The following is a 72,089-nucleotide window of genomic DNA, read 5'->3' on the forward strand; positions in this document are numbered from 1 at the left end:
TCCACCCCCCACCCAGCACAAACCCTCATCGGACGTCCACCCCCCAACCAGCTCAAACCCTCATCGGACGTCCACCCCCCACCCAGCACAAACCCTCATCGGACGTCCACCCCCCCACCCAGCACAAACCCTCATCGGACGTCCACCCCCCACCCAGCACAAACCCTCATCGGATGTCCACCCCCAACCCAGCACAAACCCATATCGGACATAAGCCCCATACACAGCACAAACCCCCATCGGACGTCCACCCCCTACCCAGCACAAACCCATATTGGACGTACACCCCCCACCCAGCACAAACCCCCATCGAACGTACACCCCCCCACCCAGCAGACCCCCATCAGACGTCCACCCCCCTCGCAGCCTAAACCTTCATCAGACGTCCACCCCCACCCAGCCTAAACCCTCATCGGATGTCCACTCCACCCAGCATAAACCCTCATCAGCTCCCCCCCAAACCCAACCCATAAGCAGGTTGCCCCCCAATAAAAGGGATCCCCCCCCCCCCCGTAAGCAGCAGGTCACCCTCAAATCCCACCACGGGGTCCCAACAGCCAGCAGGTCACTCCCAAATCCCAACACAGGGGTCCCCCCAATAGCCTGCAGCAGGTCTCCTGCCCACATCCCACAAGCAGGTCACCCTCAAATCCCACCACAAGCAGGTCGCCCTCAAATCCGACCACAGGGGTCCCCCCCAATAGCCAGCAGCGGGTCACCCCCCACAAGCAGGTTGCCTCCCACTAAAATGGGTCACCCCCAATAGCATGCAGCAAGTTGCCCCCCCACAAGCAGGTCGGGGGTCCCCAATAGCCTGCAGCAGGTCGCCTCCCACAAGCAGGTCGGGGGTCCCCCAATAGCCTGCAGCAGGTCGCCCACCACAGGGGTTCGCCACAAGGTCGCCCACCACAGAGGTCCACCCCAATAACCTGCAGCAGGTCACCCCCCACACACAAGCAGGTCACCAGCCAAAGGGGTCCCCCCCTATAGCCTGCAGCAGGTCAAACCTCACACACAAGCAGGTGACCCACCACAAGCAGGTGACCCACCACAGGGGTCCCCGTAATAGCCAGCAGCAGGTCACCCCAATACAAGCAGGTTGCCCCCCACTAAAATGGGTCACCCCCAATAGCATGCAGCAGGTCTCCCCCCAATAGACTGCAGCAGGTAGCCCCCCACACAAAAGCAGGTTGCCTACCACAGGGGTCGACCACAAGAAGGTTGCCCACCACAGGGGTCCCCCACAACAGTCAGCAGCAGCCCCCCCAAAATCCCACAATAGCCAGCAGCAGCATGTCCCCCCAAATCCCACCACAAGGGTCCTCCACAACAACCAGCAGCAGGTCCCCCCAAAATCCCACCACAGGGGTCCCCCACAATAGCCAGCAGCAGCAGGTCCCCCAAATCCCACCACAGGGGTCTCAGACAATAGCCAGCAGCAGTCCCCCCCAAAATCCTGCCAGAGGGGTCCCCCACAATAACCAGCAGCAGGTCCCCCCAAACCACAGCACAAGGGTCCCCCACAACAGCCAGCAGCAGGTCCCACCAAAATCCCACCACAGGGGTCCCCCACAACAGCCAGCAGCAGGTGTCCCCCAAAACCCCACCACAGGGATCCCACACAATAGCTAACATCAGGTGCCCCCCAATATCCCACTACAAAGGTACCCCACAATAGCCAGCAGCAGGTGACCCCAAAAATCCCACCACAGGGGTCCCCCACAATAGCCAGCAGCAGGTCCCACCAAAATCCCACCACAGGGGTCCCCCACAACAGCCAGCAGCAGGTGTCCCCCAAAACCCCACACAATAGCTAACATCAGGTGCCCCCCAAAATCCCACTACAAAGGTACCCCACAATAGCCAGCAGCAGGTCCCCCAAATCACACCACAAGGGTCCCCAATAACAGCCAGCAGCAGGTCCCCCGAAAATCCCACCCACCACAGGGGTCCCAGACAATAGCCAGCAGCAGGTGCCCCCCAAAATCTCACCAAAGGGGTCCCCACAACAGCAGTCCCCCCAAAAATACCACCACAGGGGTCCCCCCAAATAGCCAGCATCAGGTGCCCCCCAAAATCCCACCACAGGGGTCCCCCACAATAGCCAGCATCAGGTACCCCCCAAAATCCCACCACAGGGGTCCCCCACAATAGCCAGCATTAGGTGTCCCCCCAAATCCCACCACATGGGTCCTTCCTATAGCCAACAGCAGGTGCCCCCAAAATCCCACCACAGGGGTCCCCCCAAATCCCACCACTGGTCCCCCAATAGCCAGCAGCAGGTGTCCCCCAAAATCCCACACAATAGCTAGCATCAGGTGCCCCCAAAATCCCACTACAAAAGTCCCCCACAATAGCCAGCAGCAGGTCCCCCAAATCACACAAGGGTCCCCAACAACAACCAGCAGCAGGTCCCCCGAAAATCCCACCCACCACAGGGGTCCCAGACAATTGCCAGCAGCAGGTGCCCCCCCAAAATCCCACCACAGGGGTCCCCCACAACAGCAGTCTCTCCCAAAATCCCACCACAGTGGTCACCAACAGCCAGCATCAGGTGCCCCCCCTAAATCCCACCACAGGGGGTCCCCCCCAATAGCCAGCAGCATCAGGTCCCTCCAAAATCCCACCACAGGGGTCCCCCACAATAGCCAGCAGCAGCAGGTCCCCCCAAATCCCACCACAAGGGTCCCCCACAATAGCCAGCAGCAGCAGATCCCCCCCAAATCCCACCACAAGGGTCCCTCACAACAGCAGCAGGTCCCCCCAAATCCCACCACAAGGGTCCCCCACAATAGCCAGCAGCAGCAGGTCCCCCCAAATCCCACCACAACGGTCCCTCACAACAGCCAGCAGCAGTCCCCACCAAAATCCCACCACAGGGGTCCCCCACAATAGCCAGCAGCAGGTGCCCCCCAAAATCCCACCACAGGGGTCCCCCACAATAGCTAGCATCAGGTGCCCCCAAAATCCCACTACAAAAGTCCCCCACAATAGCCAGCAGCAGGTCCCCCAAATCACACAAGGGTCCCCAACAACAACCAGCAGCAGGTCCCCCGAAAATCCCACCCACCACAGGGGTCCCAGACAATTGCCAGCAGCAGGTGCCCCCCCAAAATCCCACCACAGGGGTCCCCCACAACAGCAGTCTCTCCCAAAATCCCACCACAGTGGTCACCAACAGCCAGCATCAGGTGCCCCCCCTAAATCCCACCACAGGGGGTCCCCCCCAATAGCCAGCAGCATCAGGTCCCTCCAAAATCCCACCACAGGGGTCCCCCACAATAGCCAGCAGCAGCAGGTCCCCCCAAATCCCACCACAAGGGTCCCCCACAATAGCCAGCAGCAGCAGATCCCCCCCAAATCCCACCACAAGGGTCCCTCACAACAGCAGCAGGTCCCCCCAAATCCCACCACAAGGGTCCCCCACAATAGCCAGCAGCAGCAGGTCCCCCCAAATCCCACCACAACGGTCCCTCACAACAGCCAGCAGCAGTCCCCACCAAAATCCCACCACAGGGGTCCCCCACAATAGCCAGCAGCAGGTGCCCCCCAAAATCCCACCACAGGGGTCCCCCACAATAGCTAGCATCAGGTGCCCCCCAAAATCCCACTACAAAAGTCCCCCACAATAGCCAGCAGCAGGTCCCCCAAATCACACAAGGGTCCCCCACAACAGCCAGCAGCAGTCCCCACCAAAATCCCACCACAGGGGTCCCCCACAATAGCCAGCAGCAGGTGCCCCCCAAAATCCCACCACAGGGGTCCCCCACAATAGCTAGCATCAGGTGCCCCCCAAAATCCCACTACAAAGGTCCCCCACAATAGCCAGCAGCAGGTCCCCCAAATCACACCACAAGGGTCCCCAATAACAGCCAGCAGCAGGTCCCCCGAAAATCCCACCAACCACAGGGGTCCCAGACAATAGCCAGCAGCAGGTGCCCCCCCAAATCCCACCAAAGGGGTCCCCAACAACAGCAGTCCCCCCAAAATCCCACCACAGGGGTCCCCCAAAATAGCCAGCATCAGGTGCCCCCCAAAATCCCACCACAGGGGTCCCCAAAATAGCCAGCATCAGGTACCCCCCAAAATCCCACCACAGGGGTCCCCCACAACAGCCAGCATCAGGTGTCCCCCCAAATCCCACCACATGGGTCCTTCCTATAGCCAACAGCAGGTGCCCCCAAAATCCCACCACAGGGGTCTCCCCAAATCCCACCACACTGGTCCCCCCCAATAGCCAGCAGCAGGTGTCCCCCAAAATTCCACTACAAAAGTCCCCCAAATCACACAAGGGTCCCCAACAACCAGCAGCAGGTCCCCCAAAAATCCCACCCACCACAGGGGTCCCAGACAATAGCCAGCAGCAGGTGCCCCCCCAAATTCCACCACAGGGGTCCCCCACAACAGCATTCTCTCCCAAAATCCCACCACAGGGGTCACCAACAGCCAGCATCAGGTGCCCCCACTAAATCCCACCACAGGGGGTCCCCCCAATAGCCAGCAGCATCAGGTCCCGCAAAAATCCCACCACAGGGGTCCCCCACAATAGCCAGCAGCAGCAGGTCCCCCCAAATCCCACCACAAGGGTCCCCCACAATAGCCAGCAGCAGCAGATCCCCCCCAAATCCCACCACAAGGGTCCCCCACAATAGCCAGCAGCAGCAGGTCCCCCAAAATCCCACCACAAGGGTCCCTCACAACAGCCAGCAGCAGTCCCCACCAAAATCCCACCACAGGGGTCCCCCACAATAGCCAGCAGCAGGTGCCCCCCAAAATCCCACCACAGGGGTCCCCCACAATAGCTAGCATCAGGTGCCCCCCAAAATCCCACTACAAAGTTCCCTCACAATAGCCAGCAGCAGGTCCCCCAAATCACACCACAAGGGTCCCCAATAACAGCCAGCAGCAGGTCCCCCAAAAATCCCACCCACCACAGGGGTCCCAGACAATAGCCAGCAGCAGGTGTCCCCCCAAATCCCACCAAAGGGGTCCCCCACAACAGCAGTGCCCCCAAAAATCCCACCACAGGGGTCCCCCAAAATAGCCAGCATCAGGTGCCCCCCAAAATCCCACCACAGGGGTCCCCAAAATAGCCAGCATCAGGTACCCCCCAAAATCCCACCACAGGGGTCCCCCACAACAGCCAGCATCAGGTGTCCCCCCAAATCCCACCACATGGGTCCTTCCTATAGCCAACAGCAGGTGCCCCCAAAATCCCACCACAGGGGTCTCCCCAAATCCCACCACACTGGTCCCCCCCAATAGCCAGCAGCAGGTGTCCCCCAAAATTCCACTACAAAAGTCCCCCAAATCACACAAGGGTCCCCAACAACCAGCAGCAGGTCCCCCAAAAATCCCACCCACCACAGGGGTCCCAGACAATAGCCAGCAGCAGGTGCCCCCCCAAATTCCACCACAGGGGTCCCCCACAACAGCATTCTCTCCCAAAATCCCACCACAGGGGTCACCAACAGCCAGCATCAGGTGCCCCCACTAAATCCCACCACAGGGGGTCCCCCCAATAGCCAGCAGCATCAGGTCCCGCAAAAATCCCACCACAGGGGTCCCCCACAATAGCCAGCAGCAGCAGGTCCCCCCAAATCCCACCACAAGGGTCCCCCACAATAGCCAGCAGCAGCAGATCCCCCCCAAATCCCACCACAAGGGTCCCCCACAATAGCCAGCAGCAGCAGGTCCCCCAAAATCCCACCACAAGGGTCCCTCACAACAGCCAGCAGCAGTCCCCACCAAAATCCCACCACAGGGGTCCCCCACAATAGCCAGCAGCAGGTGCCCCCCAAAATCCCACCACAGGGGTCCCCCACAATAGCTAGCATCAGGTGCCCCCCAAAATCCCACTACAAAGTTCCCTCACAATAGCCAGCAGCAGGTCCCCCAAATCACACCACAAGGGTCCCCAATAACAGCCAGCAGCAGGTCCCCCAAAAATCCCACCCACCACAGGGGTCCCAGACAATAGCCAGCAGCAGGTGTCCCCCCAAATCCCACCAAAGGGGTCCCCCACAACAGCAGTGCCCCCAAAAATCCCACCACAGGGGTCCCCCAAAATAGCCAGCATCAGGTGCCCCCCAAAATCCCACCACAGGGGTCCCCAAAATAGCCAGCATCAGGTACCCCCCAAAATCCCACCACAGGGGTCCCCCACAATAGCCAGCATCAGGTGTCCCCCCAAATCCCACCACATGGGTCCTTCCTATAGCCAACAGCAGGTCCCCCCAAATCCCACCACACTGGTCCCCCCCAATAGCCAGCAGCAGGTGTCCCCCAAAATCCCACACAATAGCTAGCATCAGGTGCCCCCCAAAATCCCACTACAAAAGTCCCCCACAATAGCCAGCAGCAAGTCCCCCAAATCACACAAGGGTCCCCAACAACAACCAGCAGCGGGTCCCCCGAAAATCCCACCCACCACAGGGGTCCCAGACAATAGCCAGCAGCAGGTGCCCCCCCAAATCCCACCACAGGGGTCCCCCACAACAGCAGTCTCTCCCAAAATTCCACCACAGGGGTCACCAACAGCCAGCATCAGGTGCCCCCACTAAATCCCACCACAGGGGGTCCCCCCAATAGCCAGCAGCATCAGGTCTCGCAAAAATCCCACCACAGGGGTCCCCCACAATAGCCAGCAGCAGATCCCCCCACAAGGGTCTCCCACAATAGCCAGCAGCAGCAGGTCCCCCCAAATCCCACCACAAGGGTCCCTCACAACAGCCAGCAGCAGTCCCCACCAAAATCCCACCACAGGGGTCCCCCACAATAGCCAGCAGCAGGTGCCCCCCAAAATCCCACTACAGGGGTCCCCCACAATAGCCAGCATCAGGTGCCCCCAAAATCCCACCACAGGGGTCCCCCACAATAGCCAACAGCAGGTGCCCCACAAAATCCCACCACAGGGGTCCCCCCCCCCCAATAGCCAGCAGCAGGTGTCCCCAAAATCCCACCACAGGGATCCCACACAATAGCTAGCATCAGGTGCCCCCCAAAATCCCACTACAAAGGTCCCCCACAATAGCCAGCAGCAGGTCCCCCAAATCACACTACAAGGGTCCCCAACAACAGCCAGCAGCAGGTCCACCGAAAATCCCACCCACCACAGGGATCCCCCACAATAGCCAGCATTAGGTGCCCCCCAAAATCCCACCACATGGGTCCCCCACAATAGCCTGCAGCAGGTGCAACCCAAAATCCCACCACAGGGGTCCCCCCAAATCCCACCACACTGGTTCCCCCAATAGCCAGCAGCAGGTATCCCCCAAAATTCCACCACAGGGATCCCACACAATAGCTAGCATCAGGTGCCCCCGAAAATCCCTTTACAAAGGTCCCCCACAATAGCCAGCAGCAGGTCCCCCAAATCACACCACAAGGGTCCCCAACAACAGCCAGCAGCAGGTCCCCCGAAAATCCCAACCACCACAAGGGTCCCAGACAATAGCCAGCAGCAGGTGCCCCCCAAATCCCACCAAGGGGTCACCCACAACAGCAGTCCCCCCCAAAATCCCACCACAGGGGTCCCCCCAAATAGCCATCAGGTGCCCCCCAAAATCCCACCACAGGGGTCCCCCACAATAGCCAGCATCAAGTGTCCCCCCAAATCCCACCACATGGGTCCCCCCTATAGCCAACAGCAGGTGCCCCCAAAATCCCACCACACTGGTCCCCCCAATAGCCAGCATCAGGTGCCCCCCAAAATCCCACTACAAAAGTCCCCAATAGCCAGCAGCAGGTCCCCCAAATCACACAAGCGTCCCCAACAACAACCAGCAGCAGGTCCCCCGAAAATCCCACCCACCACAGGGGTCCCCCACAATAGCCAACAGCAGGTGCCCCCCAAAATCCCACCACAGGGGTCCCCCCCAATAGCCAGCAGGTGTCCCCCAAAATCCCACCACAGGGGTCCCACACAATAGCCAACAGCAGGTGCCCCCCCAAATCCCACCACACTGGTCCCCCCCAATAGCCAGCAGGTGTCCCCCAAAATCCCACCACAGGGATCCCACACAATAGCCAGCAGCAGGTGCCCCCCAAAATCCCACTACAGGGGTCCCCCACAATAGCCAGCAGCAGGTGCCCCCCAAACCAGCAGCCCCCCCCCAAAAGAATCCCACGACATGGGTCCTCCAGAACAGCCAGCAGCAGGTCCCCCAAATCCAACCAAAAGGGTCCCTCACAACAGCCATTAGCAGTCCCCACCAAAATCCTACCACAGGGGTCCCCCACAATAGCCAACAGGTGCCCCCAAAAATACCACTACAGGGGTCCCCCACAATAGCCAGCATCAGGTGCCCCCAAAATCCCACCACAGGGGTCCCCCCAATAGCCAGCAGGTGTCCCCCAAAATCCCACCACAAGGATCCCACACAATAGCTAGCATCAGGTGCCCCCAAAATCCCACTACAGGGGTCCCCCACAATAGCCAGCAGCAGGTGCCCCCCAAAACAGCAGCCCCCCCCAAAAAATCCCACGACATGGGTCCTCCAGAACAGCCAGCAGCAGATCCCCCAAATCACACTACAGGGGTCCCCCACAACAGCAGTCCCCCCAAAATCCCACCACAGGGGTCCCCCCAAATAGCCAGCATCAGGTGCCCCCCCAAATCCCACCACAAGGGTCCCCCACAATAGCCAGTAGCAGGTCCCCCCAAAATCCCACCTCAGTGATCCCAGACAATAGCCAGCAGCAGGTTCCCCCCCAAAACAGCAGCCCCCCCCCCCCAAATCCCACCACATGGGTCCTCCACAACAGCCAGCAGCAGGTCCCCCCAAATCCCACCACAGGAGTCCCCCACAAGCCAGCAGCAGGTCCCCCCAAAATCTCACTACAGGAGTCCCCCACAATAGCCAGCAGCAGCAGGTCGCCCACCACAGAGCCTCCCCCCAATAGCGAGCAGCAAATAGCATTTTTTCACCATGAAACCACTATCCTCCATGCGCCATGGCGTCCAGCTAATTATATCATGCAGCTTTGCCGCCTTGGTAAATAGAGAATACGCCCATGATGTGACCTCAGAATCCGCCCCATGATAGGACACGCCCCCGGAAATGACATCACACCTGGAAGGAGCCCATACAGTCTAGCATTTACCATACACTGAGGGCCTGATCATGTGACTCCTGACTCCTCCCCTCCTGTGACGTCATCACAGGTCCTGTACGCACGGAGCAGCCATACATGTGTTGTGCGGCTCTGCGGGTGGAGGTAGGTGCTGGAGAATCTCCATTACCGAGCGTTGGGAACGTTGACCCCTTCAATACAGGGTCTGTTCCAGGTTTTCGTGGGCCCCGGACCAAAGAATCTCAGTGGCCCCTTTAACACATACCACAGTTCATGATGCACAAATACGGCAGAGGAATATCGGTATAGCACAATGCCGAAGATTTCACTTCTTACATTACATGATTGATATCGGTAGCTCAGTAGCCATACAGTATCGTCATCCATGCATTTTTTTAAAAAAAAGAAATGAAATCCTCCCTTCTCCTCACTGCTCTGCTCCGGACTCCTCAGCGTTGCCGTCTGTCGACTCTCTGTGCTGGGACTGTTCAGAGCAGAAGACGCCGCAGCGAACGATCGGGGAGAGGTAAATATTGCAAGTACTTTGGCCCTGAGCAAGCGGGATGGGGGGGCACTCACGAGCACAGGCATCGGGCCCCTCAGTGCATCAGTGTCCTCAGTGATGAGTGGACACCGGCACTGACTTCAGCACAGAGACTCTTTGGGGGTTTTTGTTGCCACTTTATAAGAATCATGGTTATGTTCCTTTTACACTGATCGATACGAGCCAAATATGAAAGACGGGAACCAAGGAAACGTGTATTACTCTCCTAGTACGGGGTCTCTGCACAGTATAATGTTCCCCAGTGCCACCAGCCCCAATTTTATTTTGTTTTTTCTGTTTTTCATGTAATATATAGAAGCTAAAGAGAAAATGCTAAACCCTCCAATCATATCTAGAGAAAAAGAAACCCAGTACATGGAGACATTGCTATCACATATCTCCTGTCTTCTTCTTACCAACAATCTCTTATAAAAGCCTCAAACTTCTGTGTGTGAATCAGAGCTGAGATCTAACGTGATAGAAGATTACAGTGCGGGGAAGACGGGAAACCTTCATATAGACGGCCAGTGGTGATGGAGTCAGTGACCGACTCTGGACAAATCTGTTTCTAGAGCCGTAGTAGAAGATGGAGATGTCGTCCTCATCATGAAGTAGTTATTTCTCCTGTCACGTCTAATGAATATCTCCTGCAGTATTGCTAACTAGATGGTGGCCCGATTCTAACGCATCGGGTATTCTAGAATATGTATGTCCACGTAGTATATTGCCCAGCCATGTAGTAGATTGCTCAGCCACATAGTATATTGCCCAGTTACATTGTATATTGCCCAGTCACGTAGTATACAGCACAGAGCCACGTAGTATATAGCCCAGCCACGTAGTATATTGCCCAGCCACGTAGTATATTGCCCAGCCACGCAGTATATTGCCCAGCCACGTAGTAGATTGCTCAGCCACGTAGTATATTGCCCAGTGACGTAGTATATTGCCCAGTTACATTGTATATTTCCCAGTGACGTAGTATACAGCAGAGCCACATAGTATATTGCCCAGTTACGTAGTATATTGCCCATTGACGTAGTATACAGCACAGAGCCACGTAGCATATTGCACAGCCCATGTAGTGTATTGCGACCGGAACGTGCCGGTTGCATCGCGAGGAGCGGGAAAGGCGTCGTAGGTGAGTATATAATCATTTTTTTTTTTTATTATTATTTTTAACATTCGATGTTTTTACTATTGGCGCTGCATAGGCTGCGTCAATAGTAAAAAACTTGGTCACACAGGGTTAATAGCAGCGGTAACGGACTACATTACACTGCGGCATAACGCTGTCCGTTACCGCTGCCATTAACCCTGTGTGAGGGCAGACTGGAGGGGTGTATGCAGGCGCCGGGCAGTGAGTGCAGGGAGTAAGGAGCGGCCATTTTCTTCCGGACTGTTCGCGTTGCTGATTGGTCGCGGCAGCCATGACAGGCAGCTGCCGAGACCAATCAGCGAACGAATAACTGTTACAGACAGACGGACGGACAGATGGACGTGACCCTTAGACAATTATATAGTAGATGCCGATTCCAGTGTCAGTAAATGAGACGAGAATTAGCGTTATGGAAGATGAGTCTATGAGGAACGTATTCAGCTGCCGACTCAGAGGAGGAAACTGCTTGTTGTCTGTGGCCTAAATATATAGGTTTTATTAGTAGATGTAAAGAAGAAAACGAAATACTGTAAAATAATAAATCTCCTCATATGTTTCCCTTATTATCTCCAGTAATTGTATTATTACACAGGATTTTTATGATGTTACATCGGCTCATCTTCTCATTCAGGTCTCTACAATATCGGATCCTCTCAGTGAAGATCTTCTATATAAGAAAATTTTCCTGATTTACCCATCAAAGATGAATATGGACAGAGACAAGATGGCGGAGAGGATATTACACCTCACCCTAGAGATCCTCTTCCGTCTTACTGGAGAGGTGAGAGATTCTGATGACGTCACATTGCATCATTCTTATCTGTGGGAATAACAGATGGACAGAACTGGAGAGGTGAGGACTCTGGAAATGTCTGTAGTGAGATTTATTAATGTGTCTCTCCATAACCAGGATTACACAGTAGTGAAGAAGACCTCTAGTGAGCGCTGTCAGGACCTTGTGTCTGAGGGATGGGGAAGACCCCTGAGCCCAATCACGGGGCCTCCACCTCACCCCCTGATACATGAGGACATCAATGACCAAAAGATCCTAGAACTCACCTACAAGATGATTGAGCTGCTGACTGGAGAGGTGACACTGCTGAGAATGCTGGGACATTATACAGTAATGCTATGAAGGGATCAGGGGATGATTGTATCATTGTATGTGTCAGGTTCCTATAAGGTGTCAGGATGTCGCTGTCTATTTCTCCATGGAGGAGTGGGAGTATTTAGAAGGACACAAAGATCTGTACAAAGACGTCATGATGGAGGTTCCCGAGCCCCTCACATCACCAGGTAATAGACAGGACTAAATACACACAGCCTATAATTATCTGTATGTAAAGAATGAATTCAGTCCCTGTATGTGCTTCCTCCAGATCTATCCAGAAAGATGACAACACCAGAGAGGTGTCCCCGTCTTCTTCTTCCACAGGACTGTAAACAAGAAGATCCCAATGTTCCTCAGGATCATCAGGTAGATGGAGAGAAGGTGTCATGAGATCTCCCCTAAGATGTGTAGACATCTGTGAAGGTCTTGTGCTCAGTCTTGTTTTATCCATCAGTATTATATGTTTTATCTTGTGTAATGAGAACGGTGGAGATGGCAGGATTAGAGCTGATCATAGATGTGACTTCTCCATCTGTCTGTGACATTTACAATATTTGTTTCAGGGTGAAGATCTGACCCATATTAATACTACAGAGACATATGTGAGAGGTGATGAGTGGTGTAAAGAGGAGATTCCTACATATGACTACCCAGGTGAGTAGTAACCACTAAATGTAGTGAAGTCACAGATTCTTTTTAGTCACCGGCTGTGGCTGCTTTATCGATTGTCTATTCCGGTCATATCACAATCGTGTGATCACCATTTTGCCTCTAGACCACAACATTCTCCTCCATTTGGAAAGGTTGAAATTACTTTGTGAAAATATTAAATCCTTTTCTAAAGAACTTACCACCTGGAGTATCCACCTACTAGGGCATTAGAAGAGGCTGACCGTTACATGCCCAGATCTGTAAACTGCAAAGTTAAATGACGTAAAATGTGCTAACAAGTTAGAAAATCACATGAAGAAAAATATTATAATGGGTCTGTAAGAGAAAGCGGAGGGAAATGATGCTGTTGGCTTCCTAGAACCCTGATTAACACTGCTCAAAACATAAAGGGAACACTTAAACAACAGAATATAACTCCAAGTAAATCAAACTTCTGTGAAATCAAACTGTCCACTTAGGAAGCAACATTGTTTGACAATCAATTTCACATGCTGTTGTGCAAATGGAATAGACAACAGATGGAAAATATTGGCAATTATCAAGACACACTCAATAAAGGAGTGGTTCTGCAGGTGGGGTGTTCTGAAAGGCAATTCCGTATCACAATGGACATGGAGGTCAGAGCACATACAGTGATCTGACAATAACCCAAAATCATAGAACGAGCTCTGAGACGTGGGAACTCTGCAGACCGCAATCCCTGATCCTCTCCAAACACAACTAGAGGCAGCCGTGGATTGCGCCTAACGCTACCTATGCAACTCGGCACAGCCTGAGAAACTAACTAGCCTGAAGATAGAAAAAATAAGCCTACCTTGCCTCAGAGAAATACCCCAAAGGAAAAGGCAGCCCCCCACATATAATGACTGTGAGTAAGATGAAAAGACAAACGTAGGGATGAAATAGATTCAGCAAAGTGAGGCCCGATATTCTAGACAGAACGAGGATAGGAAAGATAACTTTGCGGTCTACACAAAACCCTAAAGAAAACCACGCAAAGGGGCAAAAAGACCCTCCGTACCGAACTAACGGCACGGAGGTACACCCTTTGCGTCCCAGAGCTTCCAGCAAAACAAATAGACAAGCTGGACAGAAAAAATAGCAACAAATAGCAAAGAAGCACTTAGCTATGGAGAGCAGCAGGCCACAGGAATGATCCAGAGAAACACAAGTCCAACACTGGAACATTGACAGGAAGCATGAATCAAAGCATTAGGTTGGGTTAAGTAGAGAAGCACCTAACGACCTCACCAGATCACCTGAGGGAGGAAACTCAGAAGCAGCAGTACCAGTTTCCTCCACAAACGGAAGCTCCCAGAGAGAATCAGCCGAAGTACCACTTGTGACCACAGGAGGGAGCTCTGCCACAGAATTCACAACAGTACCCCCCCCTTGAGGAGGGGTCACCGAACCCTCACCAGAGCCCCCAGGCCGACCAGGATGAGCCACATGAAAGGCACGAACAAGATCGGGAGCATGGACATCAGAGGCAAAAACCCAGGAATTATCCTCCTGTGCATAACCCTTCCATTTAACCAGATACTGGAGTTTCCGTCTTGAAACACGAGAATCCAAAATCTTCTCCACAATATACTCCAATTCCCCCTCCACCAAAACCAGGGCAGGAGGGTCAACAGATGGAACCATAGGTGCCACGTATCTCCGCAACAATGACCTATGGAAGACGTTATGTATGAAAAAAGAATCTGGGAGGGTCAGACGAAAAGACACAGGATTAATAACCTCAGAAATCCTATAAGGACCAATGAAACGAGGTTTAAACTTCGGAGAGGAAACCTTCATAGGAATATGACGAGAAGATAACCAAACCAGATCCCCAACACGAAGTCTGGGACCCACACGGCGTCTGTGATTAGCGAAACGTTGAGCCTTCTCCTGGGACAAGGTCAAATTGTCCACTACATGAGTCCAAATCTGCTGCAACCTGTCCACCACAGTATCCACACCAGGACAGTCCGAAGACTCAACCTGTCCTGAAGAGAAACGAGGATGGAACCCAGAATTGCAGAAAAATGGCGAAACCAAGGTAGCCGAGCTGGCCCGATTATTAAGGGCGAACTCAGCCAAAGGCAAAAAGGACATCCAGTCATCCTGATCGGCAGAAACAAAGCATCTCAGATAGGTTTCCAAGGTCTGATTGGTTCGTTCGGTCTGGCCATTAGTCTGAGGATGAAAAGCCGAGGAAAAAGACAAGTCAATGCCCTTCCTACCACAAAAGGCTCGCCAAAACCTCGAAACAAACTGGGAACCTCTGTCAGAAACGATATTCTCTGGAATGCCATGCAAACGAACCACATGCTGGAAGAACAATGGCACCAAATCAGAGGAGGAAGGCAACTTGGACAAGGGTACCAGATGGACCATCTTAGAAAAGCGATCACAGACCACCCAAATGACTGACATCTTTTGAGAGACGGGAAGATCTGAAATAAAATCCATAGAGATATGTGTCCAAGGTCTCTTCGGGACCGGCAAGGTCAAAAGCAACCCACTGGCACGAGAACAGCAGGGCTTAGCCCGAGCACAAATCCCACAGGACTGCACAAAAGTACGCACATCCCGCGACAGAGACGGCCACCAAAAGGATCTAGCCACTAACTCTCTGGTACCAAAGATTCCAGGATGACCAGCCAACACCGAACAATGAACCTCAGAGATCACTTTATTTGTCCACCTATCCGGGACAAACAGTTTCTCCGCTGGACAACGATCAGGTTTATTAGCCTGAAATTTTTGCAGCACCCGCCGCAAATCAGGGGAGATGGCAGACACAATTACTCCTTCCTTGAGGATACCCGCCGGCTCAGATAAACCCGGAGAGTCGGGCACAAAACTCCTAGACAGAGCATCCGCCTTCACATTTTTAGAGCCCGGAAGGTACGAAATCACAAAGTCAAAACGGGCGAAAAACAGCGACCAACGAGCCTGTCTAGGATTCAAACGCTTAGCAGACTCGAGATAAGTCAGGTTCTTATGATCAGTCAATACCACCACGCGATGCTTAGCTCCTTCAAGCCAATGACGCCACTCCTCGAATGCCCACTTCATGGCCAGCAACTCTCGGTTGCCCACATCATAATTCCGCTCAGCAGGCGAAAACTTCCTGGAGAAAAAAGCGCATGGTTTCATCACTGAACAATCAGAACCTCTCTGCGACAAAACAGCCCCTGCTCCAATCTCAGAAGCATCAACCTCGACCTGGAACGGAAGAGAAACATCAGGTTGACACAACACAGGGGCAGAAGGAAAACGACGCTTCAACTCTTGAAAAGCTTCCACAGCAGCAGAAGACCAATTGACCAAATCAGCACCCTTCTTGGTCAAATCGGTGAATGGTTTGGCAATACTAGAAAAATTGCAGATGAAGCGACGATAAAAATTAGCAAAGCCCAGGAACTTTTGCAGACTTTTCAGAGATGTCGGCTGAGTCCAATCATGGATGGCTTGGACCTTAACAGGATCCATCTCGATAGTAGAAGGGGAAAAAATGAACCCCAAAAATGAAACCTTCTGCACACCAAAGAGACACTTTGATCCCTTCACAAACAAAGAGTTAGCACGCAGGACCTGAAAAACCGTTCTGACCTGTTTCACATGAGACTCCCAATCATCCGAGAAGATCAAAATGTCATCCAAGTACACAATCAGGAATTTATCCAGGTACTCTCAGAAGATGTCATGCATAAAGGACTGAAACACTGATGGAGCATTGGCAAGTCCGAATGGCATCACTAGATACTCAAAATGACCCTCGGGCGTATTAAATGCAGTTTTCCATTCATCGCCTCGCCTGATTCGCACCAGATGATACGCACCACGAAGATCAATCTTGGTGAACCAACTAGCCCCCTTAATCCGAGCAAACAAATCAGACAACAAAGGCAAGGGGTACTGAAATTTAACAGTGATCTTATTAAGAAGGCGATAATCTATACAAGGTCTCAGCGAACCATCCTTTTTGGCTACAAAAAAGAACCCTGCTCCTAATGGCGACGATGACGGGCGAATATGCCCTTTCTCCAGGGATTCCTTCACATAACTGCGCATAGCTGTGTGCTCAGGCACGGATAAATTAAACAGTCGACCTTTTGGGAATTTACCACCAGGAATCAAATTGATAGCACAATCACAATCCCTATGCGGAGGTAGGGCATCGGACTTGGGCTCATCAAATACATCCCGGTAATCAGACAAGAACTCTGGAACCTCAGAAGGGGTGGATGACGAAATTGACAAAAATGGAACATCACCATGTACCCCCTGACAACCCCAGCTGGACACCGACATGGATTTCCAATCCAATACTGGATTATGGGCTTGTAGCCATGGCAACCCCAACACGACCACATCATGCAGATTATGCAACACCAGAAAGCGAAAATCCTCCTGATGTGCAGGAGCCATGCACATGGTCAGCTGGGTCCAGTATTGAGGCTTATTCTTGGCCAAAGGCGTAGCATCAATACCTCTCAATGGAATAGGACACTGCAAGGGCTCCAAGAAAAGCCCACAACGCTTAGCATATTCCAAGTCCATCAAATTCAGAGCAGCGCCTGAATCCACAAACGCCATGACAGAATATGATGACAAAGAGCAGATCAAGGTAACGGACAGAAGAAATTTTGACTGTACCGTACCAATGGTGGCAGACCTAGCGAACCGCTTAGTGCGCTTAGGACAATCAGAGATAGCATGAGTGGAATCACCACAGTAGAAACACAGCCCATTCAGACGTCTGTGTTCTTGCCGTTCAACTCTGGTCAAAGTCCTATCGCACTGCATAGGCTCAGGTTTAAGCTCAGGTAATACCGCCAAATGGTGCACAGATTTACGCTCACGCAAGCGTCGACCGATCTGAATAGCCAAAGACATAGACTCATTCAAACCAGCAGGCATAGGAAATCCCACCATGACATCCTTAAGGGCTTCAGAGAGACCCTTTCTGAACATAGCTGCCAGCGCAGATTCATTCCATTGAGTGAGCACTGACCATTTTCTAAATTTCTGGCAATATACCTCTATCTCATCCTGACCCTGACAAAGAGCCAGCAAATTCTTTTCTGCCTGATCCACTGAATTAGGCTCATCGTACAGCAATCCGAGTGCCAGGAAAAATGCATTGATATTACTCAATGCAGGATCTCCTGGCGCAAGAGAAAATGCCCAGTCCTGAGGGTCGCCGCGCAAAAAAGAAATAATAATCAAAACCTGTTGAACTGGATCACCAGAGGAACGAGGTTTCAAGGCCAGAAATAACTTACAATTATTTTTGAAACTCAGAAACTTAGTTCTATCTCCAAAAAACAAATCAGGAATATGAATTCTTGGTTCTAACATAGATTTCTGATCAATAGTGTCTTGAATCTTTTGTACTCTTGCCGAGAGCTGATCCACAAATGAAGACAGACTTCTAATGTCCATCGCTACACCTGTGTACTGAACCACCCAAATGTCTAGGGGAAAAAAAAGACAAAACACAAAGCCAAGAAAAAAAAATGGTCTCAGAACTTCTTTTTTCCCTCTATTGAGAATCATTAGTACTTTTGGCTTCCTGTACTGTTATGATAGGTAATTCAGTATCACTATGGACATGGAGGTCAGAGCACATACAGTGATCTGACAATAACCCAAAATAATAGAACGAGCTCTGAGACGTGGGAACTCTGCAGACCGCAATCCCTAATCCTCTCCAAACACAACTAGAGGCAGCCGTGGATTGCGCCTAACGCTCCCTATGCAACTCGGCACAGCCTGAGAAACTAACTAGCCTGACGATAGAAAAAATAAGCCTACCTTGCCTCAGAGAAATACCCCAAAGGAAAAGGCAGCCCCCCACATATAATGACTGTGAGTAAGATGAAAAGACAAACGTAGGGATGAAATAGATTCAGCAAAGTGAGGCCCGATATTCTAGACAGAACGAGGATAGGAAAGATAACTTTGCGGTCTACACAAAACCCTAAAGAAAACCACGCAAAGGGGCAAAAAGACCCTCCGTTCCGAACTAACGGCACGGAGGTACACCCTTTGCGTCCCAGAGCTTCCAGCAAAACCAATAGACAAGCTGGACAGAAAAATTAGCAACAAATAGCAAAGAAGCACTTAGCTATGCAGAGCAGCAGGCCACAGGAATGATCCAGAGAAACACAAGTCCAACACTGGAACATTGACAGGAAGCATGAATCAAAGCATTAGGTTGGGTTAAGTAGAGAAGCACCTAACGACCTCACCAGATCACCTGAGGGAGGAAACTCAGAAGCAGCAGTACCAGTTTCCTCCACAAACGGAAGCTCCCAGAGAGAATCAGCCGAAGAACCACTTGTGACCACAGGAGGGAGCTCTGCCACAGAATTCACAACAGTGGGGACCACAGACCACATCTCAGTACCAATGCTTTCTGGCTGATGTTTTGGTCACTTTTGAATGTTGGTTGTGCTTTCACACTCGTGGTAGCATGAGACAGACTCTAGAGCCCACACAAGTGGCTCAGGTAGTGCAGCTCATCCAGTATGGCACATCTATGCGAGCTGTGGCAAGAAGGTTTGCTGTGTCTGTCAGCACAGTGTCTAGAGGCTGGAGGCACTACCAGGAGACAGGTAAGTACACCAGGAGACGTGGAGGGGGCTGTAGGAGGGCAACAACCCAGCAGCAGGACCGCTACCTTGGCCTTTGTGCAAGGAGTAACAGGAGGAGCACTGCCAGAGCCCTGCAAAATTACCTCCAGCAGGCCACAAATGTGCATGTCTCTGCACAAACTGTTACAAATCGACTCCATGAGGATGGTCTGAGTGCCTGACGTCCACAGATGGGGGTTGTGCTCACAGCCCAACATCGTGCAGGACGCTTGGCATTTGCCACAGAACGCAAGGATTGGCAAATTCGCCACTGGTGCCCCGTGCTCTTCACAGATGAAAGCAGGTTCACACTGGGCACACGTGACAGAGTCTGGAGACGCCGTGGAGAGCGATCTGCTGCCTGCAACATCGTTCAGCATGACCGGTTTGGCAGTGGGTCAGTAATGGTGTTTGGCATTTCTTTAAAGGGCTGCACAGCCCTCTATGTGCACGCCAAAGGTAGCCTGACTTCCATTAGGTACTGAGATGAGATCCTCAGACCCCTTGTGAGACCATATGCTGGTGCGGTTGGCCCTGGGTTCCTCCTAATGCAGGACAATGCCAGACCTCATGTGGCTGGAGTGTGTCAGCAGTTCCTGCAAGATGAAGGCATTGAAGCTATGGACTGGCCCGCCCATTCCCCAGACCTGAATCCGATTGAGCAGATCTGCGACGACATGTCTTGCACCATCCACCAACATCACGTTGCACCACAGACTGTCCAGGAGTTGGTGGATGCTTTAGTCACTGCGGAATATGTTGGTGCTATATAAATAAAATTATTATTATTGTTATAAAATAAAATTATTATTTAGTCCAGGTCTGGGAGGAGATCCCTCAGGAGACCATCCGCCGCCTCATCAGGAGCATGCTCGTACATTGTAGGGAGGTCATACAGGGACGTGGAGGCCACACACACGTTACTGAGCATCATTTCCTTGTCTTTAAGCATTTCCATTCAAGATGGATCAGCCTGTAATTGGATTTTCCACTTTTGATTTTGAGTGGGATTCCAAATCCAGACCTCCATTGGTTAATAAATTTGATTTCCATTGGTGATTTTGTTGTCAGCACATTTAACTTTGTACAGAACAAAGTATTCAATGAGAATATTTTATTAATTCAGATCTAGGATGTGTTATTTGAGTGTTCCCTTTATTTTTTTTAGCAGTGTATTATTGGATGAATCTTCCTTCTCTCCCTTCTGTGCTGCTGAATGTGCTCATATGGTCCCTACAAGACCAGGTCTAGTCTTTCTGGCCAAACTTTGCTTTTATGATCAACAACATTAAATGTGCAGTGAGGCCAAGTGTGAATTTCTGTACAATAACAACAGAGTTTTCCTTTATCCTGACTTTTCAATTTCTTTTAAAACCAACTAACTTCAAGGAGGATTGTGATAAACTAAATAAAAAAACATTACACCTGTGCCATGATATATCTCTAAGCTGTGCGTGGCTGATGGCTGTAATATACATTTATTCACGCCTGCAGGAGATGTGTTGGCTCGAGCCCTGGTGTCATGGATTCACTCCACGTTATAAATTACATTATCTTTTCCATCCTAAGGAATTCAAATTACTGCACAATCTCTTCTGAAATGGGGGCGCTAATACTCTCTACTTTTATCTTTTACTATCTAGTATTTCTTCTTGAAATTCATCTGACAGAAAATATTGGCCCTTACGATAATTTAGATTGCCAAGAACCACCGAGCCCCATACTGTAACTACTCCAGACAGGTTTCACCACTAGTTACTCATTTTTACTGATGAAGAATGTTGTTTGATGATTTCAGTAGATGTGTTATTGTCTATAGTCACAGTTTGTGACTATAGTAGTTGGTTCCTAAAATACTCTTGATAACCAGTTCCTGCATCCAGTTTTGTGTTCCTAATCTGGGCCCATTCTTCAAATCTAGTTTATATATAAACTTGGCACACACATGCTAGTCATGTGCACCAGAAAACGTCCCATGCTGGTATTTATATAGTGCAGTAACGTAGTAACAGAAGCTGCGTGGCCAGATGACGCCAACCGGAAGTGATTTACCGTGCGTTCCAGTGACGCTAGTTCGCATGTCAAAGCACAAATCAACTATTAATTTTAAAGATCTATTATTGCCCATTCTCTATCATTTCATTACCTCTGGTCACACCATTGCACAACTTAAGTTTAAAGAACAGGTCAAAGTACCACGCAGAAAGGGTAATTGTATTAGCCTCCTCAAAAGGAGAGAGGCTTTTTGGATCTATGAACTTCAAACATTGGCCCCAAAAGGCTTGAACAGGGACTATGATATCAAATCGTTCTTGCCACAGTCATAATTTACTTGTATTGCAGTGCATAAGATATGTGAATTGAGATTATGTATCTATATTAACATCTTTATAGCTCTTACTCCAGAACTATTAATTCTAATTGAACTAGAAAGAGCACCCCCTGTCTATTGATCCACTTTACACACAGCTTAAAGGGAACCTGTCACCCCCAAAATCAGAGGTGAGCTAAGCCCACGATCATCAGGGGCTTATCTACAGCATTCTGTAATGCTGTAGATGAGCCTCTGATTTACCTTGAAAGATGAGTAAAAAATTGAAGTTATATTATTTTCACCCAGGGGCGGTCCCGCTGCGGTCCGGTCCGATGGACGTCGCGGTCCGACGCCTCCCATCTTCTTACGATGATGTCCTCTTCTTGTCTTCACGCTGAGGCTCCGATGCAGGTGTACTTTGTCTGCCCTGTTGAGGGCAGAGCAAAGTACTGCAGTGCACAGGCGCCGGGAAAGGTCAGAAAGGCCCGGCGCCTGCGCACTGCAGTACTTTGCTCTGCCCTCAACAGGGCAGACAAAGTACGCCTGTGCCAGAGCCGCAGCGTGAAGACAAGAAGAGGACGTCATCCTATGAAGATAGGAGGCCCCGGACCGGACCTGCGGTGCCCATCTGACCTGGACCGCAGCGGGACCGTCCCTGGGTGAGTATAATCTAACCTCTTTCTCATCTTTCAGGATACATCGGGGGCATATCTACAGCATTACAAAATGCTGTAGATAAGCCCCTGATGACGATGGGCTTAGCTCCCCTTTGATTTTGGGGGTGACAGGTTCCCTATAACAGCGGTCTATCTGCTTTGGAATGCACTCATCATCTACTTCCGGCCTATGGAATGCTAGACAACATAACTGGAATGCACAATCTAATTCCCACCCACTTCCATCTTAGTGGAACGCAAACTAGCATCACTGGAACACACCATGCGTCACTTCCGGTTGGCGTCTTCCGGCCACGCCACTTCAGTCACTACTTTACTGCACTATATAAATACCAGTATGGGACGATTCCTGGTACATGCGACAAGCGGTGGATACTGCGTCTTTACCCTATACCTTACACATTGGTCAGTAAGTCATTCCTCACTGCAGCATCTGCTGTTTATGGCACTTAATCAAGTCATAGCTTTGCTATTATTGTTTGAATCCATAGATCCTTAAGTATCCCCTTTAAACAAGCTTTCCCTTAACTAGGGGTATGTACTTTTGCTCTGTTGCAGACTTTTTCTCATGCATTTGTATTCACTCTATGCACTACTTGTATGTCCTTTCTTTTAGGACACCCTACCCCATTACCACTCCATACAGTACACTACTTTAGGTAGATTCATACCGTATTGCTGTGTTGTTTTGTTGGGCTTCTCTATAATATAAACATAATTCATCAGCTATAATGACTATGATGTAACATGGCATTATCTTTTTAACCATATGTGATTCCCAGTCTTACAATATGCTTTTGGATATACTTTGGTTTTGTCTCTTCATTATTTTTTATAGTACTTTGATGAAGGTCGCTGTGACCGAAACATCTACTGTATGTATTGCACCAGCTTAAATGTTTCCACTGCATCCACACAGTGTGTGCCAAGTTTATATATAACTTTACACGGATTGGGACCCTACCTGAGCACCACAGACATAGTTGTGCTAACAGCTTTGCCTATAATTACATTTTTTAAATCTTGACGTGTGTCACAGTATGCGGTGATAATTTTAGATTTCTTCACAAAATAGAAGCCCCGATTTTTTTCACTTTCACATTGGGTAGCAAACAGACGGACCTCACAAATTATTTACAACTTCTCTTGTATCCAACAATACCCTATACACGGTTCTACATTACTGTCTGGGCACATTTCAGAGTTGAGAAGTGAAGGAGTGCCATTTAGCTATTTGAATCCAGATCTTACTGGAATAGCTTGCAGACACAATGTATAAGGAGCAGTGTTTGTGGCCACCTGGCAGCTCAAAAGATGGCCACCACGAACAGGCTTAGCGCTATCTACTCCATTTTCCTGATCCCAGGGATTGTCTTTGTCATCACACTTTAAAACCTCAAGATGAATCTGGACTTGCATAGAGACCCCCCAGGCTTGGGCCACAATGTTGCCTGCTGCTCGGTGGTGTGAAATGGGAAGAACAATAGTCAGGTAGCCGGGTCAGAATCAGTAAGGCAGAAAAAATGCAAAATCAGAAGATGGAAGAGTAGTCCGCAAACAGGCCGATATCACAACAGGAAACAAATACACAAGCCGTGAGCTGAGCATAGAGGACTGAACCAGAGGAGAACAAGGCTGTATCTCGCAGCTTCCTTCAATATGATTCAACTTTTCTTAGAATATGGTACTATCCAATTGGCTGAATCAGGGAGCAGATTACTTCAGCTGGGCAGCACATACACCCATACTGCCTGACTGGATGGTACTACTTGTCCCAGGCACCCTAATCTTAGCGGCTGAATGGTTCCAATGTCTTTTTTTTTTTTTTAATCAAATAATTTTTATTAAAGCATATGACACGCAGTAACACAGTCACAGGTACAACGAATACAAAACCTATTAATCCTTTTTCATTTTACGAAAACAGGACCCTTACCCCATAACCAACCCTCCCTTCCCTCAGTCCCCTACCCATTATCCAATACAACCAACTGACAACATCATATCTTGAAAATTGTACAGCAGTACATGTAAAAGTCCCTCCAGAAGCAACTAAACGACCCCCATTCTACTCTGCAATAACTCAGCAGATGCCACGCCTGGGTAATCCATCCATCCACCCCACACATTTTCAAATTTTGTATTCTGACCTCTCTTGATGTAGATATTCCTGATATGGTTTTTCATCCAACCAATGCATTGCAATAAGCTTTCTCGCAGCATACAACAATCTTGCAATAATCAACCTTCCACATTCATCCGTAGCAATATCGTCCATACAGCCCAGAAGGCAGGTCAGCGGGTTACGCACCACATTTGCCCGTCACCTCTTGAATTAAATTAAGCACCTTCACCCAAAAGGGTTGGAGGCGAGCACACGACCACATCATATGTATCAAATCTGCATCCTCCTCACCGCACCTTGGGCATTTTGAGTCACCTCTCAGTCCTGCCTTCTTCATCCATGCCGGGGTCCTGTACACCCTATACAGCAGGTATAACTGTGACACCCTCTTAGCCTCACTCAAGGAAGCCCTGGGGATGTATTGAAATATAGACTCCTACTGGGATTCTGACAAAAGACCCCTGTCCGCCACCCATTTTTCCTTTATCCTTAATGGATGTTTCAATAAAAAGGTATCCATCAGACCCCTGTACATCAAGGTAATGAAGCCTCTCGTACTCCTCCAAGGCCCAATAAGATTCAGCAAGTTATCGGACTGCAGAATCACATGCGATCCCTCCTTTTGACAATTTAGGGAGTGTCTCAACTGCAAATATTGAAAGAACATCTTCTGGGACAAAGGAAACTCGGTCCTAAGTGCCTCAAATGTTTTAATAACATCCCCATCAAGCAACTGAGACACGAACCAAATGCCAATGCGCCTCCACTGACCGAACCCCGCAATCTCATAAGCTCTGCCAATCTAGGATCAAACCAAATTGGCGTATATCTTGTGAATTCTGTTACTCCCCTCCATTGCTTAATTTTCTGCCAGACTTTCCCCAGCATAGCTATTCTTGGGAATTTTTGGGGGTTAATTCCGAATCTGCCCGCTTCCAGTCTGGCTAACACAGGGCCTTTCCCTACCGCGTGTTCAATGATTATCCCCACTGAAAAGCTCTGTTCCGGTTCTCCCCAACCTACCATATGCTGGCATACCATATGCTATATAGTAAATCCATGGATTGGGGACTGCCAGACCACCCTCATCCTTCCCCCTTTGCAGATGTTCCAATTTGATGCGTGCCAGTCCACCCTTCCAAATTAAGTCCCTAAATAGAGAATTGATCCTATAAATTTACTCTGAGGCAGCCACACTGGAGCCTTATGCAATATGTAGAGAAGCTGAGGCATAAGTATCATTTTGATCAAATTTACTCTTCCTGCAACTGACAGAAATAGCTTTTTCCAGGCCCGAATCTTCTGCTGGAACTTCCCAATCAAAGAAGTCAGGTTGAGCCGCATATAGTCCTCTATTTTGTCTGAAACCACGACGCTCAGATATTTAAACTCATGTACCACCCTTAAGGGGACCCCAGGGTCTAGTGTCAGAGGAGCCGCCGCGTCCATGGGCAACAACACAGACTTATCCCAATTAATAAATAATCCGGAAAGAGCCCCAAATTTTGTAAGGCTGTTCATAATGGCCCCCAGAGACTCCTGCGCATCTTCCAAGAACAGTAACACGTCGTCCACGTACATGGCATTCTTTTCTTCATAGTTTCCATATCTAAATCCCTTTATGTCCCTTTGTGCAATTGCAAACAAGAGAGGAGACAAGGGGCACTCCTGCCGTGTTCCCCTATATAATGGGAAATCTCCCGACGAGCCCATTTACCTGTATCCTGGCTTTTGGAGACATATATAACAATTGCACCCATCATATTTATCTCTCACCAAAACACATAGCCTTCATAACCGCCCACAAATACCGCCATTCCACACTATCAAACGCCTTAGCGGCGTCTAAAGACACCACAACCCTCTGACCCATATTGTCCGATTTTACCTGCATATTGAGAAACAATCGTCTAAGATTACACATTGTTGAACTATTGGGCATAAATCCAGATTGGTCCCGGTGTATTAGTGTCGTTATCACCATGTTAAGATGATTAGCCAACATTTTGGCCAAGATTTTGATATCTGTCATTAATAACGAGATTGAGCGGTAAGAAGCCAGATCCGTCGGATCCTTACCCTGTTTTGGCAACACTACAATTATTGCCTCACGCATGGACCACGGCAACTCCCCCTCCCCGAGACCAGCAGCATACACCTCCAACAAAGCGGGAAGCAATACCTTTTCATATTTTTTTATACACCTTCCCTGGGATACCATCCACCCCTGGGGCTTTATCATTAGGCATAGAGGCCAGTGCGGCGTTAAGCTCCCCCAAATTAAACGGCTCTTCAAGAAGTCCCTGATCAACCATAGAAAGTCTAGGAAGCTGAACCTCTGCCAAAAAACCATCCACCTCCTCCATCGTTGGTTGTACCCGCGATTTATAAAGATCCGAATAATACTCCGTCATCACCTCCAAAATTGCCCTGCAACCAGTATGCTCCGACCCATCCTTTCCCTTCAAAGCAACTATATGTGTGCAGTCTCTCTATGCCGCCACTATTCTAGAAAGGAGATGACCCGCCTTGTCCCTCTCAAAATATTTAGCAGTTTGAAACATTCTCTTACATTCCGCCTTTTTCATTGCCATCTGACGTACTCTATTCTGCGCTACCTTCAACCTTCCCTGTGCTTCTGGGGACTGATCACTGATTAATGCCTCCTCCAGCTCTCTAATCAACATCTGATCCTTCCTGCCCGTTTCTACCTTGACTTGGGATATCTCTTTAATGCAGAGCCCTCCTGAAGTAAGCCTTCATAGCCTCCCATACATCAATACAGAAGCCGACCCAGCATTAATTTTAAAATATTCCTTAATATCTCCCACTATATGTCCATCCAAGTCAATAAGATGTAGCCAGAACGGGTTCAGCCTCCACATGCACCCCTTATCAGGCAAGGATCCAACACCCTCAAGTACCACACTCATGGGAGAATGATCCGATATTGGTCTAGCCATATATATTACCTTCCCAACAAGGCCCAACATCTGTGTATTGCCCAAGCCCAGATCTATTCTTGACAACGAAGCAAAAGAGTATGAGAAACATGAATACTTATACACCCAAAGATGAGATATCCTCTATAAATCATGCAGAGCAGTCTCCCTCAGGACGGCATCAAATGATGTACAATTACCACTCGGTTTCAACGGCTCTCGTCTCCCCCTATCCCAGTGTGTGTCCGGAATGTTGTTAAAGTCCCCTATTATCAAAAATGGTATCACTGGTGTCTCCTCAAATATTCCCAGAACTCTGTGGATAACCTTTCCACAATATGGTGGTGGAATATACCGTATTTTTCTGACCATAAGACTCACTTTTTTCCTCCAAATTTGGGAGGAAAGTGTGGGTGCGTCTTATGGTACGGATGTAGCATGTGGGGAGGGGGGGCAGCAGTGAGTGGGATCACACTGTTATCCCACTTCAGGATGTCCCCGCTGCCCGGAATCAGTGCTGGGGAAACCATGTGGTCCCGATGATTAAGTGCAGTGAATATTGATTAGCTACTCCCCCCTACCTATCAGCTGAACAGTGAGCCAGGAAAAGCAAATGAATACTGCACTTAAGCAGGGACACACATGGCTTCCCCAGCGCTGATTTCTGCAGCAGCTGGGGAGATCTGTGTGTCCAGGGCAGGAGGAGGCAGCAGCAGGGTCCGGGGGAGAGGAGATCGCTGCTTACCTTCCAGGGCTGGAGCTGAGTGCTGTGCAGTGTGCACAAGGAGGACCTGTGATGATGTCAGAAGTGGGGGACTGGAGCATCACATGGCAGCACAGAGCCCTCCCTCTTCTTGACATCACAGGTCCTTCAGACTCCAACACTAGAATTTGCTGGCTTCCATTACCGGTGCTGTGGAAAGGCAACAAGAGGGAGGGCTCTGTGTGCAGTCATGGGATGCTTTTACCTCACCACAGTGTGGCTGGCTGCCACAATTAAGAGGTTAGTCTTTCCAAAATAAAATAAAGCGCTCTGCCACTTCTTTAGTGAACTATAACTCCCAGCATGTCATAGGATCTGCAGGACATGTTGGGAGTTATAGTTCTCCCATTGGATTTTAAAGCAGCACTCCAGTGTTATTTTGCAGTGCTGGAGTGCTGCTTTAAATATAAGCCCTGTGCCCCCATTCTTATACTCACCCTCCAGCATCTTCATACAGTACTTTACAGACACCACACTGGTCCCGCAGCTTCCAACATAATAACATACTATTATATGTGGTGTTATTATATAAAATAGTATGTTATTAGATATTTTACCACATTTTTTTGCTTCAAATATTTTTTTCCCTATTTTCCACCTCTAAAACCTGGGTACGCCTTATAGTCCGGTGCGTCTTATAGTCCGAAAAATACGGGTAAATTGAAACCAGCCACATCTGACATCCATACAATTTACAAAGTAAACATGAATCTACCTGACTGGTCTATAACCACTTTGTGATACTCAAAAGGTACCCCGGCACAGATGAGGATGCTGACCCCCCTAGAATATGCTGAATATGTGGCATGGTATCCCACCTGAACCCATCTCTTAGCCAAAAAATGCGTTCTCTCCTTTACCATATGAGTCTCCTGCAGGCAAATTACTGCCAGCTTGGCATCATTCAAAAATGTAAACACAGCTTGCCGCTTTACACCATACGCCAAACTCTGACATTCTAACTCACAATTCTCATTCTTCCAGACATTTTCCTACCACAAAACATTTTATCCCACATTCTTTCATCCAGTCGCAACCGAAGTCACAACCATAGTAACCATGGTGATGTACAGTATGCAAATATTCTCCCCCTCCCCCCAAACAACAGAAAAACACCCCCAACGAATCCCCATTTCATCTTTCCATCCCCTCCTAACATGGAGTGGAGAGTGCACTTTATCCGGAAGTCTGTTAACCCCGTCCAACAGTCCCGCAACTTGTCCCAACAAATGGGACTCTCACTTGACTTGTGGATTGCAGCCTATTAAAAATTTCCAAAAATTCAAATCCCCCCCCCCCCCACACAAAAAAAACAAAGCAGAAAAAACTCAAGATCCAACAAGGGCCCGTCCCCTACTCCTAAAAACACAAAAACCAGAGGAGAAATAGGAGCCAATGGATCCCTCCAAAAGGAAGCAATTGGAGAAACAAGAATAGAGGAGAACCATTCTATCATCCCGCTGTGTCCTTCAGTTTTGCTTGACGCAGATATTGCTCATTGCTGTCCAGCCATCCAAGTGCCTCTTTATCCTCCGCGCAAAAATGCACTTTTCCTTCAGCGACCACTCTTAGTTTGGCCGGGTACAGCATCGAGTAAGTGACACCAATCTCTCTCAGCCTCTTCTTGATGTGGATAAATTTGGCTCTCTGCTTCTGCACCTCTATGGAGAAGTCAGGAAATTTGGAAATCCAGAAGCCATTTATCTTTAAATCCCTGTTCTCTCTGGCATATCTGAGAATGGCGTCTCTGTCCCAGTAATGCAAGACCTTGTCTAGCACTTGTCTAGGAGGACGCCCAGGGGGGAGGGCATGCATAGGAACTCGGTGCACTCTTTCAATTGCATACATCCGGGACAGCTTGTCTGCTCAAATATTGTTTAGTAGCCATTTCTCAAAGAACTCTGTTGGCGCCGTGCCTTCCGTTTTTTCAGGCACCCCAATCAACCGCACATTATTGCACCTGGGCCTATTTTCAAGGTCATCTGTTTTCGCTTGTATGGCAGAAATCACAGCACTCATACATTTTGTGGCCTTATCCGCTTTGGCAGTATAGTCCTCAGCATTGCTAATGTGTTTTTCCGCCTATCCCATCCTTTCCTTAGGGTACCGTCACACAGTGAAATTTTGATCGCTACGACGGCACGATTCGTGACGTTCGAGCGATATATCTGTGACGTTCGAGCGATATCGCAATGTCTGACACGCTCCTGCGATCAGGGACCCCACTGAGAATCGTACGTCGTAGCAGATCGTTTGAAACTTTCTTTCGTCGTCTAGTGTCCCGCTGTGGCGGCATGATTGCATGGTGTAACATATATCGTATACGATGTGCGCATAGTAACCAACGGCTTCTACATCGCACATACGTCATGAAATTATCGCTCCAGCGTCGTAGATTGCAAAGTGTGACAGCAGTCTACGACGCTGGAGCGATATTGTTACGACGCTGGAGCGTCACGGATCGTACCGTCGTAGCGATGAAAATTGCACTGTGTGACGGTACCCTTAGTCACGTGCATTGAATGCTGCAGTTTGGACATATCTGCCTGAAGGACCCCCAGCTGCGCAGCCACATTAGTGATAGTAGTGTGACTGTAAATAACCACTTTAAACACATCTTTCAGATTTGGCTCCTCAGGTATCTGCAGTCCATTGATGCATAGCATGGTGCCCTTCATGATTCCCCTGCTCGCCTCCTCCTCCTCCTGCGCTCCAGTTCTGCTCCTGCCATCACTGTCTTCTCCCTCCTCCTCCCCCAGCTCCTCCATATCTCTGTGCCCCACAGGCTTATCTTTCATCTTGTCAGTCACCGCCGGGCTCCTGGTCTCCTCCATCTGTCGGGCGTAGCATCGCAGCTTGGCCGGCGCCATCTTGGGGTTTTCTCTCCAGCTCCCCTGCCACATTCCTGGAGCTCATCTTGCCGGTCATAGCCCAGAAGACATGCAGCTCCTCAAGCACCACACCATTCTTGGGTTCCCTCGATAAATCCAGGTACCTGGCACTGATTTTACAGGCTGCAATCCTGTATATTTGCTGATATTGAGCGGGAGCTCCTGCAGCAGACGATCGCTCACATCACGTTCAGGCCACACACCCCTGGTTCCAATGTCTACTCCATTACCAGACCCACCTAACATATGAATAAGGACACGCCTGGTGATGTCATAGGAGCAGATCCCAGAAGAGATGTGACACACTATCTGCAGAAGCCCTAATATGATAAAATTTCAGAAAATCAGAGCTGTAGAAACCCCCATAAAATGACTCCATTTTGGAAATTATAACCTTCAGAGAGCTAATCTATTGGAGTAGTGACTATTTTTGATTCCACAGGCACTTTCTGGAAACTAGCAAACGGTGGATGTGGGAGAGAAAAAGATTGCAAATATGCCATTTTATTACCCATTGTGCTCCAGGAGATACACACACACACACACACACACACACACACACACACACACACACACACACACACACACACACACACACACACACGTTCTTCTAACTATAGTAATGCCAAATACATGTGGTTTGGGCACACTGAAAGACTCCGAAGCTCAGAAGTGAGGGGGAAATTTGACTTTGGGAGAGTGGTTATTGCTGGATTGGTTAATGGAAGCCATGTTGCTTTTCAAGAGCCTTTGAGCCACTAATAATGTGGAAGCCTCTGTTTTTCCATTGACAGATGATGGACCTGACTGGGGACTTGTTTTTTGTTAGCTGAATAGAAGTTTTTATTGGTATTATGGGTTGCAGAGTGCGTCTTCTTGCAGTCACCGCTGTACTTACGAGAGCTTCAATCAGCAAGATATCTTGAGTAAACAGTATTTACTTCATACTGGATAAACATGAGATAAAATTCAGTGTCACACAGTCCGTGCACTGAAGACAACACATTCAATAAAAAAAAGAAAAACAACCAACAATTGAGAGCTTCCCTCCCCACATTACAGCAAGTACCGTATATACTCGAGTATAAGCCGAGATTTTCAGTCCAAATTTTTGGGCTGAAAGTGCCCCTCTCGGCTTATACTCGAGTCACGGTGGGTGGCAGGGTCGGCAGGTGAGGGGGAGAGAGCGCTGAGGCATACTCACCTAGTCCCGGCGCTCCTGACGTTCCCCCTGCCCGTCCCACGGTCTCCGGGTGCTGCAGCTCTTCCCCTCTTCAGCGGTCACGTGGGACCGCTCATTAAACCCATGAATATGGACTCCACTCCCATAGGGGTGGAGCCACATATTCATTCCTCTGAGCGGTGCCAGTGACCGCTGACAGGAAGAGCTGCGGCACCCGGGGACAGTGTGACAGGCAGGGGCAGCGTCAGGAGCAGCAGGACTAGGTGAGTATTATATTCACCTGTCCGCGTTCCACACGCCGGGCGTCGCTCCATCTTCCCGGCGCCGCTCCGTCTTCCCGGCGTGTCTGTGCTCTGACTGTTCAGGTCATAGGGCGCAGTGACGCATATAGTGTGCGCGGCATCCTCTGCCTGATCAGTCAGTGCAGAGAGACGCCGGATTGAGACGCCGGGAGCTGCAATCAAGAGAGGTGAGTATGGCTTTTTTTTTTTATTATTGCATCAGCAGCAATGGCACAGATTTATATGGAGCATCTATGGGGCAAAAATGAACGGTGCAGAGCACTATATGGCACAGCTATGGGGCAAGAAAGAACGGTGCAGAGCACTATATGGCACAGCTATGGGGCAAGAAAGAACTGTGCAGAGCACTATATGGCAGTTATGGGGCAAGAATGAATGGTGCAGAGCACTATATGGCACAGCTATGGGGCAAGAAAGAACGGTGCAGAGCACTATATGGCGGTTATGGGGCAAGAATGAATGGTGCAGAGCACTATATGGCACAGCTATAGGGCAATAATAAATGGTGCAGAGCACTATATGGCACAGCTATGGGGCAAGAAAGAACGGTGCAGGGCACTATATGGCACAGTTATGGGGCAAGAATGAACGGTGCAGAGCACTATATGGCATAGCTATGGGGCAATAATGAACGGTATAGAGCATCTATTTTTATTTTTGAAATTCACCGGTAGCTGCTGCATTTTCCACCCTAGGCTTATACTCGAGTCAATAAGTTTTCCCAGTTTTTTGTGGCAAAATTAGGGGGGTCGGCTTATTCTCGGGTCGGCTTATACTCGAGTATATACGTATATAACTTTACACACTATCGCCATCTGCTGTCTGGTTAGTATAAAGTCCTCCTTTCACTAATAATAAGTCCTAATCTGTTGCGTATGCCAACATTATGTTCGTCAACAGAACGTTTCTTTGTGGCTTTTATTCCATATTTGGGAGGCAGAATAAACAGTTGAACACCACGCTTCACTGGTTCATCCTATGAGATTTTTTTATTAGACTGTGAGCTGTCATTGTTTTGGTGACGAATTCAATATTTTTACATAACTTGCCATTTTTACAGACAGTTTAAGTAGAAATGTTAAATGACATTCACAGATATTTTATTAAAAAATAATAATTGGTTTATATCTTGGCAGATGACTGTACCAGGAGATCGGAGGAAAAGCTGATCTCTTCAGTTTTTAAATCAGATGATCTTGAGATCCCACAGGATACAATTGAAGTGAATGCCATTACTCCAGATATACCATCATCCCTTCACAGCAAAGATCTGTCCTCTGATCCTTTGAAACTGGTCCTGTCTTCTGATTCATTATCGACAACTAAGGAAAATCAGAGTCACAAAATAAGCATTAAAAATGGACATACTCCTAAATCAAAGAAGCCATTTTCATGTTCTGAATATGGAAACAGTTTTCCCATTGAAAAGTCTTTTCTCAAACATCCAAAAATTCACACAGTGGAGAATAGATTTTCTTGTTCCAAGTGTGGGAAATGTTATAAGCGAAAATTCCATCTTGTTAGACACCAAAGAACCCACACAGGGGAGAAGTCTTTTTCATGTTCAGAATGTGGGAAATGTTTTATACAGAAATCATATCTTGTTACTCACCAAAGAACCCACACAGGAGAGAAGCCTTTTTCCTGTTCAGAATGTGATAAATGTTTTAAACAGAAGTGCGGTCTTGTTATACACCAGAGAACCCACACAGGGGAGAAGCCTTTTTCATGTTCAGAATGTGGGAAATGTTTTAACCAGAAATCACTGCTTGTTATACACCAAAGAACCCACACAGGAGAGAAGCCTTTTTCCTGTTCAGAATGTGATAAATGTTTTACACAGAAGTGCGTTCTTGTTATACACCAGAGAACCCACACAGGGGAGAAGCCTTTTTCATGTTCAGAATGTGGGAAATGTTTTAACCAGAAATCACTGCTTGTTATACACCAAAGAACCCACACAGGGAAGAAGCCTTTTTCCTATTCAGAATGTGATAAATATTTTACACATGAAGGCGATCTTGTTAAACACCAAAGAACCCACACAGAGGAGAAGGCTTTTTCATGTTCAGAATGCGGGAAATGTTTTAACCAGAAATCAAATCTTGTTACTCACCAAAGAACCCACTCCGGGGAGAAGCCTTTTTCATGTTCAGAATGTGGGAAATGTTTTAACCGGAAAGCAAATCTTAATTGCCACCTGAGAACCCACACAGGGGAGAAGCCTTTTCCATGTTCAGAATGTATGAAATGTTTTAATCAGAAATCAGATTTGGATAAGCATCAGAGAACTCACACAGGGGAGAAACCTTTTTCATGTTCAGAATGTGGGAAATGTTTTAACCTGAAAGCGCATCTTGATTGCCATCTGAGAACCCACACAGGGGAGAAGCCTTTTTCCTGTTCAGAATGCGGGAAATCTTTTAACCAGAAATGCAGTCTTGTTATACACCAGAGAACCCACACGGGGTGAAGCCTTTTTCCTGTTCAGAATGTGAGAAATATTTTACATTTAAATCAGAGCTTGTTATACACCAGAGAACCCACACAGGGAAGAATCCTTTTTCTTGTTCAGAATGTGGGAAATGTTTTAACAATCAATCAAATTTGGTTAAGCACCAGAGAACTCACACAGGGGAGAAGCCTTTTCCATGTTCATAATGTAGGAAATGTTTTACACTAAAATCAACTCTTTAACATCGGAAAAGTCACAAAGGGGTTGAAGCCTTTTTCATGTTCAGAATGTTGGAAATGTTTTAACCAAAGAATGAATTTCTTAAAGAGGTCTAGGACAACCCCTTGTCATTCCTCATGATTGGCCTATTTCAAATAAAAATATCCATTCTCACTGTCAGTGTCGTTCCAGTGGTCTTGGCACTCAAATTCCCAAGGCTCATGTGAGTTTGTTACAAAATTTGTGCTGGCTTAACTGTTCATGCCTTTGAATGTATTGAGCATCAACAGGAAGCTAGGGCTGCTCTCTGACTAACTCTTATTGTTTGAGATGTCCAAAAGTGGAGACAGTGAACCAAGATTAAGAATGCACTTTCTTTCAAACTGCATTTGGTATTCTTTTAGTCTTTTCCCTATGTTCCCTGTGATCTTTAAATACATTTTTACTCGGACTCCCATGACAGCACGACAGAGAGAGGGGATCCGCCCATTAGGAACAGGAAACCTACAGATACAAAAGGGCGGTACCTCTCCCTTGCCTCAGTTGGTTTCCTGTTCCTGAGGGGACGGGTGCCTACAGACGAAGGAGCCCAGGCCGGCCGGCCGATTACGGTAGCGGGGGGGTCTCCTACCTCGGCCGGTGCGGAGATCCCTGGAGACAACACGGTGGTCCTTGCTGGATTGCACGTCGGTGGTGTTCGCAGCAGGGAGCGGAGTCCGGAGGATTTCCTGCATCCATCAGCGTCGGCGCAGGTAAGTATTCCCATTGGTGGTGCAGCAGTGCGGCATGGCTGCGGGTGCCGGGCTCCGATGTGTGGGCGAGCTCCGGAGCGCTGCCGATCCGTCCCCGGCGTCCTGCACCGCTCTCAGCGTGTGCTGGAGCGTTTCCGGGTGCGGTGACGTGGGGGGGCGGAGTCTGGTAGCCGCTTCCGGGTCGCCGGGCGTCTGTGCGGGCGTTCCAAGATGGCGGCGCCCATCGCATCTGAGCGCCGGTTCATCATACAGCCCTCTGCCCTCCTGACTGTGTCCAGGAACCAATAGGGATAGCGCTGGCCTATCTGCTGACCGGATCCAAGGGGGATATAAGCAGGTCACAAATTCAGAACCATGCTTTTGGTCGTAATCCGTCATGGAGAGGTGGTGAGCAGCAGCAGCTGTCGGACGAGATGCGTCAGAAGCCCAAAAAGGATAGAGGCGACCAACCTAGTCGGAAAAGCTCATCCGAACAGGGATCCAGAGCTTCGTCTAGGAAAGAACCCCCTCGGATTCCGGTATTTGACTTGGGCGCACGGGTAAGTGATCTACGTGAAAGTTCACTCTGTGACGCGGCCCCTTATACTTTATCTTTCTAGGGGAAGAAAGTACGGAAAAATCCAAGCATAAGGAGTGTGCCCTCTGTGGAGTCCCCTTACCCGACTCCTGTACTAAAAAGTTATGTGCCCCCTGTATACAACAGACGGTGAGGTCTACAGGAGTGGTTGGGTGGAAGTGACCTTAGGTCAGATAGTAGTTATCACCTATATTGTCCTCCCCCAGGTAGCAGAAGACTCCGTGAGTACGGCAAATTTAAAAGAAATGATTCGGCTGGAAGTAAGGGAGTCATTACGATCCCTATCCCAAGCGGAAGGCTCGAAGCATAGGACCCCTGTGGACTCTAATTCATCAGAAGAGGAAAGAGAAGAAAATATTTATCTCTCTAGTCCTTTCTCCTCTTCATCAGATGAAGAGTCTGGACGATTTTGTCTACCCTTAGATAAAATTGACAAGGTAGTCAAATCAGTTAGGGGCACGATGGGTATAGAGGAACCCAAATCACAGCCCTCCAAACAGGAGTTAATGTTTAGTGGGTTAGATCGTAAGAAACATAGGTCTTTTCCGGTAAATGAGAAGATCAAAGATTTGATACTCCGTGAATGGAAAAAACCTGAAAAAAAGGGGGCCTTACCGCCAGCTTTAAAACGAAGGTATCCCTTTGATGATCCGGTGGTGGAGACATGGGATAAAGCTCCGAGGTTGGACGCGGCCGTAGCAAAGGCGTCAAGCCTCATTACCCTTTGAGGATATGGGGTCCCTCAAAGATCCCCTAGACAGAAAGGCGGATATCTTTCTTAAAGGTACCTGGGAGATGGCGGCTGGATCCCTCAGACCAGCAGTGGCCACAACATGCACAGCCAGATCATTAATGGTCTGGCTAGATCAATTAGAGTCTCAGCTGAAGGATGGGGCATCCAGAGATTCTATTTTGAAAGCGCTTCCGACAATTCAGAATGCTGCAGCCTTCCTATCGGATGCTTCTGTGGACTCTGTCAGAATGGCGGCCAGAGCAGCAGGTCTATCTAACGCGGCTCGCAGGGCCCTATGGTTAAAGTGCTGGTCAGGGGACATCCAGTCCAGAACTAAGCTCTGCGCCATTCCGTGCGAGGGACAGTATCTCTTCGGTCCAATGCTGGACGAGTAACTGGAAAAGGCAAGCGATGATAAAAAGAAGTTCCCAAGCCTGTACTCGGCATCCTACCGCCGACCCTTCAGTCGAAGAAGATTTGGTCGTGGGAAGAAACGCGGGTCCTCTCCCACTAGAGAGAGTTTCAGATGGGAAGACAGATGCGGTAGAGGTACGGGATATATGTTTCGCCGTTCCTCAAAGGATCAGAAAAAACCAGACCAATGACTAGCAATCCCTGTGGGGGGCAGACTGTCAGCATTCTCCTCAGCATGGCTTGACATAACGAACAGTAGATGGGTCAGAGGCATTGTTACTAAAGGTCTAAGGCTGGACTTCAATCATTGGCCTCGGGATAAATTCAAAGTAACCCCTTATCGTTCCTCCCCCCTGGAGCAAGCAGCCCTAGAGGCTGAAGTCATGAACTTATGCGCCAAGAATGTATTGGTGGAAATTCCAGATTCAGAAAAAGGAAGGGGATTTTATTCTCCTCTTTTTCTGATCAAAAAGCCAGATGGATCGTTTAGAACGATCATTAATCTAAAGCGTCTTAATGAATTCCAGGTTAATGAATCCTTCAAAATGGAAACGGTTAATTCAGCAATAAGGATATTGTTTAATCACTGTTTTATGGTAGTTGTAGATCTTAAAGATGCATACTATCATGTTCCAATACATGAAGATTTCCAGAAATTCCTGAGAGTAGCGGTGTCAATGGAGGGTAGCATTCACCATTTCCAGTTCAGAGCGCTCCCCTTTGGCTTATCAGCAGCTCCTAGAGTGTTCACAAAGCTAGTGGCTGAGGTTATGGCGCACTTGCGAGAGTCCGACATCCTGATCATTCCCTACTTGGATGACTTCCTTATAGTAGGGAGCTCAGCAGACCATTGCCTGTCCCAGCTAGAATCAGCCACATCCAGACTGGAGCATCTGGGGTGGATCATAAATTATGAGAAATCCCGTTTACAGCCTCAAAAAATACAAAGATTCTTAGGACTATCATTAAACTCAGAAACACAACAATGTGGTCTTCCACTCGACAAATCTTTACATATTCAGCAACAGGTGTCTAAGGCAATTGACAGACCATCCATGACCCTTAGACAGGCTATGTCTCTATTGGGTTCCTTAACTTCCTGCATTCCCACTGTCCGTTGGGCCCAATTCCACACCAGACCATTACAAGCTGAGGTGCTGGTTAATAACAAAATCTTACAGGGGTCCCTGCAGAGTCAGGTTACTTTAGGTCCAAAAGCACTCACATCTCTTAAGTGGTGGCTAGTCAGTGAAAACTTATCGGAGGGGGTTCCCTGGATGTCTCAGGTAACACGTGTGGTAACTACTGATGCTAGCCCTGCGGGTTGTGGAGCACACATGGATGACATGATGGTTCAGGGTCTATGGCCCCCTTCCCTAATATCAGCCTCCTCCAACCAGAAAGAATTAATGGCAGTAGAGCTTTCAGTGAAAAAATTCCTCTCATATCTGCAGGGTCATCATGTCAAGATCCTTTCGGACAACCGGGTGACGGTCGCGTACATAAATCATCAGGGTGGAACTCATTCCGAGTCACTGATGAGAGTGGCGGATCGTCTGTTCCAGACAGCAGAGAATCACTTTTTATCCCTATCCGCACTGCACATAAGAGGAAAGGAAAACGTCAAAGCGGACTTTCTAAGCTGCAACACCTTGAGACAAGGGGAGTGGTCCCTAAACAATTGCGTGTTCGATCAGATTGTCCACAAATGGGGACATCCAGATGTAGATCTATTTGCTACCAGGGACAACCGGAAGACAACAAAATTCTGTTCCCTAAATCCCAGGGAAAATCCTCTAGCCGTAGACGCTTTCCTGATCAATTGGGATTTTCAGCTGGCATACGCATTTCCTCCACTAGGCCTATTACCCCTGGTAGTCAGGAAGATAAGGGAAGATCGAGCCAGGGTTATATTGATTGCCCCATTCTGGCCCAGAAGGGCCTGGTTTACTTGGCTCAGGATCATGTCAGTGGAGGATCCCTGGGTACTTCCGGAGATTCCGGATTTGCTCTACCAGGGGCCGATCAGTCATCCGCAAGTAAAGAACCTTCATTTAACGGCATGGACTTTGAAAGGGCGTTACTGAAAAACAAAGGGTTCTCCCCGAGTTTGATTGAAACCCTTATGAAAAGTAGGAAGCAGATAACCACAACAATCTACGCTAGAACCTGGCGAAAGTTTCTGGCCTCTTCTGATTTCAATTTAGAAGAAGGAATACCTGTAAAACAAATTTTAGAATTCCTGCAAAAAGGCTTAGAACTAGGTCTATCCACTAGTACTCTAAAGGTACAGGTCTCGGCCCTAGGGGCTCTATTCTCCTGTAACATTGCCAATAATTACTGGATCTCAAGGTTCATTAAGGCATCCAGTAGATCTAGACCCATTCAGAAAGATTTTTCCTGTCTGAACCCTGTTCACACAGGTTATATACAGATGATCAGGTTTTTAAATACATCAGATAGGGATTGCATACATTAGTTAGGACTGCTCTGATAAGGGTATACCGTGAAGATTGGTAGAGCAGCTTAGTATACATTTTTTGCAAAAAACGTATCAACCAAATACCCTGTTTTTTACATCTTTTACTAGCACTTGCGGATTACTGCAACATTTTTTCAAACTGAGTGTTTTTGGTTTTACTATTCTCTTTTGTGTCTTCAGGTTTCTTGGTGGTGTGTGAACATGATCATACAGACTTGTTCACTGTGCAAGTAGCCCATGTGTTCCTGTTTCCAGAAAGATAGATCTATGCCTTGGAATCTCAACTTAGTCCTATCAGCATTGACTAAAGAGCCATTTGAACCTTTGCAAACAGCTTCAATTAAGGCACTATCCCTTAAGACAGCATTTCTGGTAGCAATTACATCTGCCCGTAGAGTAGGAGACATACAAGCTCTCTCCAGGGTATCCCCTTATACAGAGTTTCTACCAGATAGAGTAATCATCAGACCGGACCCAGCCTATTTACCAAAAGTATCATCACGGTTTCACAGGTCACAAGAGATAATCTTACCATCCTTCCTCCCTAATCCTGCTAACCCTAAGGAAGAACTACTCCATACATTAGACGTTAGGAGATGCCTGCTAGAGTACATCTCGGTTACCGACACATGGAAGAAAGATGATGCATTATTTTTATCTTTCCAAAATCCTAGAAAGGGACTTAGGGTATCAAAATACACATTAGCAAAGTGGATTAGGGAGGCTATCTCTTTGGCTTATACTGCAGGTGGGGGTCCGGCTCCGCAGAATCTGAGGGCGCATTCCACCAGGGCCATGGCTACATCCTGGGCGGAAAAATCTGGAGTATCAATCGACCAGATATGTAAGGCGGCCACATGGTCATCCCCGTCCACCTTCTTTAAGCACTATAGGTTGGATTTGGGGGCTTCCTCTGATCTCACTTTCGGGTTAAGGGTGCTACAGGCCATAGTCCCTCCCTAAGGTACCTTACATCTCTGTAATTCTCTCTGACGTGCTGTCATGGGAGTCCGAGTAAAGCATTAAGCTACTTACTGGTAGCGGCGTTTCTCGGAGGCCCATGACAGCACACTTAGTTCCCTCCCTATTCACTGGGGGTTGCACTTCCTATAGATGTATATATCTCACTCAGGATACCAGTTCCAAATATATAGCTGGAAATTTGTATATAATCTGTATATAATTGTATGTAGTGTATATTTTTTGTGCCACTAACCGCGGTAGTCCTCTCAAGACTCTGAAATACAACTGAGGCAAGGGAGAGGTACCGCCCTTTTGTATCTGTAGGTTTCCTGTTCCTAATGGGCGGATCCCCTCTCTCTGTCGTGCTGTCATGGGCCTCCGAGAAACGCCGCTACCAGTAAGTAGCTTAATGCTTTCCTACTTGTTTCAACCAAGAAACAAAAAAAAAGACTTTCCAGGTCACCACCTGACAGCACCATGAAGGACGTCCTTCTTATTCACAGTGGGACAGGAAACCACGTGAGTATAAAAGGGCCCTCCCCCTACCACCCATCAGTGTTTTTCCTGTCCCATTGTGGATAGGAATGGTGAGAGTACACCAACTGGCTCCAGACGGAGGGTGTGGATCAGGGGTCTCTGCCCTTTTTTCCCTTCCCACCTCAAGAACTCCATAGGCTGAAACTCGTCAAAGGGTCCCTCAGCTCACCCAGTGTAGCGCTGCTCCTGGGGTACAGGTCGCTTCCTCCTGGTGGGGGGCTCTCGACCGATGACGCCGCCCCGGGTGTTCCCGCATCCTGAGCCACCTCAGTGGGCATAATGTTTCATCATGCGGCTAGAACTCATCACGGGGCATCGCTGGCAGCCAGGCGATAATACTTTTGGGTTGCGGTCAGCAGTGGGCGGGGCAGTGTCTCCTCCTCAGTACTGGATGGAGGAGTGTTTCTGGGGAAGGTCGATGAGCACGGCAGCAGCGCTCCAACACATAACACACAGCGCCATGGGATATAAGGTAAACGGGGGGGGGGTCCCCAATGCCTCTCATTAAAAGCTGTGGCTCAGTGGTAGAGCAACAGCCTGGAGACATTGTGTTCGGCGTCTTCTATCGAACCTGTCATGGAGGACACCGCTAGGCTAGAGGAAAGCCAGGGGCATGTGAGTACCCAACAGATTGGGTTATCTCCTAATTCCCATCATGGTGCAGCCGCCTAAAACAGTGACACTTCTGTTTTATAGGGCGCTTCTTCCGCTACAGACAAAAAAAAAGTTCAAAAGTCTGGGAAATATAGGAAGTGTCCCATGTGCACTATAAGGTTAAAGGATTCGTGGCAAAAACCCCTCTGTGAAGCATGCACCAGCCGCATTGTGGGAGAAGAACAAGCCTCCCTTATTACAAACATGAGGTCTATGATCAGAGAAGAGGTAACATAGTTAGTAAGGCCGAAAAAGGCATTTGTCCATCCAGTTCAGCATATATTCCATCATAATAAATCCCCAGATCTACGTCCTTCTACAGAACCAAATAATTGTATGATACAATATTGTTCTGCTCCAGGAAGACATGCAAGCGTCCGTTTCTGGTCTTGTTGTACCTCAACCTGACCAGTACAGGAAAAGGATGAGGGATTTGGTCTCTTGTGAGGGGGGCCTTGTCCGAGTCTGATCTGGAGGACAATGAGTATAGAGATCCTCCAGAGAGAGGGAAGAGATATATATTCTCTTCTATGGACACAGACGGGCTGCTGGAAGCAGTAAGACGCACTATGCAGATCAAAGAACCCCCAGCAACTTGTTCAGTACAGGATGAGATGTTTGGGGGCTTACGTTCTCAAACCTCAAAAGTATTTCTGGTGAACCCCCATATTCGCTCTATGATTTGGGAGGAGGTGGAAAAACGTCTAACTATTCCTAAAGACTTTAGACTTAGCAGCACGGTGGCGCAGTGGTTAGCACTGCAGCCTTGCAACGCTGGGGTCCTGGGTTCTAATCCCACCCAGGACAACATCTGCAAAGAGTTTGTATGTTCTCTCGGTGTTTGTGTGGGTTTCCTCCAGGCACTCCGGTTTCTTCCCACATTCCAAAGACATACTGATAGGGATTCTAGATTGTGAGCCCCATCACGGACAGTGATGATAATGTGTGCAAAAACTGTAAAGCGCTGCGGAATATGTTAGCGCTATATAAAAATAAAGATTATTATTAATATTATCTTCCGTTTGACCATGAGGAGGTCAAGGACCTAAAATAGACATTCCTTTGGCCAGAGTCTCCAAGAGAACTGTCATTCCCTTTGAAGACTCCTCTAACCTGAAGGAGCCTATGGATCGGAAGACAGATGGGCTCTTGAAAAGAAATTGAGAAAGTTCGGCAGCTGTTATATTTTCAAGAGCCTATCTGCCTTCCGATCCATAGGCTCCTTCAGGTTAGAGGATATACTTGTCGTGTTTGGAGGAAAAAGAATACTGAGTTGCATCCATCAAACACCATACCTACTGTAAAGCATGGTGGTGGAAACATCATGCTTTGGGGCTGTTTCTCTGCAAAGGGGCCAGGACGACTGATCCGGGTACATGAAAGAATGAATGGGGCCATGTATCGTGAGATTTTGAGTGCAAACCTCCTTCCATCAGCAAGGGCATTGAAGATGAAACGTGGCTGGGTCTTTCAACATGACAATGATCCAAAGCACACCGCCAGGGCAACGAAGGAGTGGCTTCGTAAGAAGCATTTCAAGGTCCTGGAGTGGCCTAGCCAGTCTCCAGATCTCAACCCTATAGAAAACCTTTGGAGGGAGTTGAAAGTCCGTGTTGCCAAGCGAAAAGCCAAAAACATGACTGCTCTAGAGGAGATCTGCATGGAGGAATGGGCCAACATACCAACAACAGTGTGTGGCAACCTTGTGAAGACTTACAGAAAACGTTTGACCTCTGTCATTGCCAACAAAGAATATATTACAAAGTATTGAGATGAAATTTTGTTTCTGACCAAATACTTATTTTCCACCATAATATGCAAATAAAATGATAAAAAAACAGACAATGTGATTTTCTGGATTTTTTTTTCTCAGTTTGTCTCCCATAGTTGAGGTCTACCTATGATGTAAATTACAGACGCCTCTCATCTTTTTAAGTGGTGGAACTTGCACTATTGCTGACTGACTAAATACTTTTTTGCCCCACTGTATATCTCCTCTAGTCAAGACCTCCTTGTATTGGTGGACAATTCTCAGGAACCTTCGATAAGGAGTTCCTTGGATTCATTCTCCCGAAGTCATAGTCACCACAGACGCAAGTCAGCAAGGCTGGGGAGGACATGTCCCAGAAACATATTGCCAGGGACAATGGAGTCTGAAGGACAGCAGGGAATCCTCGAACTACAGAGAGCAACTCGTGGTCTGGAAAGTCCTATCCTCCGCTCAGTCCTTGGTAAAAAAAACATGCACGTGAAAATACTGTCAGATAACACAACAGCAGTAGCCTTCCTTCATCATCAAGGTGGTCCGAGGCACTTGGCACTGCAGCAGCTGGCAGAGAAGAGAGTTCTTTCAATCTCAGCGGTTCACCTGGAGGGCACCAGAAACCAGGTGGCAGACTTCCTAAGCAGGAAAAGAGTGATGTCAGCAAAATGGGAATTGAACGACGAAGTGTTCAGGAAATTATGCAAACGTTGGAGAAAACCAGACGTAGACCTTTTCGCAGTCAGACAGAATGCAAAGGTCAAAACTTTCTACTCTCTGAACCCTCTAGACGGCCCAGCCGGGTCGATGCCCTTTCACAGTCGTGGAGCAGAGGACTGTTATACGCGTTCCCTCCACTTGCCTTAAAACCAAGAGTTCTCAGGAAAATTTCTGAAGACAGGGCCAGAGTCATTCTTGTGGTGCCTTTCTGGCCAAGTAGAAGTTGGTTCCCCTTACTAAAGAAAATGTCAGAGGAAGAAACCTTCTTTCTCCCCCGAAGAAGAGACCTTCTCCGTCAGGGACCTATCTTACACCAGAATCCAGAAGCCCTCCGGTTATCAGCCTGGATCCTGAACGCCAGGTCCTAAAATCAAAAGGTTTGTCGGACGAAGTTATTTCTACTCTACAAGCAAGCAGGAAGCTAGTAACTTCTGCAATTTATAAAAAAAATTTGGAAAAAATTCTGTAGCTATTGTGGGGAGGCGACAGTCGATACTGACCACCCCAATATTCCCAAGATTCTTGACTTCTTAAAATCAGGTGTTAGAGCAGGTCTTAGACCCAGTACCTTAAGGGTACAGGTGGCGGCCCTTAGTGTGTTCTATGACTCTACCTTATCGTCTCATCCCTGGATAAGTCAGTTTTCCAGAGCAGTTGCGAGATAAAAACCATTGATAAGGGAAACTGTCCCACCATGGGACCTAAATTTAGTCCTTAACCAACTCTGCAGACACCCGTATGATTTGGAACACTAGCTAGTTATTAGTAGTGTTGAGCGATACCTTCCGATATTCGAAAATATCGGTATCTGATTGGATCGGCCGATATCCCAAAAATATCGGATATCGCCGATACCCGATACCAATGCAAGTCAATGGGACAAAAATATTGGAATAAACCCGTTCTTTCCTTGTAGGTTAATTCAACATGAAGGAAAACAACTAAGAATAATGTAGGATGTAGGGTTGAGCGAAACGGATCGGTCAATTTCATAAGTCGCCGACTTTCGGCAAAGTCGGGTTTCGTGAAACCCGAGCCGATCCCAGTGTGGGATCGGCCATGCGGTACGCGATCTTCGCGCCTAAGTCGCGTTTCATATGATGCGTTCAGCGCCATTTCTCAGCCAATGAAGGTGGATGCAGAGTGTGGGCATGCTCAGATCGGCAGAAGTAAGATGGCGGTCGGCGTGCACGCCCCTTTATAGCCCCTGTGACGCCGCAGAAAGCAAGCCAATCACTATAATGCCCTTCTCTAAGATGGTGGGGACTGAGACCTTTGTCATAGGTCTCAGTCCCCACCATCTTAGAGAAGGGCATTACAGTGATTGGCTTGCTTTCTGCGGCGTCACAGGGGCTATAAAGGGGCGTGCACGCCAACCGCCATCTTACTTCTGCCGATCTGAGCATAGGGAGAGGTTGCTGTAGCTTCGTCTGAAGCAGGGATATTGTTAGGAAGGGAATATTAACCCCCAAACCACTTGTGCTGTAGCGATTTCCACTGTCCAACACCACCTTTTCTTTGCAGGGACAGTGGAGGCTAGACTTCTGTGCATCAGCTCTGTAGCTTATAAGGCTCCCTGATAGCTGCATTGCTGTTTGTACGCCGCTGTGCAAACCAACTGCTTTTTTCAAAGCAAAAATCCTGTTGCTCCTTCTTTTCTGCACAGTTCTCTTGTTTCTTTGTCCACACTCTTGTGTGCAGCAGTCCTTTTTATTGCTGCCATACTTGTCCTTTGATCATTGTAAGGAGATTGAAATTCTACTACAGCCCTTGTATTTTTTCATATATCTGCCAACCACTTTCTGCCACTCAAACTGTGTACTGTAATACAGTGGGTCTGATTTTTTTCCTGCATTCTCCCACACATAAAAAAGGGAGATTTGTATTGCCACTGAGTGCATCTGTGTCAGTCCTGTTTGTGGCATCTGTCATCCACTTTCTGCCACTCAAACTGTGTAGTGTAATACAGTGGGCCTGATTTTTTTCCTGCTGTCTCCCACACATAAAAAATGGAGATTTATATTGCCAGTGAGTGCATCTGCGTCAGTCCTGTTTGTGGCATCTGTCATCCACTTTCTGCCACTCAAACTGTGTAGTGTAATACAGTGGGCCTGATTTTCCCAGCAGTCTCACACACCTGTAAAGGGAGATTTAAACTCACAACAAGTTTACGTACACCTTCTAACTGGTTTTACAGTACCATATAACGTTTGTTAGTTTGGTTACATTTTTCCAAGAATGAGGAAGTCTGGTGGAAGAGGTCGTGGCCATGGGCGGTCATTGCCAGCTGGTAATGATGGTAGTGGTGGTGGAGCATCAGGTGGTCGTGGGAAAAGCAATATAGCACATAAGTCTCGAGTTGTTGAGCCAGGATCATAGTCTGGCTACACAAGGCCTCGAAAGCTCCCTTTTCTGGGAGTAGGAAAACCGCTTTTAAAGCTGGAGCAGCAGGAACAAGTTTTGGCTTTCCTTGCTGACTGTGCCTCTAGCTCTTTCGCCTCCTCTTCGGAAAGTGCAAAATTTAAAAGCAGCGTGTCATCAGTGGATGCTCCCGGTCAGGAACAAGTCACTTCCTTGTGTCCTTCACCCAGAACAACAGAGAAGGATGCGTCAGGCGACACAACAGGTTACTCCATGGAGCTCTTGACACATACCGTGCCTGGGATAGAAAGGGAAATTGATAACAGGCCATGCCCATTACAAGATGAATCGGACATGGAGTGCACAGATGCACAGCCACAGCGAGATTATTATGCTGTTCCATTGATTCAGATCACAACATTGCCCTCGCAGTGTACTGAGCCAGAATCTGACCCTGATGAGACTATGGTGCCCCGTCCCGAACGCTATAGCACCGGCTTACACGGTGACACAGAGGAAGGTGCACAGGACATAGAAGAGGAGGTGATAGGTGACCCAGTTGTTGACCCCGATTGGCAGCCATTGGGGGAACAGGGTGCCGCCGGCAGTAGCTCTGAAGAGGAGGAGGAGGAGCCGCAGCAGGCATCAACATCGCAACAGCTTTCATCTGGCAGGCCCGTATCTGGCCAAAAACAGTTGTAGGACAGCGTGGCCATCTGGTTAAAGTAGCTCAGTGTGCAATGCCTGAAAAGGTATCCGATAGTAGGAAGAGTGCAGTCTGGCAATTTTTTAACCAAGATCCAAATGATCAGTGCAAAGTCATCTGTAAGAAATGCTCAAGGATCTTCAGCAGAGGTCAGAATGTGAAAAATCTAAATACAAGTTGCATGCGTAGACATTTAACCACCATGCACTTGCAAGCCTGGACTAACTACCAACGGCCCGTAACATTGTTGCACCCTCTCGCAATGAAGCTAGTCAGCAACGCTACATTCCTTCCCTCACTGTAAGCCCACCGTTTACGACACCATATGCAGCAAATGTGGAGGTTTCGCCGCAAGGCCAAAGCAGTCAGGGAATCACCAGGTTTGTGGTAGGAAACACTGTATGTAGACCAACTGCAAGAATACCATCACCAACCCTCTCAGTCTGCCATGTCCACCATCACCCCCGCTAGTTCCACCATATGCAGCTTTCCAGTCCAGCTCACCCTACAAGAGACTCTCATTAGGAAAAGGAAGTACTCATCCTCTCATCCGCGTCCACAGGGTTTGAACGCCCACATTGCTAGACTAATCTCGTTAGAGATGATGCCCTACTGGTTAGTTGAAAGCGAAGCTTTCAAAGCCCTGATGGACTATGCAGTACCACGCTACGACCTACCCAGTCGACACTTCTTTGCGAGAAAAGCCATCCCAGCCCTCCACCAGCATGTAAAAGACCGCATTGTCCATGCACTCAGGCAATCTGTCAGTAGAAAGGTGCACCTCACAACAGATGCATGGACCAGTAGGCATGGCCAGGGACGTTACGTGTCCATCACGGCACACTGGGTTAATGTGGTGGATGCAGGGTCCACAGGGGACAGCCATATTGGGACAGTTCTGCCTAGCCCACGGTCTAGGAAACAGTTGGCTGTAGGCGTTCGCCCCCCCCCTCCTCCTCCTCGTCCTACTGCAGAAGCGAGAGCTCGTCCACAGACCGCAGTCGCATGACCACTCCATCCGCAGCTGCCACTGTTGCACACGAGGTGTCCCATTATGGAACTGCTAGTGGCAAGCGTCAGAAGGCTGTGTTGGAAATGAAGTGTTTGGGCGACAACAGACACACCGCGGGTGGAACTCCACACTGCACATGCTTCAGAGGCTGTGCGAACAGAGGCATGCTGTTATGTATATGTGGGAGGATACACATACACGGGCAGGCAGTTGGATGGCAGACATGGAGATGTCAGGTGTGCAGTGGTCGAAGCTACATTCCCCTTGCACGCTACACAGCCAGAATCTGACCCTGCTGAAAGTCAGGTTCCCCTTCCCGCATACTATACCACCTTACACGGGGACAAAGAAGAAGGTGCAGATGAAAGTGCAGGTTCCTTCATCAGGTGTGGGGGGGAATACTCGTTGGCGACGTCACTGGCACAGGGCCCCTCATAGTACGCAAAAGTGCCGCTGCCGGTGGGAGGCGCCCTGCCGTGCAAACACACCGCCGTACTTTGAGGGGCCCTGTGCCAGTGCCAATGCGAACAAGTGGGCCCCCCCCCTGCTTGCTCAGGATCACAGCACTTGCAAAGTTGAAATACTTACCTCTCCCTACTACACTGCCGTGACGTGGTCCACGTTTCCTGGGCCCACTAAATACTTGATCCAGCAATACCCCCACAACTTTAGCCAAATGACCCCCAATTTCCAATGCCTAACTATTATTATAAGGTAAATTAATGTTGACAAGCTTCAGTTACAAGAATGGATGTTTTTGCCATTAAAATGCGCACTGTAGGTGTTTTCCTGGCCTCCACTCACTGCCGACTATGCTTCCCCATTGACTTGCATTGGGTTTCGTGTTTTGGTCGATCCCCGACTTTTCGAGATAATCGGCCAATTTCACTCGACTCAACTTTTGAGATAGTTGGGTTTCGCGAAAACCTGACTCGATCCTAAAAAAGTAAAAGTCGCTCAACCCTAGTAGGATGTATTGGGGGAGGTGGAGGAGACATTAAAGGCATAGAGGTTTAGCCAAATCAAATGGAATAGCAGGAATTTTTTTTAAGACGTTCGGAGTTACAAAGATATTGACTATGTTCATATTTTTTATATTTAGTCAGATATTTATGTTTCACTACTTCCATGCTGTTCACCTTCTTTTTTACTTCTTCCACACTTTCTTCATCATCCTCAGCCGCAGCATCTTTTTCATCAACTTCTCCTTCACCTTATTCATCTTCTTCTTCTTCACCTTCTTCCTATTATTCTTTTTCTTTACATTCTTCATATTCTTTTTATTCAACTATTATTCTTCATATTCTACTTCATCTTCTTCATATTCTTCTTCTTCATCATATTCTTATTTGTGACAGGCATTCCTGTAGTTATCTATAAAAGTTTGAAGATTACACCTTGCGTTCTGCCTGTCACAAAAGATTTACAACAGGATTTGTCCACGTTCAGTTTGGCCTGCAGCAGCAGGTTTTTTCCAGGGGCACCACGAGGAGGAACAGACTCACCCCCATACACTGCTTAGTCTTCTTCTGCTTATAATTTAGAACCCGGTTACTAAGCAGGAGGTACCCGTGCCAGAAAGCACTACCAAGGACCACCAGACGTTGGTGGAGCTCGGATACCCAGAAGGGGCCACCTAAGCCAAAGGCTCTGCCTGGAACCAGCTGACGGTACTGGAACCAGGATGGGGAGTCGAAGGTAGAAGAGCCAAAGACGCTGCCGAGAACCAGCTGACGGTACAGGAACCCGGATGGGTAGCCCAAGGTACAAGAGCCAATGGAACTACCGAGGACCAGCTGATGGTACTGGAGCCCGGTTACTAAGCAGGAGGTACCCATGCCAGAAAGCACTACCAAGGACCACCAGACGTTGGTGGAGCTCCGATACCCAGAAGGGGGCACCTCCTAAGCCAAAGGCTCTGCCTGGAACCAGCTGACGGTACTGGAACCAGGGGGACCTATTCAAGATTGTCTTCCAAAGAACCAGCTAATGGTGCTGGAACTCAGATAGGCAGCAGAAGGTCCACAGGAAACACCAAGGTTACTTATGGGTAGCCGGTTTTTCCGGAGCCCATGACGGCACACCTGAGAGAGGATCCGCCCAGCCAGGACAGGAACCCCTACTGAAAATAAAAGGGCGGTACCTCTCGGTCGCTTCAGTTGGTTTTCAGAGCATGAGAGGCCCCCCTGGTTAGTACACATGGCAATCCAACACCACATTATAATAACTAAAAGCACCCAAAACAATAGTGCACACCGAAAAGGTGATAAAAGGGGGGGAATATACGGGTGCCGTCATGGGCTCCAGAAAAACCGGCTACCCGTAAGTAACCTTGGTGTTTTCCCTTCCCCCATGACGGCACACCTGAGAGACTTTTGTAGAAAGAAAAACCTTAGGGAGGGACCACCGCTTGAAGCACCCTTCTACCAAAGGTTAGGTCAGCAGAGGAGGAAAGGTCTAGCCGGTAGTGTTTGAAAAAAGTCGAGGGTGAGGACCAGGTAGCGGCCTTGCATATTTGGTCAATTGATACCTCAGCCTTCTCTGCCCAGGAGGTAGCCATAGCTCTGGTGGAGTGAGCCTTGATGCCGTCAGGAACCGGAGTGCCACTTGCAGAATAGGATAGACTAATGGCCTCCCTGATCCATCTAGCAATGGTACTTTTAGCTACCCCACATCCCTTTTTATTACCCTGAAAGGCTACAAATAGGGTTTGATCTTTCCTCCACTGACTAGTCATGGTCATGTATTGTAACATGGATCTCCTCACATCTAACATATGGAACCTTTGTTCCCCCGGATTTTTAGGATTACTACAGAATGAAGGTAACGTAATCTCCTGACTCCCATGAAATTTTTGGACTACTTTGGGGAGATACGCTGGATCTGGTCTTAGGATTATCCTGTCATCAAGAATCTGAGTGTAAGGAGGGCATATCGATAGAGCTTGTAAATCACCTACCCTACGGGCCGATGTTAGGGCTACTAGTAGGACTGTTTTCAGGGTGAGTAATTTAGGTGATATGTCCTGCAAGGGCTCAAAAGGATTTTTGGTTAAAGCCTCCAATACTAGATTTAGATCCCAAGGGGGAATTTTGGGGATAATAACCGGTCTAGACCTGCCACAGGATTTTATAAATCGTGAAACCCACCTATTAGATGCTAGGTTGCAATTATATAGGGCCCCTAAGGCTGAAACTTGTACCTTAAGGGTGCTAGTTGCTAATCCTAATTGCAAACCTGTTTGTAGAAATTCTAGGATGGGACCCACTGGAGCTACATCCCCTAACGGTTCACCCAAGAAGTTTAAAAATTTCTTCCAGGTCCTACCGTAGATTCTGGATCTTATAGGCTTTCTGCTTTTTAACAAGGTGGAGATTAAGCCCGGAGAGAATCCTTGGTGACTTAGTAGTGCCCTCTCAAATTCCAGGCTGCCAGATGGAAGCCCTTCACCTGAGAGTGGGTCACTGGTCCCTGGGTTAACAGGTCCGGTACATCTGGCAGAATCCATGGGTCTGTTAACGACATCTGCCTTAGAAGGGAGAACCAAGGTCTTCTTGGCCAGAATGGAGCTATGAGTATTATTTTCGCTCGGTCTTCCCTGATTTTCCGGACTACTGCTGGAATCAACACTATCGGGGGAAATGCGTAAGCCAGAGAGAATTTCCACGGTATTAGTAGAGCATCTACCGCGAAAGGATGTTCCTTTGGGTTCAGTGAGCAGAATTTTTTCACTTTCTTGTTGTGTGAGGTAGCAAATAAGTCTATCTCTGGTGTACCCCAGGTCTGTATTATTTGTTGGAATACCCCGAGATTCAGGGACCATTCCCCTTGTCTCAGAATTCTGCGACTCAGAAAATCTGCTCGTGAGTTTTCTACACCTCTTATGTGTAGTGCTGTTAGGGAAGATAGGTGTTTTTCTGCCCAATGGAATAGTAAGTTTGACACCTTCATAAGGTTCCAAGACCTCGTCCCCCCCTGGTGATTGATGTAGGCCACTACTGTTCGATTGTCCGTCATGATTCGAGCATGGCGCCCCTGGAGTAGGGGAAAAAAAATGTTTCAAGGATTTTTCTACTGCCCATAGTTCTTTCACGTTTGAGCCAGAGCTCCTTTCTTGGGAGGACCAAGTTCCTTGAACTGAATGGGATCTCAAGTGAGCTCCCCAACCTGACCCGCTTGCATCGGTCGTGATGACGTCTTCGACCGGTTTCTGCCACTGGACTCCCATAGTGAGATGTTCCTTTATGGTCCACCAAACTAAGGAATCTCTTACATCCTGATGAAGACATAGATTTCCTTCCAAACGCCCTTTTAACAGTCTTTGAGCTGACAGAACTTCCCACTGTAGTTGTCTCAGGTGGAATTGTGCCCACCCTACAGCCGGAATGCAAGATGTTAACGAGCCTAGTAGGGACATTGCTTTTCTCAGGGTCATCTCGGGTTGGTGTATTGCTGCAGTGGTCAAGTTGATTATTTTGGCTACTTTGTTCTCCGGAAGGAGGCAGAGTTGACGTTCTGAATCTAGTATTAAACCTAGGAAGGACTGTATCTTCACTGGGACCAACTTCGATTTGGGAACATTTATCATCCAACCCAGCTCTATTAGAGTTGCTATCACAACCGTTATCTGATGGGAGCAATCGGCCTCTGTCTTCCCTATCACCAGAAAATCGTCTAAGTATGGGACGATGACGACATTTCGGGAACGGAGGTATGACATTACCTCTGCCATCACCTTGGTAAAAACCCTGGGAGCTGTGGATAGGCCGAATGGAAGGGCTGTATATTGGTAATGTTTCACTTGGTCTTGTATGTAGAGTGCCACTCTCAAGTATCTCCAGTATCCGCGATGTATTGGAACATGATAATATGCGTCCTTCAAGTCTATTACTGCCATGAAGCAGTGAGGGAACAGAAGCTTTGTAGTTGTATTGATGGACTCCATCTTGAAGGAGTGGTTGTCTATCGAGTGGTTGAGTTTTCTTAGGTTGATTATGGTTCTCCAAGAGCCATCGGGTTTTTGTATCAGAAAGAGGGGGGAGTAAAACCCCATTCCTACTTCCTGAACCGGGACTTCTTGCAAAACATTTTTTTGAATTAGACCAAGGACTTCTGTTTCTAGAACTAACTGTTCCTGCTGGACTTTCCTCCGAGGAGTCATTATAAAATTGTGACTGGGTGGACGGATAAATTTTATTTTTAGGCCGTCTTATATAATATTCAGAACCCAGGTGCTCGGGGCGATGTTTATCCAGGCTGGATAGAAGAGGGAGAGTCTTCCTCCAACCTCTGATGTAATGTCATTGGGGGGACTTTTTTGCTGAGGTAGAGGGCCCTTTGAACATATAGCCCGTTCTCCTTTTATCTTTGAAATCCCAATTTCTCCTATCTCCCGGAGGTCGGCCTCTGTTAAATCTCCTCCGAAAAAAAGGTTTTTTAGGATCTTTAGGGAAGGTTGGAAAGGCTTTCTTTTTGTCTCCTGCCTGTTCCAATATCTCTTCTAACTTCTTCCCAAAGAGGAGTTGACCGTCACATGGGATGGAGCAAAGCTTATGTTTTGATGGCAAATCTCCCGGACACCCTTTAAGCCATAAGGCCCTCCTGGCCGCGTTGGACAGGCCAGCTGCCCTAGCCGTTAATTTCGCAGAATCCACGGAAGAATCTGCCAAGAAGGCTGCTGCCCCTTGAACTAGGGATATGTTTGCCAGAATATCATTCCTAGGAACTTTATTTCTTAGCTGGTCTTCAATTTGCTGTAACCAGACCATAAGGGCGCGAGCTGTACACGTTCCAGCTATAGCTGGTTTCAAGCCCCCTGCCGCGGCTTCCCAGATGTGTTTCAAGAAGCCATCTGCTTTCTTGTCTAGTGGATCTTTTAGGACCCCTGAATCTTCCAACGGAAGGGATGACTTTTTCAAAGATTTGGCTACCGCACCGTCAATCTTAGGGATTTTTTCCCAGGATTCAGAATCTTTTTCTTCAAAGGGATATCTCCTTTTTGATGAAGAAGGTAGGGTACCCATTTTTTCGGGTTTCTTCCATTCTTTTTCGATCAATGCTTTGATTTTTGCATTGACTGGAAATGTTCGTTTTCTTTTCTCTTCTAGACCGCTAAACATGACATCCTCAATTGATCTAGGCGTCTTTTCCTCTTTAAGACCCATAGCAGTCCTGACCGCTTTAACTAATTTTTCTACATCCTCAGTCGGGAAACATTGACGCCCCCCCGTATCACTATCTGAGGAGGAATCTGAGGACTGGATGGAGGCAGAAGAGGTAGAGGGAGACTGGAATGATTTCTGAGAGGCCTCCGAATCCGTAGGCACCTTACGGCTTTTCCTCCCCGCTTTTTTGAGGGCCAGTTTTAGGGAGTCTTTTATCTCTGCCTGAATTATGGTTTTAAGGCTAGAGGCAAAATTAGGGGTCTCTTCCTGAATAGTTCTATTAATGCAGTCAGCGCAGAGGTCTTTCTGCCACTGAACTGCAAGCGGAACTTTACAAAGGGCACATTCACGGTTCTTTGTTTTGCCGCTAGATTTCCTCGACCCCTAGTGATCAAACAGAAAAAATGGACCCTGTTACCATAAGGTCGACATTCACGTAGATCACTCACCACCGCCGACAGTCAAGGGTACCGATTTTGGAGGCTGGACAGATGCACGTGTAGTGTCCTTCCTGGACGCTGAAGAATCTTGCCGAACAGGACGGCTGCCACTTCTACCACTTGAGCGACTGCTCCTGTGCTGGTGGCTCGGCAAAGCATCTGATGAGAGCTCCTGGCGCTGCTGCTGCTGCTGTGATGGCGGCGGCTGCTGCTGCTGCTCCTGTTGTCCTACTTCCATATTGAAGTTTATGGACATGAGCGCGTCTTCTGTGGTCAGGCACCCTTTTATGGGGGACCACTGCACTCCCCGCCTCCTCCGGTGCCCAATAGTGGCCCCTCCCCTCCTCTGCCGCGCCGCCGGAGACCTTATTCCACCGGCCGGCGTTTCTTCATGGGCGCCGCCATCTTGGATCCGGCGCCCGCCCCCGACGTCACACGGGCACGCCCATTCCCAGCGTGCCTTGCGCGTGACGTCAGACGGGCGACCCGGAAGCGGCCACCGCACCTGGATGCCGGCAGAGGGAGGAGGGCGGCGTGGCAGCCACGGAAGGACCCAGGATATCCGACCGTGCTGCAACAACGCCCGCTCGGACACAGAGACCCGGGGGACCTGCGGATGGCGCATCCAGACTCCCGAACCCGACGCACAGGCGCTGCCTGTTTCTTCCACGCCGGGACGGGACCTGGGTAAGTGGAATCACCGCCGTGTTCAGCACGAGGGTCCCTGTCAGGACAGGAAACCCAACTGAAGCGACCGAGAGGTACCGCCCTTTTATTTTCAGTAGGGGTTCCTGTCCTTGCTGGGCGGATCCTCTCTCAGGTGTGCCGTCATGGGGGAAGGGAAAAAAAAAATTGCTAGGCCACGAGCCGGCAGGAGTTACCGAAAACCCACAGTTCTACAGGGGGAGCTTGTCCTATTGGCACTACCGAACCAGTCTTGATTGCCAGTTCCCGCAGCCCACCTAGGAAGCACCTAAACTGCAGGGACCATAGTTGGCTAACCCAACTGCAACCCGACAGGACAACATATTGGAGGCCAAGTGACCTTGACACTACCCGGAAACAGCTGGCGTGCTGGAACCGGGCTGGGCAGGAGGGAGTACCCGTGCCAAAGACACTTCTGAGCAGCAACTGGTGGTGTTTGAGCCCAGGGATTACATGAGAAACAGAGTGTAGGCTGAGGCCTTAATTGGAGAAAGTTGAAAGGGAACCATTAACCCCCCAAGGCGTTTGTAACTAAAAGAGCCACCTTGTGCAGCACTAATGCAGAATGACGCAGCACAGCCATCATTCATACCCCCTTGGCGCCAGGCGCCTCCTGCTCAGTGTTGTTTGAATCTGTCCTGGAGCCTGTGCAGTTATGTTATCCCTTGGACATGCGCAGTTAGCGTTGCCCATCTTCTGACATCATTTGTTGTCAGGCTGACTGCGCCTGTGCAGCCGCGCTGCCCGAGATCCCGCCCCGCTGTGTCTTCTGATTTCTTCACACTGCGGGGATGGAATTCATGGGCATGCACAGAGCATATCTTCCCCTCTCACTCATCTCCATTAGTCTTCTTCAGACTGTGCGGCGTCAGCTGATCCCTAAGCACATGCCACGGCGATTAGGGATCACCTGACGGTGTACAGTCTGAAGAAGGCGGAGGGAGATGAGTGAGAGGCGAAGATATGCACTGCACATGCCCATGAATCCCAGCCCCGCAGTGTGAATAAATCAGAAGACACTGCGGGGCGGGATCTCGGGCAGCGCAACCGCACTGGCACAGTCAGCCTGACATCAAATGATGTCAGAAGCCGGGCAGCGCTAATTGCACCTGGCCAAGGGATAACATAACAGCGCGGGCTCCGGGATAGATTCAAACAACGCTCAGGAGGCGGCGCCAACGGGGTATGAATGACGGCTGTGCCGCGTCTGATTAGGCTTGCCTGCTGAAATAAAAGCGGCTGGGCACGTTGTATTGTGGGACTGCCAATGCCATCAAGTTACGGAAGGTGTCAGTCTCCACCAGCCTGAATGACAGCATTTCAAGGGACAGTAGTTTTGCAATGCCAGCATTCAGAGCCTGTGCTCTGGGGTGGTTTGCCAAGAATGGCCTCCTTTTCTCCCATGCCTGTGCTACCGATGGCTGTAGACTGGGCTGGGAGTGTGAGGATGACTGGGAACATGGTGTTGTGGGTGGAATTACACTGGGTCTCTGGACAACAGTGCCAGACGTTCTTCCATGGCGATCCTGTGAGGAAGCCGAACCAGCTGTGTGTGAGCTGGAGGAAGAGGCTATAACACGAGCTGAAGAGGTGGTAGGTGCCGCTGTAGGTTGGCCTAGGTCTTCAGTGTGTTTTTGTAACTCCAACACGTGCTTGGTCCGCACATGTTTCCACATATTTGTGGTATTGAGGTTGCTGACACTTTTCCCTCTTTTGACTTTCTGATGACACAGCTTGCATTTGACAAAGCAAATGTCATCTGCAACTGTGTCAAAGAAGGACCAGGCACTGCAAGTCTTGGGAGCGCCCGTTTGGCTTTTGGAAGAGGTATGCTCCTAATGGGTGCCGAAGTGGAGGCTACAGGCAACGCAGTCTTCCCCCTCCCTCTCCCTCTTTGGGTCGTTGGGGGAATCTCTTCCTCAGAGCTGCTCCCACCACCTTCCTGTACCTCACGCTATGATGGGTCAAGGACCTCATCATCTACACTACCCTCTTCCACCAACTGCTTCTCCTGGGTAGTCTCGGCAGCACAGTACGCACCAGAAAGTGGCACCTGAGTCTCATCATCAGATGCGTACTGAGGTGTGCTGACTGGAGGCACTGGCCCACCCGCCTCTTCAGATTCAGAGAGACAAAGCTGCTGGGCATCACTGCATAATGCCTCTTCTTCCATTTCTCGAATGCTGCTTTGCTGGCCCCCTCTTTCCAAGCCAAGAGATTCAGAGAACAGAAGTAGAGATGGCTCCTGTCCTGGGCTCTCTGACTGCCTGGGCAATTTGGCAGGTGGTGAAGAGACAGATGGGTGCTCTTCAGTGCTCTGTGCCTGAGAGGATGTGGCACTAGTTGAAGTCGATGCGTTAGCTGCCATCCATCCGACAACAGCTTCAATTTGCTCGTCCTGCAGCAGCGGGGTACGGCGAGCTCCTACAAAGCTGGGCATGAAGGACTGTTCCCTGCTAAAACTGGGGGATGATGAGTCACTGGTGCCTGCAGCAGGCACAGAATCCCCACATCCTCTCCCTGCTCCATCTCCATGCCCACGTCCACGTGCCTTACTCCCTGCCTTCTTCATCTTGGTAGACTGATAAAGATAGGCAGAAAAGTACTAAGGGCTTAGTGTGCTTATTCCTGAACAGCTGCTAACAGGTATAAGAAACACTAATTTTATAAAGTGTGGACTAGACTTTAATAAGAGCTAATGTGGCCTACACACCTGTAAAGTGGAGTGTTTGGTGAACTTTATTAACTTTTTGTTTTTTTCACAGAACAGACTATAGAGTGAGCTGCACTCACACAGAGACCGTGCAGACAGCCGTGAACGGCGCTGCAAGGCCAAAAAAAGATCCTCTATGTACTCCTATATAGTGTTTTTCCACAATCTAGCAGGATACGGATGGAAACCCACTAATAGGATAAATTTGAAAAAATTTGCAGCAGGCAGCACTAATTGAAAAAAGGACAATGGAACAGTATGAGGCAGTGACGCACCCTGAGCTGACTACAACCAGCTGTGGCTGCAGACCAGACTACAGAGAGAGCTGCACTCACACAGACACCTTGCAGACAGCCGTGAACAGCGCTGCAAGGTAAAAACAAGGTTCTCACACATTAGCCTGGGTAAAGCACAATGAAGCAAATCGCTATCTCCAAACTTTCCCTCAGTTAGAACACAGCATCCTGTCCCTAACTGAATTCACAGCAGAGTGAACCCAAAATGGCAGCGGGGAATTTTACAGTGCATCATGACATAATTTCAGCAGCCAATCACAGCCATGCCAGTAGTTACATGACTAACATGCAGAACAGGATGTGCCCACACTTCTAATGATTCATCATTGGCTGAATTAAATGAAACTGGCTCTTTGCATTATGGGAACTTCCGATTCCGGTATCCGATATTGCAAAAGTATCGTAACTCGGTATCGGAATTCTGATATTGCAAATATCGGCCGATACCCTATATTTGCAGTATCGGAATGCTCAACACTAGTTATTAGGAATCTGTCTCTAAAAACTGCATTTCTCGTGGCCATCACGTCGGCAAAGAGACTAGGAGAGCTCCAGGCTCTTTCTATACAGGATCCTTATTTGCAGGTTTTTAATGACAGGTTGGTTTTGAAACTTGACCCAGCCTTTCACCCAAAAATGGTGTCGGATTCCAATATGAATCAGGAGGTCATACTTCCCTCTTTTTTTAATACCCTAAAAATCAGAAAGAGAGTTTCTACCACAACCTGGATGTGAGAGAAACGGTAAGCTCTCATTGTAGATTGTAAGCTCTCACGAGCAGGGTCGTCTTGTTTTGCTTTAATTATTGTATTGTTAACGTTGTTACTTATGACTTTTGTGTTTTAAACTGTTAAACTGTAAAGCGCTGCGGAATATGTTGGCGCTATATAAATAAAGATTATTATAAGTAACTGGACCCTGGAGGCAGGATAATAATATCTTTGTTCAGTTTAGGGGCCCAAACAAAGGTAAAAGAGTGTCTAAATCTACTATCACAAGGTGGATTAGATCCACAATTATTTTGGCCTATAAAGCTCAGGGAAAGGATCCCCTGGCAGTGTCAAAGCGCATTCGTCTAGATCAATGGCAGCCTCATGGGCAGAGAGAGTGGGGGTTTAAGCAGATCAGATTTGCAATGCCGCATCTTGGTCTAGTCTCAGTACCTTCCCCAAACAATATAAACTAGATGTGATGTCGACACAATTAGGGTTCGGCAGGAAGGTACTCCAAGCAGTAGTCCCACCCTAAGAACCAATCTCCTTTGGTACTTCTCCATGGTGCTGTCAGGTGGTGACCTGGAAAACGGTAATTAGACCTACCGGTAATTGTATTTCCAGGAATCCATCCTGACAGCACTGTTAGTTTCCCTCCCTATGCTAATCATTTAATACTAATGAGATGTAACATTTGTATCTTGATTCATTGTGTGAATAAAATTATTATTTTTGCATCCATCCAGAGGTGGTACTTTGGAAAGGGGGAGGGCCCTTTTATACTCCCGTGGTTTCCTGTCCCACTGTGGATAAGAAGGACATCCTCCATGGTGCTGTCAGGATGGATTCCTGGAAATACAATCACTGGTAGGTCTAATTACCGTTTTTTGATATTACTATATTTTAACTTTGAAAAAATAAAGAATTCATCAGTTTAAACATGTCTTGGATTTGTAGAGTAGAAGCTGCATCAATCTTTCCTTTTCCAGTGAGAAGGGCTTGTCCAAGTAGTGGACATTCCCTTTAAACATCAAAAATCCCACACAGAGAGAAATCATTAACATACCTACAGTAGCGTGTGGAAAATCGTATTGTGTTGACCATCAAAAATAACAGACTGGAAGACACTACATATGTTATTGACAAATTGCACAAAAACATAACAGATAGTCGTATAAATGAGAAAGGATAATTACTAGGGATGAGCGAACGTGCTCGTTGATACTCTGATATCACTTGAGTATCTGGGTGCTTGGAAATACTCGGTGAGCATTAGCAGTTGCTTGGATTTGAAGTTTGTATCCCCACTTCACATGTATGGTGTCTGTTACACAGCCAATAAACATGCAGGGGATTGCCTGCCAGTCACTGTTTTGCCGTAGCCATCTCCTTAAAGGCATAACTGGCTGGCTGTATTATATAATGATTGGCTGGCTGTATCATATAATCAGAGATTATAAAGAAACAGGTGCCGCCACGCTCGGCACACTGACGCCAGTGCACAGCTCAGGGACAGTTCTTATTGGAGGAAGAGAGTGTGTGTGCACAGTATGACAAATCAGAATCCTTTAGTGTTGATACTGGTGCTAAAGCTGAACCATCATATTAACAGTCCTTGTAAGGGCTAATCTTGTGCTTTGTTGTTTGTATTAGATACATTCTACATTTAGCCTAGGGAGGGACAGCTGCTTGAGCAGGGGAGTGGCTGAATACAGGCACTAGGCAGAGCTTAGTGCTTTGCAGTCCGTTGCTAAATATATAGCAGCGGCACTTGACCACATTCTTACACTATAGTGCTATCCATACAGTATTATGCGCTTTGTTGTACATTTTGGTGGTATATAACACTTCAAATAAGCGTTGAGAATTTTTTCTGGATTGAATCTTTCATCCATAAACTTTTACGTGCTTTGTGTTCCATTATGGTGATATGAAACTAAAAAAATGCTTTGACTGCAGCGGGTCAGGAGGACCAAGATGCAGCGGTGGAAGACATGGTGATGGATGATGGTCAGTGACCCAGGGTGGCATGTACAGCGAGGTATAAGCACTGAGGAGGATAGACCGACCGCATCGAAACAGACAGACAGTGGGGTGACCAGAGGGAAAAGGCAGGCAACCATTCAGTACCGACACTTGTGACTTTTTCCATCAAAGAGTTGGGAGTTCCCCAGTCTGGGACCTTTTTAAAGAGAGTTCTGAGACCTATCCACTAAGAGCCCAACCACCATTAGTATGATCAAGCACATGTCATCTAAGCACCTGACGTCTGGGTCCATGATTGGTGCAGGCGGGTGACACCACTGCCTCTTTTCCTGTGCTAGGTGCTTCCCAATCCTGTTTATGACACTGGCGCAGATGCCTCCCACCCTGCACCTGTCCTTGCACATTATGATGCGCCATCATTAGGCAATTCCAAATCGTTGTCCCAGCACAGCGTTCAGGGAGATTTGCCAGAGCCTCTGATCAAGGTACGTTGCGTCAGTGCCCATTTCCGCAAGTCTGCTAAACTGCTGTCACTCTGGCAGTGCTACAGCAGCGCATGCAAGTGTTAGCTTATCAACTAGTATACGACATGACCATATGCTGAAACTCCATGCTGCACATACTGGTAAGGATTTGTGAGCAGCAAAGGCCAGTTGTGCAATACCAGCTCCAACACACCCTTTGCTACTGTGCCAAAAGCGTCGGCATGAATGACTGACATTTGTGTGGTTCTCCAAGACTGAGGAGTCCACAAAGATGTTGAGAGGCAATGACATAGTCTGTGCAACAATACCACTTCTGTGCCTGCTTAAACAGTCGCTGAAAATTAAACATTAAGCTATGCATGTGGAGATGGAGGAAGACATGAGACAGGGAGATACTACAAAGCCCAGCCCCATTTCATCTGCTCAGCCCAGATTGGATAACAATAAAGAGGAGGAACAGGATCTGATTGCTAGCACAACATAGGCTAGTACTCACACAAGCTTGGTCCTGTCTCCTATGTGGATAGGCTGATGAGGAGACGGAGAGTAGTCATCATGGTAGAGACAGGGAAGTGTTGGCTGTAGGAAGCTTGGCACATGTGGCCAATTTTATGTACCACTGCCTTTCCTGTGAGTTCAGGTTGTTCTCACTCCTAGACACACCCTACCAGGAGAACTTTGCATCTCTCCTTCCTGAGATGAAGAGGTCTTTTAAAATGCTGCTATACTAGAAGGCCATTGTGGAAAATATGTTGAAAAAATTCCCATCAAACAACGCTAGCAGCAGGGGGCAAGCTTCCTTGCCCAACCAAGAAAGAGAGGCGAGGGAGACACACAGCAGAGGCAGGGGAACATTGTCAAAGGCCTGGTCCAATTTCACTTCACCATCCTAGCATCCAGGGCCTGATGACTAGGTATTTTTGACAAGGAGGGAAACGTTTTCAAAGATAATCAAGCAATACCTAGCTGACCAAACCAGCATATTCCTTAATTCCTCTGCGACCTTCAACTATAATGTCTCAAAGCTGAACACCTGACATGAGCTGTCCCTCTATACCATGGAAGTATTGTGAAGCCCTGCCATTTGCGTCTTGTCTGAGAAGGTTTTTAGTGCAGCCGGGAAGGGTCATAACAGACAGGAGCTTTTGCTTGTCAGAGAATTCTGTAATATTGAATTATAGGTTGACATTTGTTGACATTTGATGGAACATATTGTGCTGTTATCCCGGATGACTAGAGACACATGATAACTGAATAATGATGTTTGCTGATATGTTGATTACACTTTGTCCAGGCCAGCTAGCTTGTTGGCTTGCAAAACAGAGGAGGAAAAACTATGCTAATGGATTAAACAATCAAATAATGCGAGTTGATCTCATTGCCATTCTTCCCCTTTATCTCTGGATGCTGGCTTGAAGGACAGTTGTAAACTAACTATAAAAAGAGGCTCTGGCAAAAAATTGAGAACACTGCAAATTTTTCAGTTTCTCTGATGTAAAATGTGCTGGACATACTGGGGCAGATTGCTGGACACACTAGGGGTAATATGCTGGACACACTGGGGCAGATTGCTGGACACTGGGGCAGATTGCTGGACACACTGGGGGCAATGCTGGACACACTGGGGGCAATATGCTGGAGACACTGGGGCAGATTGCTGGACACTGGGGAAATATGCTGGACATACTGGGGCAGATTGCTGGACACACTGGGGGCAGGACTGGAGGCATGGGCAGAATGTAGACACGGGGCATGATTGGAGACATGGGGCAGAATGAAAGACATGGGGCAGGATTGGATCATGGGGCAGGATGAATACGATGGAGACAGATGGGGCAGGATGGAGAGATCATATGGTGTAGAATGGATACTCATGAGTGCAGGATGGGAGAACATATGGCTGGAGCCAGGAATGAGACACACGGCAGTGATGTATTTATTTTATTTTTTGAGTATACTGTTTTAAATGGGGGTCGGTCCTGTTACTGTGCAGAGTGACACTATATCGCCTTTTTTTCTTCATGTAGTGTAATGTAGAAGTTGTGAAAAATTAAGTAATGTGTTCTGCAAGCGGAGCTCGAGATAACTGTGTTATTTCCTGCAGAAACGAGTCCTGGCTGGAAGAAATGATGGCGGTCTGTGCTGGATGAAAGATGAAGGCCTTCACCTAGAGACGTCACTGGTGAGTCAGTGTTACCTATACACTGACACTATACACTGTATACTATATAGGGGTCCTGTGTATAATACCACCAGTGATCTCTGTATTACCTCTACACAGACACTGCATACTAAGTACAGATCTCCTGTGAATACTGGCACTTATGGTGATAGTATTGTGTTGTTGTTTTTTACTGATCAGTATTGTAGTATTCAGTCACTATGTGGTGGTAATATGTGGTCTGGAAATGGTGTTGTGGTATTTGTCCCCTGTATGTGATATTTGGTCACCAAGTGGTGGTAATATGTGGTCTTGACATGGTGCGGTGGTATTTGTTCCTTGTATGTGATATTATTCGATCACTGTGGTTGTAATTTGTGGTCTGGTCATGGCGCGGTGGTATTTGTTCCTTGTATGTGATATTATTTGATCACTGTGGTTGTAATTTGTGGTCTGGTCATGGTGCGCTGGTATTTGTTCCTTGTATGTGATATTATTGGTCAAAATATACCTAAATTGTATTGCAGATTCTAACAAATATTTAATAGGTTACAGTAGAGTAGGGCCCGGCCATTTTTCTGGAATAATCTGGTTCGGGTATATCATGACCCCCATCACATGACTCCCGCCACATGACCCCCGTCACATGACCCCCGTCACATGACCCCCGTCACATGACCGGGGGGGGTCCACAGTGTCTGAACAGCCCGGGGCCCTGGCTACCCTTAATCCACCCCTGATGGCAGCATAAATCACACACCGACCCAGGACACACACCCGCTCATACGCGCTGCCACCACTCACCGAACACACGGGCGATGAGTCCCGGAAATATTACTAATACTGTCTACCACTCATAAAGGTCAAATACTTTAAGGCTATGGATTCTTTAGAACATTCAGGATTCAACTTGTTAAAGTATTATGCTTCAATACAAAATGTACTGTGCTTACAGTAAGGAAAAAGATATAAAAATATGGTAATAAAAAGATATACAGCTATGCAAAACAGTATAAAATAAACAGGAGAAAACTTACAGAAATGGCTAACTTGTAGTCTGCTTCTGCTCCCTGAGGGGGGGGGGGGGTGAATATGGACTGGATCACATCAGCTAGGCTGACCCCTCAATCTGTAAACTATTTTGAATGTATACAGGCCTGATTTATAGAGTCACCCTGGAGGTCAGATTTCTAGACCAGCCCCTCAAATTGATATTCTAATTGCTTGTTTTGATTGGACCACGGCCTCGCCCCCAATGAATATATTATTTTCTCTGTGATTCTTTGTGTAAAGCTTCACACAGATAGAAAGTGTCACGCTGTAATTGACATCTCTCTTCCAAAGAGCTGAAGGTGTGAAGCGCTTCCTCTCCTTCCTGGTCCTAGCTAGGCCCCCTGGCGAGATTGGAGACAGAAGTCAGCTGTCTCAGGATAATACATATTAACACCTGGGTGAGACCTGCAGCCTTCAGGACAGATGTTAGATTATTACTAGTCACACAGTAACCCTATACATAGTTCACTGCACACATATATATTTATACATATTTCACTACACCTCCCTCCTTATGAACGTGCATGGGGGTTGACTTACAGGTCAGCTCCCGAGCACATATCTGGTTCCGCCCCACCTTGGCGAGATAGGCCATCAGCATTGCCATGATTCATTTCTTATGCTAAATTGTGAAATCATATTGTTGTAATATCAGACTCCATCTGAGCAATTTCCTGTTGTCCCCAACTACTCTGTTGAGCCAACTCAATCGGTTATGATCTGTTATCACGGTGAAGTTGCGCCCATAGAGGTATGGTTGCAGCTTCTGCAGAGCCCACACAATTGCCAAACATTCCTTTTCAATGGTGGCATAAGCCACTTCTCTGGGCAGGAGTTTCCTGCTTAGTTACAGAATTGGTGCTCCTCACCTTGCTGGTTCACCTGGCTGAGAACCACACCTAGCCCATAGGTGCTGGCATCTGTCTGCACTACAAACCTGTGAGTGAAGTCTGGGGCCTGAAGGACTAGTGAACTAACACTAATGCTGACTTTAGGGCAGAAAATGATTCCTCACACTGAGAACTCCAGGAGACAATTTTGGTAAGTTTCCTCCTGGTCAGATCAGTTAACTGTTTGGCCAGAGCACTGTAGTTTGGTACAAACCTCCTATCGTAGCCAGCCGTACCCAGGAAGGACAGTACCTGCTTCTTGGTTCGTGGGGTAGACCAGGCTGTATTGGCTTCTACCTTCACTGGCTCAAGTTATAGCAGTCCTCCCCCCACAGGGTGTCCTAGGTATTGTACTTCCCGCATGGCTACCTGACACTTCCCTGGTTTAACAGTAAGACCTGCAGTTTTAAGCCTTTGCAACTCCTGAGAAAGATGTACGAGGTGTTCCTCCCAAGAGTTTCTAAAAATGGCTATGTCATCAAGATAAGCAACGGCAAAACATCATATCCTTCCAATAAGTGATTGACCAACCCCTGGAAGGTTGCAGGGGCATTTTTCATACCAAATGGCATCACCAGAAACTCAAACAGCCCAAATGGCATTATAAAGGCAGACCTCTCCTGAGCTTCTCTGGTCTGGGGTATCTGCCAATATCCCCTACTCAGGTCCATGATGGTGAGGTACGATGCCTTACCTAGCTGCTCTAACAGCTCATCTATCCTTGGCATGGGGTAGACCTCACATGTAGTCAATAGATTTAATTTCCTGTAGTCTACACAGAACCGGGTAGTATGGTCCTTTTTTCAGGTCAAGAACCACAGGCGAGGCCCAGGCACTCTGGGATTTTTGTATTACCTTGAGGTTTAGCATCTCCTCTACCTGTTCCTTCATGTGTGCCTTCAACTCTGCTGACACACGGTATGCAGACTGCTGGGGGATTAGTACCAGTGTCCACATGGTGAACTGCTAAGTGCGTCCTCCCAGGCTCCCCTGTGAAGACTTTGGTGAACTCGCTGAGCGCCCCCATCAGCTCAGACTGCTGAATGTGGGATAGCTCAGGGTTAAACTCTGCTGACTCCAGGGACTTCATGTACTGAGTCCCAGTCCCCACATCTGGTAACAGATCAGCCACCCCCTCTTCAGGCAGGCTACAGACAGGTAAGACACAGGTCTCCCTGTCATGATGAGCCTTCAACATATTTACAAGAAATACTTTCTGACGCTTTGCATGCTTATCTAGGTTCACCACATAATTAACATAATTTAGCCACTTGTGTACAGTGTATGGTCCCTCCCATGCGGCTTTTAATTTATTCTGTAACATAGGGACCAAACACCCAAACCATCTGCCCCTCCTCGTAGGCCCTCAGTCGTGCTTCACCTTCTGGGTGATTTGGGCCTGGGTCACGTTCTCATGGGCCAGGTTTCTCAGCTTTTGCATTCTCTCTCTGAGCCGCAGTACATATTCAACCACTGAGACTCCCATAGTTTTGGGGTCGTTCTCCCAATCGTCCTTAATCAAATCAAGTGGCCCCCTGACCCTCCTCTCATAAACAAGTTCAAAGGGGAGAATCCTGTAGACGCCTGGGGTACCTCTCTCTAGGCAAACAGATTCGGGGGGGGGGGGTACCGCTCCCAGTCTCTCTCTTCAGTCAACACCAGCATTTTCAGCATTTGTTTTAATGTTCCGTTAAAACACTCGCAGAGTCCATTGGTTTGGGATGATAGGCACTGGCCACAAAATGCTGCACTTGTATTTTCTCGCAGAGGCTTTCCATCAGACTGGACATGAACTGGGTTCCCTGATCGATTAACATTTCTCTGGGGAAACCCACATGAGAGAAAACAGTCAGTAAAGCATCCGCCACTTTGGCCATGTTCACACCATCCTTTTTTTCATGCGGAATCGCCGCGGTTTTCCCGCTGCGGGTCCACAGCTGTTTTCCATGCAGGGTACATTACAATGTACCCTATGGAAAACAGGAACTGCTGTGCCCACATTGCGGAAAATCGCGAAAAAAGCCGCGCTGAATAGCCGCGGTAAAAAAGAAGTACCATGTCACTTCTTTTTGCGGAACTGCAGCGGTTCTGCACCCATACACCACCATTGTGAGGTCAAACCCGCAGTAAAACCCGCAGATGAAAAAAATATCTGCGGGTTTTCTGCGGTTTGTGGTGCAGAACCGCTGCAGTGTGGCTGCCCCCCGTGCCCCAATCCCACCCCCCATGCTCCGATGCCACCCCCCCGTGCTCCGACGCCCCCCCGTGCCCTCATCTCCCCCCCTTATACTTATCCGGCCTCCCGGTGTCCGTCCGGCCCTCTTCTCCCTGTGCGCCGCCATCTTGCAAAATGGCGGGCGCATGCGCAGTGCGCCCGCCGAATCTGCCGGCCGATTCGTTCCAAAGTGCATTTTGATCACTGAGATATAACCTATCTCAGTGATCAAAATAAAAAAAATAGTAAATGACCCCCCCCCTTTGTCACCCCCATAGGTAGGGACAATAAAAAAATTAAGAATTTTTTTTTTCCACTAAGGTTAGAATAGGGGTAGGGTTAGGGTTAGGGTTAGGGTTATGGGTAGGGTTAGGGGTAGGGTTAGGGTATTTTCAGCCATTTTAACCCTAAAAAACTTCCTAGAAAACACACAGACTCTGCATAGCAAACTGCATCAAAAAATGCATCAAAAAACGCATCAAAAAACGCACCAAAAAAGCACCAAAAAAAGGACCTGCATTTTCTGCCAAGAGCTGCGGTTTTTAGTCCTGAAAAAAAGGAGGGAAATCAGGAACGTGTGAACATAGCCTGAGTCTGATGGAGGACAGTGCCACAGCTTCCGGGTATCGTGTAGCATAGTTCACCACTGTGAGGATGTACTTTTTGCCAGAGCTGCTAGGGATTGCAAGTGGCCCTATGATATCCACAGCCACTCGCTGAAAAGGCTCATCGATCACTGGCAGTGGTATCAGTGGAGCTTTCTGTATATTCCCGGACTTTCCAACTCTCTGACAAACTACGCAGGATAGACAGTAATTGGCAATATCTGTCCCCATCTTGGGCCAATAGAAGTTATGTGTCAGGCGAGCTTTAGTCTTTTGTATTCCAAGGTATCCGGCAAGAGGAATTTCATGGGCAGTTCTCAATAATTGTTCCCTAAATGGATAAGGAACGATCAGCCGCCTTTCATAGTCCCAAGATTCTGTAGTATCCATGGGGAGTGTCTCTTTATACAGTCTGCCCTGGTCCCAGTATACTCTCTCCTTGTCAGAAGCAGCAGGGGGCTGGCCTGCAAGACATCTGAGCTCCTCCAGACTGACATCTGTCCGCAGGGCCTTCTGGAAGCTCTGACTGTCAGTCTGCAGGCCCTGGCCTAGAGTGACTGCCAGGCCCTGGTCTGAAGCTGAGTCTTCAGTGTCTTATCAGGGACCTTGGTGGGTCTGCCATGTGAGAAGGATTCAGGGCCACAGTATGGGCCTCCTGTTCTGGCAGCTCTGTCTGAGACTCATCCTCTAATCTCTGGGGCTGAGTCTGAGCCGCAGCCTGACTCCGGGTCACAGCTACCACATACGTACAGTCCTGTGTATTGGGACATTTTCCATCCTCGCAAGGGATCTCAGGTGGGTCACTTGCTTCCACCTTCTCTGTATCATTTACTTGCAGGGGAGAAAGATAGTGGGACATCATCCTCCCCAGGTCCGTGCTTAGCAACACATTGGTGGGAATATCCTGATACTCCCACTTCTCTCAGTCCTTTCCCTGCTATCCAGTCCAGGTACACACGGGCCATGGGCACGGCAGGGCTGACCCCTCCAATCCCGGTTATAGACATAGCCTTTCCTGATATGGTATCGGCAGGGGGTTATCATGGCTGGACGCACCAAGGTCACCTCTGCCCCAGTGTCCCTGAGACCAATAGTGACTTTATTGCCAACAGTGACAGATTGACAGTTCTCATTAGCCCTCGCATCAGAGCCAGTCACAAAGAGGACAGACGGTGGGGACACAGACGGCTTTGTGGTTGTGGTTGGGCATTTCTCCCTATCAGGGCAGATAGCGCTAACATGTCCCACTTTGTTGCAGGAGAAGCACCGGCGTGCATCGCCTAGAGAATGTCTATTCCCCGGGACCCCATAGGAAGTCGGCTTGGACAGCACTGGTGATCGGCCGGCAGAGGGAGAAGGGTCCCCATTTGGCTTACCTCCCTTCCAGCCAAATCCGGATGGCTTCCGCACCTCAGGCATCCAGTTAGCCACATAGCAGTCCGCAATCTTTGCAGCCTGATCCACAGTTTGTGGCTCCCGATCACACACAAATTGTCGTACATCCGTGGGGCACATGTGAAGAAATTGATCCTTGACCATAAGATATGTTAAGTCCTCAAAACTGTTAACAGAAAGTCCCCTGATCCATTGGTGGAACGTGCTCCTCAAGGTGCTCACAACATCCGCATAGCTGTCAGTTGATCCACGTTGTAGGTTCCGGAACTTTCTCCGATACACTTCTGGTGTTAGGTTGTATTTCCTGATCCGGGCCTTTTTTATGACCTCATAGTTCCCATCTAGCTCTGGTGGGAGGCCAGCAAAAACTTCCAGGGCTTTGCCGCTCAACCCTGGGGTTAGATACTGCGCCCACTGCTCACAGGGTAGATGGTATGGCGTGCAGATTTTGTCAAACCCCCGAAGGAAAGTATCCAAGTCCGTATCCTCCATCACAGGGAAGTTTTCTAGATGTGGTCTCCTCTGATTTATGTCAGTATGGGGTTAGCTGAGGACTGATACCCCTCTCGATTTGAGCCATCTGAAGCTTGAAAGCTCTCTCCTCCCAGCGTTCTGCAGCAGCAGCCTCTCGGTACTGTAGAATAAGCTGCATGCGCAGATTGGGATCACTTGTTCCCAGCTCTTGTAAGGACATTTGCAAAGTAAAGTCCATAGGCTCCTCAGCACTGGCATTGCTGACACTTCCATCAGGCATCTCCAGTGTAGGAGCTGGCATTGCTCAGTCACTCTGAGATGAGCTCTCTCCTTGCCCAGATGTTCCAGCACTTTGCTCCATGTCCTGCTCGACCAAGGCACGTATCAGCAGTTCCTTGGATTTGTCGGCCATCTCTATTCCTCTCTGCTCACAGAGGTCGGTCAGAGCCTCTTTGCTCTTCTTCTTGTACTGGGCTGCCATATCGATGAACAACCTTTGCCAAATAAAAGATAGAAAAGAAAAAAGGGGAAGGGAAACTATTTGCAAGTATGTCTAAGTAAGCACTGAGTTGAACCTTGTAGAACTGGTGCACTCCTCTCAAGGATACCAATTCTTTAGTAGGGGGAATAATTGCTTAAACCATGCACTAATGCTCTAATAGAAATAATTCTATCCCACTGCTCTACCACCAATTGTCAAGGATCCCTCCGTGCTGTCACTAATTCGTCACGTACCCGCTCTCAGCACGTGACTTGGTGTTGTGCCTGCAAGGGTTAATCTATCTCCCCTCTCTCAGTCCAGCATTCAACCTCTGTCCTATGCTGTAATGGGAGCATAAATCAGAAACTGTCCCAGGCCACACACCCGCTCATACACGTTGCCACCACTCACCGAACACACGGCGTTGAGTCCCGGAAATATTACTAATACTGTCTACCACTCATAAAGGTCAAATACTTTAAGGCTATGGATTCTTTAGAACATTCAAGTTTCAACTTGTTAAAGTTTTATGCTTTAATACAAAAAGTACAGTGCTTACAGTAAAGAAAAATA

General features: G+C 48.3%; 1 protein-coding gene across 2 annotated transcripts; it reads left to right on the forward strand.

The window, feature by feature from the left end:
- The first annotated feature begins 9,161 nt into the window (after positions 1 to 9,161).
- Positions 9,162 to 35,241, forward strand: LOC138663296 (oocyte zinc finger protein XlCOF22-like). 2 transcript variants are annotated; one of them, XM_069749476.1, is made up of 7 exons: positions 9,162 to 9,219; positions 11,410 to 11,559; positions 11,689 to 11,868; positions 11,951 to 12,074; positions 12,158 to 12,255; positions 12,453 to 12,543; positions 33,530 to 35,241. In XM_069749476.1, exons 1-7 carry the CDS (start codon positions 9,193 to 9,195, stop codon positions 34,864 to 34,866), a joined length of 2,007 nt encoding a protein of 668 aa, XP_069605577.1. In that variant the 5' UTR covers positions 9,162 to 9,192; the 3' UTR covers positions 34,867 to 35,241. The 2 variants fall into 2 exon arrangements, with proteins under 2 accessions (XP_069605577.1, XP_069605578.1); XM_069749477.1 differs by having other exon boundaries at positions 9,163 to 9,601.
- Positions 35,242 to 72,089: the final 36,848 nt, after the last annotated feature.

The sequence above is a fragment of the Ranitomeya imitator genome, chromosome 2 (genome assembly GCF_032444005.1).
Source record: "Ranitomeya imitator isolate aRanImi1 chromosome 2, aRanImi1.pri, whole genome shotgun sequence".
Lineage (NCBI taxonomy): Eukaryota > Metazoa > Chordata > Amphibia > Anura > Dendrobatidae > Ranitomeya > Ranitomeya imitator.

Excerpts from the sequence above, each read along its gene's own strand:
- LOC138663296 (XM_069749476.1), top strand. The coding sequence starts at position 9,193 with ATGTGTTGTGCGGCTCTGCGGGTGGAG. Across the intron at positions 11,869-11,950 it reads TTGAGCTGCTGACTGGAGAG|GTTCCTATAAGGTGTCAGGA; the intron begins GTGACACTGCTG and ends TGTATGTGTCAG. Across the intron at positions 12,256-12,452 it reads ATGTTCCTCAGGATCATCAG|GGTGAAGATCTGACCCATAT; the intron begins GTAGATGGAGAG and ends TATTTGTTTCAG.